This window comes from Garra rufa, chromosome 1 (assembly GCF_049309525.1).
Source record: "Garra rufa chromosome 1, GarRuf1.0, whole genome shotgun sequence".
Classification (NCBI taxonomy): domain Eukaryota; kingdom Metazoa; phylum Chordata; class Actinopteri; order Cypriniformes; family Cyprinidae; genus Garra; species Garra rufa.
In genome coordinates, this window is record NC_133361.1 from 58,560,336 (window position 1) to 58,632,424 (window position 72,089).

The following is a 72,089-nucleotide window of genomic DNA, read 5'->3' on the forward strand; positions in this document are numbered from 1 at the left end:
GCTGGGTTTTTTGGATGCCTTTGATGAGAAGGGAGGTCTGGGAATTAGTTATATGAGGGGAAGGCGAGCCGTGACACAGTTTATGAAAAAACTGAATACCGCTAAGGTATGCTTTGATGGAGCTAGCTTGGAGGTTTTTATGGGAATTGAGGTGGGAGATAAATGAGGTGACAGTGAGCAGGGATAAAACGGGGAAAGGTAAGCTGTAGGCGGCGTGGAAAGTTTTAAAGCATTTCCACGCTGTGAGGTAGGATTGGAGAGTCCTGAGGGAGACTGCTTGGAGAATGGAGTCGATGGATGCTTCGAGAAGAGGCCTTAGGGGGAGGGTTATGGGAATATCAGTTCTGAATAAGGAGGGACTGGGGTTGGGAGCGGGTCCGCTTCTGGAGCCAGCGATCTGAATTTCTGAAAAACAAAACGAGAGAGAGAGTCAGCGATTTGATTCTTTGACCCGGGGATGTGTTTTGCAGTTATGATAAATTGGTCACGAGCTGAAATCCAAATCAAACATCTGAGCAAAGGCATGAGTACGGGGGAGTGGGAACGGCCTTTGTTAATGCAGTGCACGGTAGCTGCGTTGTCGTATTGGACGACGATGCTGGTGGCGGACCATTCTTTGCCCCATAGGGAAGCTGCGGCCACTAATGGGTAAAGCTCAAATAGTGCTGAGGATGATAGCTGGAGGGGTAAATTTGCCAACTCTGGGGGCCAGGTAGAAGAGAATCAGCGGCCCCGGAGGAAACCTCCAAAGCCGACGGAGAGGGCGGCGTCGGTATATAATTCGATATCAATTGGGGAAGAAACCAAATTGCTGTAAAAGAACGATAGCTGTTCCACTGTTTAAGGAAGGAAATCCATAAGCTGAGCTCCTTGCGGCAAGAATCAGTTATGGAAATGCGGTCCTCAAGGGCGTGGGCGGAGGAGGAGAGGGAGAGGGAGAGGAGATGGGAGATAAAGGGGCGGCCTTGTGGGATGATGCGCATCGCGGTATTTAGATGACCCAGAATGGATAGCAGCTCGCGTTTTGTACAACAACAGTTTGTTAACAAAGTGGAAGCTACTAGAATTGTTCTGTCAATCTTTTCTTTGGGCAGGGAAGCCAGGAATTTTTGGGAATCTAAATTGATGCCCAAAAATTCGATGGAAGTGCTAGGACCCTCGGTTTTGTCTTGGGCGAGGGGAATCCCGAGCTCTGAGAAAAGCTTTGGGATGTCAAGAGGTGTGCGGCTGGGACGGAATCTGGGGGTGAGATGATTAAGAAATCGTCTAAAAGATGAATCAGATAGGGTAAACTGTAATTGTTGGAGAGGATCCAGCAAATTGCCTCCGACGGCGTGTCGAAGATTTTTTGGATTGCTTTTGCAACCGAATGTGAGGCGGACGGCGAAATAGAATTCGTTTTTCCAGCAAATGCCAAATAAGTGCCAGAAATCTGGGTGGATGGGCGTAACTTTGAAAGCAGAAGTAATATGACTTTGGCCAACCAAGCGCCGCGACCTGCTTTAATCAAGGTAGTGGCTTGGTCGACGTCGTGATAGTGAAGAGAAAACTCTTCGAGTGGAATGAGGCTGTTAATGCTAAGGAATAGGGAATTATGCGGAGATAAAAGATCAATTATGAGGCGTTTTTGCCTGAGAATTTTCTGGTGGCAACGCCGATGGGGCTGACTCGATAGATGCTAAAGGGAGGAACAGAAAAGGGGCCTATCATGAAATTTGAGTCTATTTCTTTTTAATTAGGCCGTCCACTATTTCGGGTTCGGTGAGAGCGGAGTGGAGATTTGGGCAGATGAGGTTTTGGGAGGGGAGGCTCAGGACGCCGGGGTGGAATCCATGTGTGAGACCTGCTAGTATCTGGGTCCTGATGGAGTTGGAAACTGGGGGAGGTTCCTGCGCTAAAGCGTTTGGTGGGGCTGGAAGGGGTGTGGCTGAGGCCAATGAGAAGGGAGGACGGGCCTGAGGAGGAGGGAAAGTGGCTACCGGGACCGGTAGTGGCGGTAAACCTGAGCTGCGGCCGTCTCCTGGGACGGAAAAGGGGGGAAAGAGAGGGGGAATGGCGTGCGTCAGAGCCTGCGAGGGTAGAGGCATGCTCGCGCTGGGGACGGCTCCTGGGGCGGAGGAAACAGAAGGGAAGAGAGGGGGAATGGGGAGCGCCGGTGCTTTTGGCATGAGTGGGGGAATGCTCGTGCTATGAGCGGAAGGCGGTGCTGCGGGCCATGAGAAGGGGAGAGAAAGGAGGGGCAAGGGTTGCGGACGGGAATCGGCTGCTGGAGTGGGCGAGCTCGTGCTGCTGCGGCGGCTTGTGGAGGCGATGGCCGGCTCTCTGACAGCATGAGCGGCGAGCTCCCGCTTCGAGGATCGAGCGGGAGGGGCGTGGCTGGAGACTGCGGTGTCCGGGGCGTGGCCCAAGCTCGGTGACGGCCTTCTGCTGCGTCCTGACGTGGAGTAGGGGGCTCTGCATAAGCGTAAGCTGGCGTCTCGGAGCAGTGTTGTTTTTTGACAACCATCTTAGATTTAGTCTTATGGACTTAAATGCTTGTTAGTTTTAGTCCAATTTTAGTCGACGAAAGCCAAAAAGGTTTTAGTCTAAAAAGGGGAAAAAGTCTTTTAACAAATTAATGTAGGTCGGTAAGTATTTTGCTGTTGGGTAGTGTCACTTGTAAGTTCTGAAAATAGCAGATCTAGTTCAACACAATGTGAGCTTCCGGATCGACTATTTTCACCAATAATTGCAATAAGGAATGTTTTAAAACATAAGACAAACAAGGATGGAATGCTAAAACGGCTTGCCATGCTAGTATGGCAAAGAGTATTTAATGCTAAAACGGCTTGCCATAGCGGCATCAAAACGTTTAAGGTTTTGATTGGCATGCACGATAAGCAGAAATGTCATGCATTTTAAACGTCTGACGGACCACCCGTCTCATCAACGAAAACTCACGCACGTCTCGTCATGTTTTAGTCATCAACGAGCCATTTTTATCTCGTCATCGGCTCGTTATCCTCATGAAAAGTGGCGTCAACGAAATGATTTCGCCATCGTTGACTAAAACTAAAACAACACTGCTCGGAGTGCGAGCAGCAGCGGTGCGTGAGGGCCTGCGGCCCCGTGATGCAGCGGCGGGCTCGATTAGTGGATCCTGTGGAGCGCTGGTGGCCTGAGCGGCGACCTGGATGAAGGCCGGATGAGCTGTAGGTTTGTCTGTATCAGAGGAATAATCCTCGGAGGACGAGTGAATCTCGGACATGTTGCGGCGATTGGGAGTGCCAATGCTGGAATCAGAGATAGCTGAAGGTAGGACTGCTTGGTTATTTAAAGGGACTGTAGTAATGGGATAGGGAGAGTGATTGGATAGGGAGTGATTGCTGATGATGAATTGGCCGTGTTAATTATCTGCGCGAGCTCCTCCTGAAATTTGTTAATGAAACATCACTTAAACCGATGCACCGAGTGAATCGGGGAATCTTCCCATCCCTAATGGAGATGTTTAGTATCATCTTTAAAAGAAGCAATTAATGTGTTTTATAAGAACAAAAACCTATATAAATGTAGAATACATGTTTAAGATGTACGATGAATGATTTGTTTTGCTGTAGTATCATATTTGTTACTTTGATGTTTTATAACTTAAATAAACTTAATAATATAAATGTTAAACAATGATTAGTATATTTACAATGACATGTTTGTAACTTAACACAAAAATATTTTGTCTTTTAATCGAGTCACTTTTTACCTTGAAATGTTTATAGGACTTAAATGTTTCTTTTTATAAACATGGAAATGTTTAGTTTCATCTTTAAAAAGAAGCGACTGATGTGTTTTATAAGTTCAAAAACCTAAATAAATGTTGAATACATGTTTAAGGTGTACGATGAATCATTTGTTTTGCTGTATTAATATGTTTGTTACTGTGTTTTATATTTATGATCACCTAAAAGTATTGTAAATGTTTATTTCTACATTACATATAATCTCATTTTGTTTAGTATCATCTTTAAAAGAAGCAATTAATGTGTTTTATAAGAACAAAAACCTAAATAAATGTAGAATACATGTTTAAGATGTACGATGAATGATTTGTTTTGCTGTAGTATCATATTTGTTACTTTGAAGTTTTATAACTACAATAAACTTAATAATATAAATGTTAAACAATGATTTGTTTTGCTGTAGTAACATGTTTGTTACTTAACACAAAAATATTTTGTCTTTTAATCGAGTCGCTTTTTAACTTGAATTGTTTATACGACTTATTAGATCACAAATTTGTATAATAATTTGGATATTAGGCTGATATAACAACGTAATGTGATTTATGACGAAATGTCCTACTATATTAATTTAGATTACTTACAATATTTTATTAAACATGGTAGTATGTTGATTTTTTTCGTGATGTATAGGTGCTCAGTTTGTACAGTAAAAATGTTATAAAAATATACTAAATGATGTTTATTAAAAATAGAGAACTAGAGAAAGTAAACTGTGATTGAGCAGGTTTAGGGGCTGATGCTGAATCATAATACAATAATCACAATAATCCTTATGGTTTGGTCTGTTAAAATAAAAAGGTTCCTTTACTTATTTTGACATTAATGTTTATAAACTTACATGACAAACACTTTGAGATTTTATATTTCATCTAAATTTCTCACTTTACATTAATTGTTGAATCAGTATTTTGAACAATGGCCTCTGTGCTAGCTGTCCTCTGTGAGGAAATATCCCAGCATGCACGCCCCAAAGGCATCATGGATGGGGGCTTCTTCTTGAAAGACACAAATGTAAGGCTCCCACACAGAATACCTATTGTGCATTTTAAACAGAGCAAAACATTAGGGGTTGCATCCGGTGCCAAACTATTACCCATATCTGATGCACATAACAGCTTCTTAAATTATACATTAAAGTAATTGTTGTTTATGAAGAATAAAAGCGCTAAAAGTGTCACTGTGATGGGTATGTTTAGAGGGAGATACAGTATAAAATGTATTACAATAATGTAAATTTAATAATTTCTCATTATAATGTAGAAACTTAAATTTTCTGCGAATAGCGTATAACAAATAAAAACGGTAAACTGAATTGAATTATGTCTATGGAAAACCTCCATAAAACATTTGACATGTCCAGACATGTCGGGGGTCAGAATATCCCTTATCATTAGGCTTGTTAAAATATATAAGCTTTTTTATTTTTTATTTTTTACATTTGGTGTTTATAATCTTAATCTCTTTTTCCTGCTCCTGGAAAAATGTACATTTTTTTTTTAACAACCTAAAACTAGTGTAAATGTTTTGTTTTATATTGTGTGTTGTAAGATTGTGATAGGGATTAATTACATAATAATTTATAATTTAGCTCAAAGGGAATCGAATATGATTCAATAGGGAATTTGAACAGAATCGCTGTTTTACGGCTGTTTCAGAGTCGACGCGCGATTCATTCACAAGTCGTCTAACAGAAACTCTGCAATGGATATTACTATCCAGAATATAGTGAAAACACTATATATAAGCACAGTAGCAAAATCAGCAGTTTAAGGCAATAACTTGTAAGCACGAAACACAAGATACTTAATAAAAATATGAATTTATTGGATAAACCTAACACATACAAACTAAACTAACATAAACACACGCATTCACACAGGTTGCAGAAAGAGAAAGTGAGGAAAGAATAAGTTTAAAGGAATGAAAATATGAAGTCCCAAGTTATAGCAATATATGCAATTGCTTAGACCTGAACAACCATCAATCACTTAATTAACCCTCGTATTGAGTCTTTCAAAGAGGTTATTAAACTTTATATTAAAATGCACCAGTTCAGTAAGATTCTGGAGGTTACTTGCGCGTTGCCTTTGGGAATTCCTTTAGTTGCGTCGCTTCAGAAAGGGGGCTTTCCCGAGGTTGCTGATTGGTTGGTTCTGTGGTCCTTTGTGTGCTTGGGCGTTGGCTGGATATGAGAGTTGCGTGCTGTTGAAGTTGAGGTCAGCGCAGACGTTTAGGTCGGTCGCGGCTTGCACAAACTTAACTAGACACGAAACTCTCAACGGAAAGAAATAAAAAAGGGATTAAAGAAAAAAAACAGAAGTGGGATGATCTCCTCATGTTTCCTTGAGGTGAGGAGGCTGGCATGCAGGCCAGTAGGCGTCGAGACGCGGCGGCGCGAAGCACGTGAAGAGCGTTGTAAGGAGTGAGAAAAGTTGCAAGAGATAAGAGAGAGATTTGAGGGTGTCCTTGAGTTTTTAAACTCAGCCTTTGGACACCTCCCAAAATGATGTCTTGACCAATTAGAACATTGGCTGAACTCCGGTGGGCTGCTGGTTTCACCTTCCAAACCACAAATCACAATGTTATCTTATTAGTCCCGTGATCCCAAATTCCCGCTCTTTGCAGAGATAAATTTGGACATGATTTCTATAACAAGACTATAATACATTTCGCAAAGAATTGAATTACAGGAACATTTTGAGAATGCGATTTCCAACTCGGACATATCAAACATCAATATAAACCATTAAACTATTCAAGAGTTATCAAAAGGGACATACACAATGAGTGATTAAAACATAATAGACAAATGTATGGGTTACATATATGAATAGGAAATTATGCAGAGAAATGATGAGTTGCTCATGAGTCCTTTAAGCATAATTTTGGGTGCATATGTACATCAATAGACAGTTTTCTGTGCCCTTCTGTGAGGGTCTGTTCTCTAAGCTGGGAGGTCAAAAGTTTAGGGAAGGAATTTCCGTTGTGTCCTGTGTGTGGGGGAAAACCAACCATATCGCTAATGACTTTAATCATGTGATGTTCAAAATGTGCATCTCTTTGACCATTAATCTTGGTTACTTGCTCCAAATTTGACAATCTCCTTATTCGAAGGATTTGATTATGAAGAAGTGTCTTTGTGTTAATTTTGCAAGTTCTTGGTTAGTTAGGTCTGCTTCAGGCTGGCGTTCTGGCGTCAGGCTATGAAACGTCAGATTTATGACGGAGGCCTCTTGTGGAATTTGAGTGTGTAGATGTAAAAGTGTTTTAACTTCTGATCGAGTCTCCTAAATTGTCTGATTCTCGCTGAAATACTACAGTGTGATCAAATTATGTATTTATATTCATTACATATAACAGAGAATAAGACTTGGATGATTGAATGAGAGAGAAAGAGAGAGAGAGAGAGAGAGAGAGAGAAAGAGAGAGAGAAAGAGAGAGAGAGAGAGAAAGAGATAGAGATTTCAACAGACCTTTATTACAAAAACATAAACACGTTATCCACACAATCTAGTCAGAAAAAAGCATAAAAAATAGGAAAATAAGAACCAAAACTTAAACAAAAATAGGGGCAAAGACCAGGTTGTTTTCGACAACCTTGCACAAAACTCCACCATAGCACCAAACCAAGTCAAAGGTAATAAGATCAACCATAGCTTTATAATAACGAAAATCAATAACTATTCTAGATTTTACTGAGTTAAAAAAAACTGCCAATAAACTATAACTCACATTTCGTTCAATTTTGTGTTTCCTAGTAATATAGACAGCCATTTTAGCTTGACCTAATAAAAAGTTCAAAAGTTGACATTTAAAACGTTTCCTCTGAGCATATTTGACACCACAAATAAAAGTCTTAGTAGAAAAAGTCACACCAAAACACAAAAATACATTTTGTAAGGCAGTAAACAAAGGCTCAAGTCTAGAACATTGCATGAAAGCATGAAATACAGTTTCTCTCTGCAGACAGAAAGGACAATCGTGATCAACATCAGGATTTAAAACTGAAATGAAGGCATTAACTGCAACTGCACCATGCAATATTCTCCACTGCAGGTCCCCAAGTTTTTTAGTTAATGGTGACTTGTACAACGCTCTCCATTGAGGGTACTCACCCCCTTCCAACTGTAAAATGTCACGCCAAGGAGTATCCACTCTATTATTTAAAAACATTTTGTTTAAAGATTTAACACAAATTTTATATAAATCTTTTCCAGGAGCTGGCTCTAAGCCAATTAGTGCCACATCTTTACAGTGCAAAAGAACACCTTGACAACCTTCTAAATTGAGAGATAGTGACAAGGCAGGAAATGGGTCATCACAGTTCGGAACAATTAATCCCTCATTGTAGTCATCCAGCAACTTGATTTCTTCTGTTGTGAGAGAAGCTCTCCATTGCTCAAGAAGCTTAGCAACTGTCCGTTTTGAATGAAAACCTAAACAACCAGCAACTGAGTCAACATTTTTAAAGTCTTTTCCTGCTAACTGTAATAAACATCCAAGAGTTGTTACTTCAGAAGAGAGAATAATTCCATTGAGTGCAGGAAAGTGGCCCACAACAGATATGTCCATACGTGAACCACAAACTAAAGGCTCTTGTAGCAACCAGTGTAAGGAACTTATGCTGCAGGGTCTTTGCACAGTGAACAAAGACAAAACCTTAAAAACATTACGATAAAAAATTGGAAGCTTGGATACATCCATCTTTTTAGGATTCAGCCAAAAAAAAGGTTTGTCCAAACCTAAGCCTCCAAAAGACTGCAGAACCATGAAAGCTGTAGAAGTTGGAGCCCACTTGTCCACTCAGAAGTCTCTGTACAAATTGCAGCCGAAAAGCTGCTGTCCTGCTTTGGAGATGCATAAGTCCATGACCACCCTCTTCCTTGGGCAAATACAAAACAGCCTTTGGAATCCAATGCAGTTTATCCCAAAAAAAAATCAATCAGAATTGACTGAATTTTAAAAAGGAAATTTGATGGAGGATCAACACACATTAACCGATGCCACAGAGAAGATGCTAACAAGTTATTGATAACCAATATACGGCCCCTATATGACATCTTTGGAAGCAAAAAATCCAATTTTTCAAGGCGACCCTTTATTTTTTCAATAACTCCTTCAAAGTTTTTTTGTACAACCACTTCATTTCCTAAAAACACTCCAAGATACTTGAAACCCTCCCTAGTCCAGATTAAACCACCTGGGAGGTTTGGTTCTCCACTTACCCATGTGCCAACCAAAATGGCTTCACTCTTAGACCAATTTACTTTAGTAGATGAGAACACACTGAAGTCTTTTAACAATTTCAACAACAAGTCAACATCATTCTGACAACTAATTAAAATAACGACATCATCAGCATATGCTGATAATTTAAAAACATTTGGACATTTTGGAATATGCAATCCATACAAATCTGTCCTTAATTTATTTAAAAGAGGTTCAATTGCTAATGCATAGAGCATACCTGACAAGGCACATCCTTGCCTTACACCTCTAAAAACTTTAAAAGGAGCGCATAAGTCAACCATTAACTTTCAAAATACTCTCAACGTCACTGTACAAAACCTTAACCATTGAAATAAAATTGGAACTAAAACCAAACGCCTAGAACATCCCATAAATACTTATGCTCAACACGATCAAAAGCTTTTTCTTGATCGAGTGACAGAAGACCAATATTCATATTCAGCCTTTTACCAAGATCCAAAACATCCCTGATAAACGATATATTATCAAAAATTTGTCTACCAGGTACACAGTAGGTCTGGTCAGGATGGATCACCTGCTCCAAAACTTCTGCTAATCTATTTGCCAAAACTTTAGAAAGCAATTTATAGTCATTGCACAACAAACTGACTGGTCTCCAATTTTTAATGTCATTTAGGTCTCCCTTTTTTGGCAACAAAGTGAGGATCGCTCTACGGCAACTTGTGGGTAGCCGCCCATAGGCCAGGCTTTCCTTAAGCACCTCTAATAGATCCGGACCTACGTCCGGCCAAAAAGACTTATAAAAGTCCACTGACAATCCGTCAACTCCAGGTGCTTTCCCACATTCCATGCTCTGAAGAACTCTTTCCAACTCCTCCAGAGTTAGAGATTTGCTGATCTCAGCATTAGCCTCCTCAGATAACTGAGGCAAATTTTCAAGGAAGACATTAGCAGTTTGTTCGTGCACTAGTTCACTTTTATACAATTCTTCATAAAAACTAACTGCTCTTTTTCGAATGTCAGAAGGATCTGACAACAAAGTTCCACCTCAGCTCTTAACGCATGTATAAATCTTCTTTGTCCATTTTTCTTCTCTAAATTGAAAAAAAATTTGGAAGGTGCATCCATCAATTCTATGCTCTGAAAGCGTGATCTGACCAGAGCTCCTTGTGTAACTGTGTCTAAGTATTTACCTAAAATGTTTTTCTTTTTGTTAAGGGAGTCAAAATGAGCCAAATTACCTGTACTATCAACAAGCATCTGAAGCTCTACTAATTCCTTCTCAATTGTTTTCATGGAACGGGTTATGTCTCTTGTGACATTCATTGAGAGTATATTGTTGACACAACTGTTTAACTTGTACCTTTGCTACATCCCACCACTGCTGCAAACATTTAAACGATGATTTTGTGGCTCTAAAATTCTTCCAAAACTCTTTAAAAATATTTTGAAAATGCTTATCACATAGTAAATTGCTATTAAAATGCCAATAAGCGCTTTTTGGCTTAATGGAAGCACGAGAAACAACACACTGTAATAAACTGTGATCAGACAAACCAACTGGACAAATTGAACAGCTTCTAAAGAGATTAAGCTGGTGTTTAAAGCAATAAAATCTATCCAACCTTGCCATTGAAATCATGTTATCATATGCATGAGTCCATGTATATTGCTTCTGAAGACCATGGAAATTTCTCCAAACATCAACAATCTCATGGGTTTTCAGTAATTGAATGAGTCGTTTTTGTGAGGGCATGTGCGGTTCAACATGATTCCTATCAAGACCATTCTCTGTGCAATTAAAATCCCCCCCTAAAAACAAAAAGTTATCAGGGTTATAATTTGATAAAACGTTGCTCAGAGTATCTAGAAAAACCATTCTTTCCAAGGCATTAACTGGGACGTACACACAAATAAAAATAAAAGAACAATTTTCAAACTGGGCAACCACTTTCAAAAGCCTGCCCTTTATAACTTCCTCTACCTGATATGAACAGGGAATAAAATTCTTAGAAAACAGAATAGCAACCCCACCACTGGTTGAAGTCAAATGACTTAAAATCGATAGTCCGTCAAATTCTTTAGCCCAGTCAGAACTATTTAAAACATCACTGTGTGTTTCTTGAATAAGCAAGACATCAATCTTCTTTTGCTTGGCTATCTCATATAAATGAAACCTTTTCCCAACATCTCTAGCCCCATTCACATTTAAGGAGGCCATACAAATTTCCCCCATAAGAAAAAAAAGGAAAAAACAAAATGAACACAGCCAAAGAAAACAAATGAAAAGATATTTATGTGCTTTCATTACTAGCATTGAACCTTGGTTGAGCGTTAAGTTTGGCAAGAATTTTCTTCAACCGATACACTTCCTGGTTAGTGAAACCCCCATCACTCCTAAAAGTCTTTGCCTTCTCAATGAATTGCAGAACATCAGGAAAATATTCTTCAACTCTTACTTTTCTAGCGTTTTTGGTCACCTTAAGAAAGGACTTTATATCTTCTATAGTATAAGTCCGGCTAGAAAAACCACTTTGAGGTAAACTGCATGAAACACTGCATTCAGAGAAATCACTCTCGCTCTCTGTTTCAGATTGACTCAAGTCACAATCATCTGTTTTTTTTAGTCTGTTTACTGATGCTTTAATCGTCTCTTCAGAGGTGTCTTAAAAGCAACATCGTCCAAATCCATAAAAGTTTGATCCTGCTCTATGTTAAGAGACATTTCCCCCGCAGCTGTAACAGGGTTACCGCTATCTAGTGATTCGTTTGCTACAACCCGCACTGGCTGCTCATCTGCTGGGGAAGACCCGTCTTTTTCAGCGTCAACCACGTCATTCTCCCTCTCATTAAGCATGTCAATAGGCAGTATATTTGTACTTATCTCGACTGTCTTTGGCACTAAATCCTGAGGCCGACTTGTGCTAGGTGCATCAACAGCAGTAGGCACAGCAACAACAACATTCTGCATCTCATCATCGTGCACAGCCTTATTTTTTCCACCATCAGCCGGTAAAAGATTTCTATCCGGCTGATTTAATCTACCTGGACAGGCGCGGATCAAGTGACCCGTTTCCCCACAAGCAAAGCATTTCATGCTATTTGTTGTGACAAAGATAACATAGTTAAATTCGTCCTGACGAAAATTTAAAGCCAAATCCAACTCATCCAAATTGCCTTGTAGAACCATATAGACATAACGCCTAAAAGACACGACATGCTTTAAAAGCGGGGACTTGCACCCGATTGGAATCATCTTTATTGGAGAAACAATTTTACCATAGCGAGAAAGCATTCCAGTCAAAACCTCGTTCGAGATAAAGGGTGGCACATTGGACAAAGTTACTCTTTTAGAAGGAGTGGAGAGGGAAAGCAGTGGGGTGAAAATTCCATTTATCACTACACCACTTTCAACTAGCTGGTTCGCTAAATCAACCGTCTTTACAAACACCACGATAGCGTTGTTCATACGGGATGCAGACAGGATGTTTTCAGTACCAATCATTTCACCTATGGCCAGACTGCATTCTTCCACACTCACAGCAGAGTCTACCTTAACACCATGACGCCGTGTTAGGAATTCAAAGTTCCCACTACCTGGGGCAGCCATGCTCCTGGCAGAAAACCGTGAGCAGCTGCTCCGGTGTGTTATAAACTAAACTTTACCCTCCCAAACTACACTGCCAAACAATAAACACAAAGGAGAGAAAAAAGATAGAAAAAAGATTGAAAAAAGTCAAACCACTCGTACCTGCACACGCCAAACGCTCGCACTCAAAACTCCGCCCACTCACTCAGCACATGCGCACAGAGAGAGAGAGAGAGAGAGAGAGAGAGAGAAAGAGAGAGAGAGAAAGAGAGACAGAGAAGCTTTCATAGAAGTCAATTGTGCTTACGGTTCTGCTTTAAAGAAAGCATCTCTGTTCTCGCAACGGATATTTAAGTTAAATAATAACTACCACATCTGAGACACACACACAACCGGCAGAGACTCAGAGTATGTGTGTGAGAGAGAGAGAGAGAGAGAGAGGGAGAGTGTTGGATCTAATTTAACTTAACTCGTGTGCATTTTGAGAGCAGTCCATTTGACACAGGATGCTTGTAACATTAAGATGTGTTTTATTCTCTGGAAAAAATGTAAGAGACTTTAACTTTAACTTTAAAGTTTAATTGATTTAATTTGTTTGTTTTATAATGGCTGTGGTGTTTTATGTATATGCTCATAGATATTGGTTTTCTTTACACACTGTAATGACTTTTATAAGGGTGATCCATAGATGTAATGATTACAGTTCATATTTATATTTTAAATAAAACATTTAAATTGATTGTTAGTGTTTTAATTTAAATGGCTCAAAAGATATCTTCATAAACCACGTAAAACCATATAAGCATACAAAACTGTGTTCTGATAAATCATATAAACAAGTATAACCAGCCAGACCATTGAATATATATAATGACATTTAATCTTGTATAAAAATATAAATCTTACATCTTTCTTTTCTTACATCCTAAAGAAATGTATCCCCTCATGTGGTCACCGTGTGATCGCCGGATGTCTGAAGACTTCAAAAATGGCCCCTCATTGCTACAATTTCACCGGTCAGAGTTCAACCATCATTAATCTTCATAAAAACCCTAATGACATCATTAGCAGGGGTCACGGGGTCATCTCCGGAATTTTTATTATGTCTATTTATACATATCCGGGTCATATGTCATATTTTGACAGGTCAAAGTCATTAATCATTTTTGACATAAAGGACATGCCATTACTACTATCTTTCACAAAGATCCACCTACTTTAGTGAATCCTGGTCTAGCCTAAGGGAAACACACTGTATGAATGGGTCAACACACACACACACACACACACACACACACACACACACACACACACACACACACACACACACACACACACACACACACACACACACACACACACACACACACACACACACACACACAAATGAACACCCATAAACTTGTGGGGGAAACCGGAGACCTGGTGGAAACTTACTATTGGGTTTATTATTTGTAATTAGTGAAACTCTAATTCATCACAAATCTAATGAATATGTCAGGCTGGTATGAAAACAATATACAACCAATATAAAGCTGCCTTGTCCTTTAGTAAAATATAAAGGGAGGTTATCCCTTTGTTAATATGTTGTTGTTTTTCTCTACATCATCAAACATAATTAAAACTCTAGTGGAAGAGTTAATGTGCAGTGATTGTTTTCATGTATACCCCTTTGTGAACCGTAGAATGGCCTCCTGTTTGACTGTCCCAGCAAGTAATTAGTGCTCTGCTGTGTGGTTTAAACGGAATAAACTGAATCTTACAAAATCTCATCATCTGTAGTCCTATTAACAAAGGACAAGCTTAAACAAAATATAGTATCAAATTTAGCAGACATGAGCTAGGTTCAGTTATGAGCTAGGTCTACCTTTGTTTGTCTTGCGTAACATCATTCATGTGGCTTTCAAAGAGCTGCGATCCTTTAAAAGAGCTAAGTGATCCTTGTTTCCCTTAAAACTATAAGCAGTCACAGCTGAAGTTTGACCTGGCAGTTTGCTAGCAAAGGTCAGTTTTAGATTCTTAAAAAATAGATATATGCATGTACATGAATGCTTATTGATTATTTTTCTTGTTGGTAGGAACTGAAATGGTTCTTCAACACAGGATTCCATTGTTGCTCCTCCTCTGTTCATCTCCACTTGGTAATTATTTCTCCAGTTGTAGCAAACTTTCTTGTGTCATTTAAATACTGTGTGGTTATAATTATAATTTGCATTCAGTAATGTATGAAGTAACTTACAACAGTAATGGTCTCATGAGTTCTGTAGTTCAAACAGTATATCATGGTGGTAGCAACAGCAAGGTCACGGGTTTTATTACTAGGGAAACCAAGAACTGGTATAATGTAAATGTATACCTTGAATGCAATGTATGTTGATTTAGATTAAAGCATCTGCCAAATACATAAATATAAACATGTTCATCTGATCCTGTAGTGTTTGCTGGTGGTAATTCCACCAAGCCTCCTTGTGATCGCCGCTGTTTGGCAAATGCTCGGGTTCAGAAAGAACTGTTCAGTGCGCCACAGAATGATAACTGTACCATCGCTGTGAACATCACTTCAATACAGTATGAGACATTGTCTTTCGTAAGTGCTACTTTTGTCTTGTTAATCATATATTATGTTTAAAAAAAGTACAAATGTGACCCTGGACCACAAAACCAGTCTTAAGTCGCTGGGGTATATTTGTAGCAATAGCCAAAAATACATAGTATGGGTCAAAATTATTGATTTTTCTTTTATGACAAAAATCATTAGGAAATTAAGTAAAGATCATGTTCCATGAAGATTTTTGTAAAATTCCTACTACAAATATATCAAAATGTAATTTGATTAGTAATATGCATTGTTAAGAACTTAATTTGGACAACTTTAAAGGGGATTTTCTCAGTATTTGCACCCTCAGATTCCAGATTTTCAAATAGATGTATCTCGGCCAAATATTGTCCTTGTCACGATAGAGTAAGGAGATCTGGGTCCAAATGCAGGTAAGTATTTTTTAATTAAATAAACACAAATAAAAAGAACAGAACAAAACAAAACCAAAAGGCCAACACGGCACAACACGACATAAACTGAATACTAAATAAACCAAAACAGGGAACACGGTCAAGGTCAGGAATCAGGAACGCAGAGACACACACACGAAGACAATGCAGCCAGGATGAGTAGTGGGAAATGAGTGTTCTTATAGACCAGATGTGATTGTGAACAGGTGTGCGTGTAATCAGTGATAACAACTAGACAGGAGTGTACAATTAGGGATGTGTGTGCAGGGAAGGGAAAACAGTGACCTCAGGAGGCTGAGGGGAGCCCCACAGCCCAGATCATGACACTACCCCCTCCCCACGGAACGGCTCCCAGACGTTCCACAAGTCTGGAGGGTGGAGGAACGGGGGAAGGCAAATCAGGGGGAGGGACGGCGGGCCAGGCCCGTGCAGCGCAGTCACCGCCGCGTCCGGAACAGAAAGCACGGTCGGCGCAGTGTCAGAAACAGAGATTGCGGTCTCCGGCGCGTCAGACACGGAGATAGCGGTCACCGCCGCGTCCGGAACAGAGAGAGCGGTCACCGCCGCGTCCGGAGCAGATAGAGCGGTCACCGCCGCGTCCGGAGCAGATAGAGCAGTCACCGCCGCGTCCAGAACAGAGAGACCGGTCAACGCCGCGTCCGGAGCAGAGAGAGCGGTCACCGCCGCATCCGGAGCAGAGAGAGCGGTCACCGCCGCGTCCGGAGCAGAGAGAGCGGTCAACGCCGCGTCCAGAACAGAGAGAGCGGTCACCGCCGCGTCCAGAACAGAGAGAGCGGTCAACGCCGCGTCCGGAGCAGAGAGAGCGGTCAACGCCACGTCCGGAGCAGAGAGAGCGGTCACCGCCGCGTCCGGAGCAGAGAGAGCGGTCACCGCCGCGTCCGGAACAGAGAGAGCGGTCACCGCCGCGTCAGGAGCAGAGAGAGCGGTCACCGCCGCGTCAGGAGCAGAGAGAGCGGTCACCGCCGCGTCAGGAGCAGAGAGAGCGGTCACCGCCGCGTCAGGAGCAGAGAGAGCGGTCACCGCCGCGTCCGGAACAGAAAGAGCGGTCACCGCCGCGTCAGGAGCAGAGAGAGCGGTCACCGCCACGTCAGGAGCAGAGAGAGCGTTCACCGCCGCGTCCGGAACAGAGAGAGCGGTCACCGCCGCATCAGGAACAGATTGAGCGGACGCCCTCTCCCGAAAAAACGCCTCCGCCCTGGCCCTATAGTAGGGGCGCTTCCAGTCCGCCTCAGCGTTAATGGCCTCCATCGCCGCCAAACAGGCGTAGATGGTCTCAAAGCGGGTGGCCGACGCCGCCTCCGCCTCCTCAGAAAAAAATTACTCCCTGCTGGACCCATCTGTGCTGGCTGCATTCTGTCACGTTCGAGAAAGGAGGAAGTCTGGGTCCAGGTGCAGGGAAGAGATAGTTTAATAAAATAATAACAAATTAAACAAAACAAAACCAAAAGGCCAACACGACATAAACTGAATACTAAATAAACCAAAACAGGGAACACGGTCAAGGTCAGGAATCAGGAACGCAGAGACACACACACGAAGACAATGCAGCCAGGATGAGTAGTGGGAAATGAGTGTTCTTATAGACCAGATGTGATTGAGAACAGGTGTGCGTGTAATCAGTGATAACAACTAGACAGGAGTGTACAATTAGGGATGTGTGTGCAGGGAAGGGAAAACAGTGACCTCAGGAGGCTGAGGGGAGCCCCACAGCCCAGATCATGACAGTCCTATCATAACAAACCATATATCAATAGAAAGCTTATTTATTGAGCTTGCATATGATGTGTACATCTCAGTTTTGTAAATTTTAACCTTATGACTGGTTTTGTGGTCCAGGGTCACAAATATAGCATCTTATAATTTTGTCACCATGTTTTAGGATACAAAGGGCATGTAAATGACCAGCCGTATAAAGATAAACATGGTGAGTAAAGTTCTTGAATGAAATAGAATTATCAAGTGTCCATCTCCTGCAAAAACCTTTTAGCTTGGTACAGTATGTACTGTAACAGTGATGTACTGTACACAACCAATCAAAAGTTTTTGTAAGATTTTTAATGTTTTTTTAAAGAAGTCTCTTCTGCTCACCAAGCCTGTTTTTTTTTTTTGATCCAAAGTACAGCAAAAATAGTCCAATTTTGAAATATATGTATTATTTAAAACAACTGTTTGGTATTTGAATATATTTAAAAAATGTAATATATTCCTGTGATAAATCTGAATCTGATAAATCTGAAAGCTGAATTTTTAGCATCAATACTCCTATTACAGAGAGACGAGAATGTGAGGCGAGCAGATCCATACGCAAGCTTTTATTTAAAGACATGATCATAACATGCAAGGTCAAAACCTCGGCAAACACGTACGGTACGGGCAAGACATGAGAGTAATCCAGGGACAGGCAAGGGTCGATCGGCAGCAAACGTAATCCAAATGGGCAAGGCAAATGGGTAATCCAAATAAACAGTCCAAAGATCAATCGATGGACAAACAGAGTCCAAAACGGCAAGGCGAAGAGTAATCCAAAAAGGTGTAAATTCCAGGGCAGGCTGCAGACTAGACTAGATGAGATAACCAGATGGGACAGGAGCCCACCAGGGTGGAGCAGAAGACCACCAGGCCAGAGCAGATGGACCTGAAACACAAAACACAAACACAGACACTATGGCACAGTCAGAAATTTTCCAAGCTGCCTCTATAGCCATGACAGGGCAGGCAAGGAGATGACTGACGGCCTCTATACCCATGACAGGACAGACAGGAATTTTAGGGACGGTCTCCATGGCCATGACAGGACAGGCAGAGAGTTCACTGACGGCCTTCATAGCCGTGACAGGATGGGCAGAAAGTTCACTGACGACCTCCATAGCCATGACTGGATAAGAACAGAGTTAATAGATGGCCTCCTTGGCTGGGACAGGATGGGCAGAGAGTTCATCGGCTGGGAATGTATCGCAGGGCGCTACCCCCGTGCAAGGAGCAGATGCAGCCACCCCCATTTCACAAGGTTCCACAGCCTCAGCCGCCACCTCTGGGGAAACTGCGGCGACCCTCCTAGCCATGGAGGAAACCGCAGTAGACGATGCTGCCTCCAAAGGTTCCGCAGGGTGAGCCGCCACCTCTGGATACTCTGTGGTGTTGTACGCGGCCCAGATACACAAGACAGCGACAGCCATAACGGGAAGTGCTGCAGGTGTGACATGATGAGACTCTGGACAATTAGCTGTGATATGACTCTGGACGATCAGTGAAAATATGACTTGACTCTGGACGACCAGCTGAAATGAGACTTGACTGTGGGAGATCAGCTGAGATGTGACTTGACTCTGGATGACCAGTTGAAATGAGACTTAACTGTGGGAGATCAGCTGAGGTGTGACGAGAATCTGGGAGATCAGCTGAGATGAGACTTGACTGTGGGAGATCAGCTGAGACTAGACTTGATTCTGAACGACCAGTTGAAACGAGACTTGACTGTGGGAGATCAGCTGAGATGTGACGAGACTCTGGGAGATCAGCTGAGACAAGACTTGACTCGGGGAGATCAGCTGAGGTGAGACGAGATTCTGGGAGATCAGCTGAGACAAGACTGGACCTGGACAGATGAGGCTTGACTTGGTTTCAGAAGATCTGATGCAACGTGACGTGCCTCTGGAAGAGCAGGCGTGATGTGACGTGCCTCTGGGAGATCAGCAGTGATTTAAAGGTCCCATATTGTCAAAATCGAAATTTCCTGGCTTTTTTCATGATAACTGAGGTCTAGGGGTTATGTAACTACCATATAAGTCTCAAAAATGTCAGTCCACAGCAAACTGCACACAGCCTGAATAAAGTAGCCGTTCCTTTTCACGAGCCCCTGTAACTTCCGTAAAAATATGAAGTCCGATCTACTCAGTCACCGCCTTCAGTCACCACCCAGAGCAGCAACCACCGTCCCACCCTCCTTTTGTGAAACCTCGACAACTTCGCGTCCATGCCATTGCTAAGAAGCAACAACACGAAAACAAGTGGAGAAAACCCTGTTCAGTCAATAGATGTCAAGCTACATCATTACACAGGATTACGAACAACGTAAGAGACCAGTGGCACGTCAACTTCAGCCTCTTTCACACAGCCATTCCAGAAAAGAAACGGATAATGTGTCCCACGATTTGTTCCTGAATTGCTTAATTAGGTTCATTCACAGTTGTTTTCCGGAATCTGTGCGTGCTTTACACACAACCCGTAAAGACTTGACATTTGGATGTGAGATGTAATGCGACACGTACATTTCACTAAACTGAAACTAACCTTATTTTCAGTGATGATAGTGAGGGGCTGCCTGATCGCTGCTTTATTCCACTTGCACGTATTTTTTCCATCGTGAAGAGTCGCAGGGTAAAGTGCATCATCACTACAACACTGCCTTAATGGCATTTGGTTCTGGCTTTTGTTCACACAGCGCTCGTTTCTGTAATTTTCCGGAATCAGCGCGCATTGTGAAAGAGCCTTTGCTAAAGCAACAGTTACGAAGCTTACTGCATTCAGTGTTTGAAAAAGAAAAAACATTAATGATCATTCTGAAATATCCTGTTGAGTATCACCAAGCCACAGCAGGCTAGGCTCTGGGCTAGGCTACAGCATACATGACCATAGTTCCCTATCAGTCGGTTCCTTCGACGTCTTGTCGAGACTGACGAATTGGGATATCGCCTGGATAGACCAATCTACTTCGTGTGTATACAAACGAGCCAATGAATATTGGCATGCATGATTGCAGCCAGCTGCGGCTGATCACAGCGTGAGCATATAATGCGCAGCAGGTGCATGCATCATCAAGCTTTCGCTTCGGAGCTGGACCATTATTGTGGAACAAGTCAAGAAGCAACACTTACCTCCATTTTTCTCTTTTGTTCTCAAGGCGCTTCAGCGGCGTGGTCTTCCGTGTCGAGTGGAAGCACACAGCTGGTCTTCACCATCCACCTTCTGTGTTGCTGCGGCCATCTCCCCTGTGCGCCTCAGCACTAAAAGAGCAAATTCCGTTAAGAGCAATTTCCGAAAAGAGTGAATTTCTAAAGGAGCTCCACGGGTTGATCGTCTATTTAAAGACGAGGCAACATGCCTTTCTCCCTGTGCGTTTCTGGGTGCGGCCGTTTCCTGGCGCCGGGTGATGGCCACGCACACTGCCTCACGTGTCTGGGCTTTCAACACGCTGAGGCAGCGTTCGTGGATGAGTCATGTCCCCATTGTGGGAAAATGACTATCGCGGAGTTGCGGACCAGACTCCGTTTCCTGCAAAGGGGCGGGGTTCCAGTCCCTCTGCCCAGAACGAACGTTCCTCCAGGCAAACGCCGGGGGGGCCTTGTCGCTGGAAGCAGGGGGCTGCCCGGTCTGACGGTGGCGGTGAGGAACTCCCCGCCCACTCCATCGGCGGGGGCTCCTCCTTCCACCGACGCTCCGTCGCCACCGGGGCTCTCAGGGAAGCGGGTTGGACCTCCCTTAGGGGTACCGCCCGTTACCTTTGGGCCCCCCCCCAACGAACAGATGTCAGTCGCAGCATCGGGGGGGGAAAGCCAGACCTCTCTGAGGAGGAGGACGGCACACTGTCGTCCACTGGGCGGTCAGCGGTGCCCGATACTGACCCGGAGATGATGGCTATGCTTGCTCGGGCCGCCGAGAGGGTAGGGCTTGAATGGAATCCTCCATCACGTCCCGACCCCTCCCGGCTGGATGACTGGTATCTCGGGGTGGCCCGCGCTGGTTCTCAGCGCCCCACCCCGGTGCCATTCTTCCCGGAGGTGCATGAAGAACTCACCCGAACGTGGACGGCACCTTTTACTGCCCAAAAGCGCTCGAGTGGGACTTCCTCCCTAACCACCCTCGATGGCGGACCAGCGCGGGGATACACGGCAGTCCCGCCGGTGGAGCGTGCGGTTGCGATGCAACTGTGTCCGGGCGCCGCTTCCTCTTGGCGGGGCAACAATCCGTCGCTCCCGTCCCGGGCCTGTAGGCACTCGTCGGCTCTGTTCGGCAGTGCCTATGTGGCCTGCGGCTCCGCTAGTTCCGCCCTTCACGCTATGGCGTTGCTACAGGTGCATCAGGCCCAGGCACTGAAAGACCTGTACGAGGGTGGTCACGACCCAGAAGTTCTTCGTGAACTTCGTATCGCCACGGACCTCGCGCTACGTGCGACGAAGGTGACCGCGCGGTCTCTGGGTCGTGCCATGTCCACCATGGTGGTCCAGGAACGCCATCTCTGGCTGTGTCTGGCTGATATGAGGGACTGTGATAAGACCAGGTTCCTCGACGCTCCGGTGTCCCAGACCGGCCTCTTCGGCGACGCTGTGGAGAGCTTTGCCCAGCAGTTTTCTGCAGCCAAGAAGCAGACTGAGGCCATCAGTCACATCCTGCCCGGGTGTACAGCTGCTGCCTCCACCCGTCAGCTCCACCCAGCTGATTTGGAGGCGCTTCGGCGAGGCTCAAGTAGATCTGTTCGCCTCCCCGGAGACAGCCCACTGCCAGCTCTTTTTCTCCCTGACCGAGGGCACTCTCGGCACGGACGCACTGGCATGCAGCTGGCCGCGGGGCCTCCGCAAATATGCGTTTCCCCCAGTGAGCCTTCTCGCACAGACATTGTGCAGTATCAGGGAGGACGAGGAGCAGGTCCTTCTGGTAGCCCCTTACTGGCCCACTCGGACCTGGTTACCCGAACTCATGCTCCTCGCGACAGCCCCTCCCTGGGAAATCCCTCTGAGGAAGGATCTTCTGACTCAGAGACGGGGCACCTTATGGCACCCGCGTCCAGACCTCTGGAAATTACATGTCTGGTCCCTGGACGGGACGCGGAGGTTCTAAGTGACCTACCCCAAGGGGTAGTTGACACTATTACTTTGGCGAGAGCGCAGTCTACTAGACATGCCTACGCCCTTAAATGGAACCTGTTTGTTGATTGGTGTTCCTTCCGGGGAGAGGACCCCCGAAGATGCCCGATCAGAGCCGTGCTCTCCTTTTTGCAGCAAGGGTTGGAGCGTAGGCTGTCCCCCTCAACCCTTAAAGTCTATGTGGCTGCTATGTCCGCTCACCATGACCTCATAGAGGGAAGGTCGGTAGGGAAGCACGACCTGATCACCAGGTTTCTTAGGGGAGCCAGGAGGTTGAATCCCACTAGGACCCCTTCCGTGCCCTCTTGGGACCTGTCGCTAGTGCTCACAGCACTGCAGCAGGCTCCCTTTGAGCCCTTGCAGTCAGTAGAGCTGAAGTTTCTCTCGATGAAAACTCTGCTCCTGCTTGCATTGGCTTCCATCAAGAGGGTAGGAGACCTGCACGCATTTTCGGTCGACGATTCGTGCCTAGAGTTTGGCCCGGCGGATTCCCAGGTAACACTGAGGCCCCGGCCTGGTTATGTGCCCAAGGTTCCCACGACACCCTTCATGGACCAAGTGGTGAGCCTGCAAGCGCTGCCCTCGGAGGAGGCAGACCCAGCCCTGGCTTTGCTTTGCCCCGTCCGAGCACTAAGATGCTACGTTGACCGGACACAAAGCTTCAGGACCTCAGACCAGCTCTTTGTGTGTCATGGAGGCAGGCAGAGGGGGAATGCCATCTCCAAGCAGAGGATGGCCCACTGGATAGTGGATGCCATTACCCTGGCCTATCAGGTTCAGGGTGTGCCCTTCCCCCTCAGGCTGAGAGCACACTTGCCTAGGAGTGTTGCATCCTCCTGGGCATTGGCTCGTGGCGCCTCGCTAAATGACATTTGTAGAGCGGCGGGCTGGGCGACCCCTAACACGTTCACAAGGTTCTATAGCCTTCGTGTAGACACAGTTTCCTCCTGTGTTCTCACCTCAAACTGGTAGGCACAGAGAGGCCTCGGTTTGGCTTGCTAAATTGCTCCAGAGTAACCTAAGAGTAGCTCTGTCGAGCTCCTCCGCCGAGCTTGACAGCCGACGTTGCGGAACGTCAGGCGTCAGGCCCTCACTCGATGAATCCTTCAGAACCGGTAGAGGGCTAGGCTCTACGTAGAGACTTAATTGCATCTCTTACAATTCCACATTGCGCCCTAGAGGCTGTGTGTTTCCCCGGTAGTACTTCTACCAGTGTATGAGGGTTCAATCACCTCCAATCTTCCATATAAACCTGAATTGAGTGATATGTGTATTGCTCCGAACCTCCTATCGGAAGGACGTGAGCCCCGCTTATTCCCAGTGCTCCAGTTTCACTGAAATGGATGGTGCTGAGTAATACAGTGACTGGCTCTCCTTGATGCGAGCCCCTGGCCAAAGCCAGTAAAGGGACCCAGGGGGGCCCGCTCAGGACACTGGAAGGGACAGCAGCAATGGCGTTTTGTTAGGGATCCCAATTCGTCGGTCTCGAAGGAGGGAACGGAGACGTCTCTTCCCGTCGCCGAGGCTCCTGTACCACCGCTGTATGGCCGGGCCTGTCCCAGCTCCTCAGCGAAACCTTGATGATGCATGCACCTGCTGCGCATTATATGCTCACGCTGTGATCAGCCGCAGCTGGCTGCAATCATGCATGCCAATATTCATTGGCTCGTTTGTACACACACGAAGTAGATTGGTCTATCCAGGCGATATCCCAATTCGTCGGTCTCGACGAGACGTCTCCGTTCCCTCCTTCAGGGAACGAGGGTTACAATATGTAACCGAGACGTTACTTGTGGTTGGCTTGGATGTGCGTCACTCAGAAAACAACAGGCCAATCAGAAGAGAGGCTCATGAATATTAATTAGATGGGCCAAAATCGACCTGTTCTTGACAGAGCTCCTAAAAAAGGAGCTGTAAAAATATATTGAGATGGATTTTGGCACTTATACCGCAAATATATATTTTTAAGGACAACAACTAAAATAAACCTCCAGAAATGTGTGGGACCTTTAACTTGACTCAGGAAGTTTAGCTGTAACTCGACTTGACTTTGTAGGAACAAGCATGACCTGACTTGGCAAAGGAAGAGCTGCGGTGAACTGACTTGACGTGAAAAGAGCAGCTCAAGCTTGACTGTACACATGAAGAGTGACTCAGACTTGACTTGTTACAGGAATGACAGCAGTGATGTGACGAGACTCCGGACAGTCAACCGTGACGAGATGAGACTCTGGACGGTCAGCCATGATGAGACTTGACATGACACAGGATTGGAAGCAGTGACATGACCGCCATTTTGTGAACGCGTTCCAATGCGTCCGCCATTACACGAGTGGCTTTACACACCGGAGTAGTGATCAATTCATTAGAATGTCCTGAGACCGTCATTGCCACGATGTTGCGTTCCTCCTCCGCGACACCCACAGTAAATGGCGAGCTCACACAGAGGCAGAGCAAAGTCCAAAAAATAAATGAATAATGAATGAGACGAGAACATGAGGTGAGCGGATCCATACGCAAGCTTTTATTTAAAGGCTTGATCATAACAGGCAAGGACAAACCTTACAGGCAAGACATGAGAGTAATCCAGGGACAGGCGAGGGTCGATCGGCGGCAAACGTAATCCAATTGGGCAAAGCGAATGGGTAAACCAAATAAACTGTCCAAAGATCAATCCAGGGGCGAACAGAGTCCAAAATGGCAAGACGAAGAGTAATCCAAACGCGTAAATTTCAGGGCAGGCTGCAGACTTGACTAGACGAGATAACCAGGCAGGGAATCAAAACACGAATAATATATATATATATATATTAACAGCAAATCAGCATTAGAATGATTTCTGAAGGATCATGTGACACTGAAGAGTAGAATAATGATGCTGAAAATTTTGCTTTGGTCACAGGAATAAATTACATTTTAAAATATATTAAAATAAAAAGTTAGTTATTTTAAATAGTAAAAATATTTCACAATATAACTTTTTTTGCTGTATTTTGGATCAAAGAAATGAAGCCTTGGTGTTTTTTGTCTTACTGTTTAACTTTTCACTGGTAATGTACAATGTGATATTTCTTATTTGCAGTAGCTCTATAAATGAGAATAATATTGAGTAATTGACATTTCAGACATAAGCAGCCATAATGGTTGGCTGACTGTACATTTATTCAGCTATTTAACAATGTAAATAAATAATATGAAACTGAAATGTTTTCTTTTTAAATTATTTTGTGTTAAGAAACAGTAGAGATATTACACAACTGTGATGTAGCACAAAACAAAATCAGAAGCTGTTTCTTCTACTAAACCAGTCACAAAATTAGACATTTATTCTAATAATCACCAAAAATAGAAAGTAAATCATGCATTTCTTAGTCTGATTTTATTTTCCGTCCCACAGGAATGGAAGGATCCTGATCTTGGATGGATGCAAGAGAGATCTAGATATCCAACAATTGTTCTGCCTGTTGATAAAATCTGGAATCCTAGGATAGTTTTGGACAATGCGTGAGTCTTAAGACTGATGCTGATTTATGGCATATATTTATCACTATGGTGTCTGCAGAGGACCTAAACCCATCACAAGACCGAGAACAACGATGTAAAGATGTCATAATCTGTCTCTATTTGCACTCAGAATAGAAACGACCACGAAGTCGTACACTAATGATGTACAGGTGAGGCGGGATGGAACTGTGTACCATGCGGTTGTTTTGTTCACCACCGTGAGCTGTGAAATCAACCTCTTCAACTACCCCTTTGTGATGGGGTCATGCCCTGTGGCCATCAACGGATGGAGTCAGAAAAGTAAGACAGAAATCATAAGGATATTTGTTAAGCAGATTATTACCATTTGCAAACATAATAAATAAATTGTGCCTGATGATAGTGCCTGTTTTCCATGGTTTGCACCAAGCAAACAGAGCTTTGTAAATGTGCTCTATGATGGCCGAGTTTACATGCAAATGAGACATGTTTGCACTCAACAGTTTGACTTAATTTAAATATCTCATGGTCTGATTAAGGTGGAATTGCAGCAACTATTTAGTGAATGCCTACTAGTGATCGACCGATATTGATTTTTTATTACCGATACCGATACCAATTATTTGCATGTTTCTGTGCCCGATAACCGATATTCATAACCGATATTTATTTACTATTATACTTCTGTTTTTGACACAATGATTACAACTCCACTGAACTGAACAACAATCTCTTTATAACAATCACTTTATAAACAATCCCTCCTTGCATAGTTGAGTGATGTATCTTTAGGTGAGTCCACAGGTTGGAGGTATTTTTTTGTTGTTTTAGATTTTGACCCCATGCTCACATTCATTTGGCATTCTTTGTCCATACTTCACTTTGCTGTCTATTTTTTATTTTGGTCATCTTAAAAATAATGTTGAATGTTAGCAGTCTTTCATGTTAAATTTAATATTCATATTACAACAATAAAAAATATTGTATGAAAAGCATGAGCAGCAACACTAACATTACCAATAAGCAAAAAAATATATAGAATGTCAATCTTCAAGCACAGGAGTCATATCAACTTTGCAGAAATGTAACTTCATTTTATACTACAATTTTATTAGGTTTATAAAGCTGTTTATAGGCTAAAGAGTGAAGAATAATGTTAATTTACAGATTAATATTCTGAAATATTGAAATATAACAAACAAAAATTGTTTTTTATGTTATATGTTATATCACAATTACGTTTTTGAAAGAAAAAAAAAACGTTTTTGTCGTTCTAGATTATGAAACGCGTGCAGACAAAGCGCATTAAATTTTTTTGTTATATTTATTTAGAAGATGTTTATTTAGAATGATGGTTATATAGTAAATGTTAATATAATTCGGAGTGTTTTAGTGAATCTTGTTAAAAGTTATATGCGGTGGCTGTGCTGGAGCATTTCATGAGCATCAACCCGGTGAGTGAACAGCAAAATGGAAGCGACTTCAGGAGACAAATGATAAGCATATAGACGCTCATTAGTGGCTGTATTTAATTCAGGCAAGTTACGTCTTTATTGGAACAGGACATGACGGTTTATTTTAGCATTCGTGACTCCGACTTCACAAGACTAATAATGAGCATGTAGACAGCAGAGAGAGAATTAAATTCAGTGCTTTTATTTACAACATGTGCTTATTCATGGCTGTATATTATTTAATTCAGGTTACGATTGTGGCAGGATTTGACAGATTATCTTGCGTAACTCTGTGAGTTCGTCTTTATTTCTTAGAGCCAAGCTGCATAAACTACATATCAGTTATTTATGTAACACATCTAATTTGTGCATTAATAGCTGTTATGTTAAATAAAGTTTACTAAATATAGCAAAGTTATGTCTTTATACGCCTTATTCAGCCCGCCGCCATTTTGAATCGAAAACGAGGCTGTGAGGGATAGCAGTCCAGCAGCGCCCACTGTGGCATATTGTTGCGTACCGGGATGTAGATTGTTTAGTCATAAAAATAAAGAGAAAATATAATTTCACTAATTTCCACAGGAGAAAGAACTTCAGAAAATGTGTATTAAAGTTCGACAGGACATAGGACCTAACTTTCAGGTAACAATATTGCATTTATTTAAGAAAATGACTGTGGAAACTAGCCGGTTGGCTAATTGCTAATTTATAATGTGAGCATGTTTATCTTCCTTTAAAAGTTTACGCAGAGCTAAAATGTTATGTTTTACTACAACAACTAAACTAAATATCTACATTTTGTATAGATTACAAAGAACACAACAGTGTGGCTCAACGTTTTACTCAGGATTGTTTTTCAAAAACACTGACTGGAATTAGGAAGCTTAAGGAGGGTTCAGCTCCGTCTGTGTTTACCTGAACTCAAAGACCTCACGAAAAGAAAACCTTGCGATCGTAAATGAAAAAGATATTATTTTTAAATGACGTTTTAAAAATTAACATGCTTAATAGTTTGTGTTAAGAGCCTGCAGTTAGATCGTAAGCCTCTTTCAGACAACATGTTAAGTCATACAAAAAACAGTGGGTAGAAAGTTTATTTTTATGCAAAGCGATCAAAAGATAACATTTATTAATTAGTTTGCCGTGTAGAGTTTGGGGTCAACCCCTTTTAAAATCGCAAAATGATATTCAGAACATTATTTTTTGTTTCTGTTTTGCTTTAGACAAGGAAAACATCATGTGTATCGTAATTTCATAATAAAGGTCGGTAAGATGCTTATGACCTAGCTGCAGACTCTTAACACAAACCATAAAGCATTTTAATCTATATAACATCATTTGAAAAACTCTGTATAGGCGTTTAAAGGAAGATAAACATGCTCACATTAGAAATTAGCAGTCTTTCCACAGTCATTTTCTTAAATAAATGCAATATTGTTACCTGAAAGTTAGGTTATATGTCCTGTCGAACAATCCACGTTTTCTGGAGTTCTTTGTCCTGTGGAAAAATGTGAAATGACGTATTATTTTACGGTTATACAATCTACATCCCGGTACGCAACAATACGCCACAGTGGGCGCTGCTGGACTGCTATCCCTCACAGCCTCGTTTTCGATTCAAAATGGCGGCTGGCTGAATAAGGCGTATTGTGACAGGATTTGACGGATTATTTTGCGTGACTCTGTGAGTTCGTCTTTATTTCTTAGAGACAATCTGCATAAACTACATGTCAGTCATTTATGTAACACATCTAATTTGTGCATTAATAGCTGCTATGTTAAATAAAGTTATTAAATATAGCAAAGCAAGTAAGTATGCTTTACCTGTGTACGTAGTTGTTGTTTCCCCTCAGACGCGGTGCTGCAATGGCGATCATGCATGTAAGTCTCAAAACACCAACAAGATGGCAGCGTTTATCGGTGAACCCGATATTACAAAACCGATAACCGATTATGGTAAAATGCTTAAATATCGGGAAAAATATCGGTAAATTGATATATCGGTCGATCTCTAATGCCTACTGTGAAAGTTATATATTTGAATAACTTAATAACTTAATATGTTTTCTTGTTTGTTTGTTTGATCCAGCTTGCGCACTCACACTCCAGATCGCTGACAATGTGTCTTTGGTTGGCGGCAGTCGAGGAGAGTGGCAGACTACCAGCGTGAATAAAATAGTGGATTCATCAAATCGTGCTTATCTCATGGTAAGCAAATTATTGACTCCTCAACCTCGGATCTGAGTTTAGAGAGCTTGTTACCTGTAACCCTCAAAGGCTAAATGGCCCATTATACAACCATAAACAAAACTTGATGACTTTAATGTAATGGTTCTCTTTAATGTAATGTTAAACCATTCCTTTTAACCATTTTCCTTCAACACATTTTTTTTGAACATAAACATCATGAAACATTCAGCATTCACAAAATGAATTGTGGTTAATTTAATGTACCAACTCTCCCAGTTTCAATTATTAAACAACGTTAAAATTTTGTCTTTTGGCTTTGAATATTGTGTTGGACGAGGAGGCTATTTTCAGTCAAAGAAGTTGAAAATACTTTGCTTTAAAAAATCACTTAACTGTAAGCATAAATAATTAGTTTAAAAATTATCTCAGAAGTTACTTTTATTTTGCACTACTTGACTCACTTTTTCCAATAGTTGACACAAAACAACTCGTAGGTGGTCAGAGGTGTCACATCTGCCGACATTTTTTGCCTTTACCCTAGTTTATCAGAAATCTTATAGTTTGCTGCAATAATACACCATATAAACAAACAATTACAAAATAAAATAAAAAATTGCATTTCCAAATTTGAATTTGGTAACACTCTTTCCTTGTCCAACTGTGCAAATGAAGTTTGTCTGAAACTAGACTGAAACATCACTAAACTGATTCCAGTTTAAGAAGGCCAGCCTTGTCATGTGATTTAACTTGTGAATTGAGGACATAGACCTATAATTGTTTGTTAATGAATCGCTTTTGGTCTTTGAACAGGTCGCTCTGTCGATTAGCCCCTTTAGTGCTTTTGTGACACTGATCCTGCCCAGTGCACTGGTACTACTGGCTGACCTGGTGAGCATTGCTCTGCCATTCGAAGGAGGAGAACGCAACTCTTGTAAAGTCACCTTGGTCCTGAGTTTCACCATGTTCCTCATCATCCTCAACGACCACCTGCCTAACGGTGGCAACTGCAGCCCCCTCCTCCGTAAGTGCAAGAAGAGAGAGATTTGAAACAAAACACTACAGATTTCAATTCTAAAGGTCAGATCCTACCTTTTCCCCATATATTTGCACCCTGCATGTATAAAGAAAAATTTTCCAAAATACATTTTCTAACAGCATACTTTAAAAAAAGTCAAAATCACTAGCATCTCATCATCATGTGCAATAATAATTGGATTTTCTCTGTTTTCTCCTCTAAAGATTACCACTTCAGCTTCCGTCTGGTGTGTTTGGTCATGAGTATGCTGGTTTCCATAGTGTTAACATGTCTGTCTGTAGAAGACAGCTTCTTGGTGTGCAGACGCTCCGCCAAGGTTCATCCATCAAAAAGCACCAAATCACAACATGACAACCTGGATCAGGAAAAAGGTGAGAGATGTCAGGAAACCATAGATAAATTTGCATATTTGTGACCCTGGACCACAAAACATAAGGGTCATAAGGGTCATTTTTTTAAAATAACAAACTGAATAAACAAGCTTTCCATTGATGTATTGTTTGTTCGGATAGGACAATATTTGGCAACTATTTGAAAATCTAGAATCTGAGGGTGCAAAAAAAATCTAAATGTTGAGAAAATTGCTCTTAAAGTTTTCTAATTGAAGTTCTTAGCAATGCATATTACTAATCAAAAATTAAGTTTTGATATTTTTACAGTAGGAAATTTACTAAATATCTTCATGGGACATGGTCTTTACTTAATATCCTAACGATTTTTTTTTTGATATTGCTACAAATATAGCCATGCTACTTAAGGCTGGTTTTGTGGTCCAGGGTCACACGTCTTTTAACTTTTAACTTTAAGTTATGAGACAAACCAAAAAAGTTCAAGTGTGTAAGATATGTTTTTTTAACATTATTATACTCATATCGTGACCTAATGTTAAACTGCCAGAATAGAAACCTCTAAAGATTATTTACTCACCGCCATGTCATACAATATGTCTTTATTTTTTCAGTCAAAAAGAACTGTTTTTGAGAAAAACATTCCAGGATTTTTCTCCATATAGTGGACTTCAATGGTGGTCAACGGGTTGAAGGTCTAAACTGCAGTTTCAATGCAGCTTTAAAGGCCCAGCTGAGGGAAAGGTGTCTTTTCTAGTGAAACAATTGTAATTTTCTTAAAAGAAATAATAATTTATGTACTTTATAACCCCAAATGCTCATCTTGCACTAGCTCTGCGATGCACATCTTCACACATCACGTAAACACATTGGAGTCACTTGCGGTTAGTTCTTCGTCTGTGTACTTTGGTTAAAAAAGGTAAGGTAGGAGTTCTCCTCCAACTTCAAAATTGTCCAACATAATTGTTTTACCATTTATTGTGAAGGGTGTTTGACTTTCTTTGCACGTAAACACTTTGTAAACACTGGGTCGGCACTTCCGCCTACACCACGTGTACCTGATTAAAATATTGGGTGAGACTGAACTTGTGCAAGATGTGTGGTTAAAAATTTGTAATTTTCTTAGAAAATGCTAGATAAGACCTTTATTCATCAGCTTGAATTGTGTAGAGCCCTTTGAAGCTGCATTGAAACTGCAATTTGCAAACTGCCACCATTGAAGTCCACTATATGGAAAAAAATCCTAGAATGTTTTCCTCAGGAACCTTAATCTCTTCTCAAATGTAGGCCAGGACTTAATTGTATCCATCCGACATCGATATACATTTACTTAAATAAGGAAACTGACACAAATGTACTTGATTGACTAAGTAAAATACTTAAAATAAAGATTAAAACCCACAGTAATGGCATCTTTTGCAAAAAGTGCTTCTTCAGCTCAAATGACATTTTTTAAGCTGGCAACTGTTCAGTGATTTTCAAACTTCATTTTTTTTCAATGGTGCATAAATGACACACTTCACCTTTAATTAGATCAACAATGCAATAACATAAATTATTTGGTTTGCGTCAACAGAGACAGGTGGGATTACAACAAAGTCTGGTGATCTGGCTTCAGAGACGGCTTCGCTCCACAAAATAGTGAACTTTTTGGAGGACATGGATAGAGGAGAAAAGGAGGCGGGGCGTAAAGTGGCATTTGCTTATTTCCTAGACAAATTCTGCTTTGGCTTTTTTATAATGATCTACATAATTTATGGCATAATTCTTATTATTATCACCCGCACAGACATTTGTAAGGTTGATAATCTAGACTTCTGGGATGAATCTCACCATGAAGATAACTACTATGACTACTCATACGAATACCCATAGACACTTTCACTGTACTGTAGTTTCAATAGGACCTCTCAGATCTTAAGTGTCAAGTATCAACCATTAGCAGCTATTACAGCTCTGCATAATCTGGGCAGCTGAATATAAACAAAATCTTGGAAATCAATACAAGACAAAATACCAAAATAGCTTAAATTGTAATTCTGTAAAATAAAATAAAAAATAAAAAAAATAAAAAATAAAAAAATAATTTAATTGTACAACTGAATATGCAAACTTTCTGCATGCTATTGAGATTGAAATATGAGTTTAATTCTATTAAACCACTATATTCTAGTTATTCGTGTAGCATTAATTAAAGAAACAAATACAAATGTTTCTTGTATTAAAACTTTTTTTGTCATTCTTAATATATGTTGGGGATGATTTTTCAGTACACATTATTGTAAAAAAAAAAATACAGAAGGTAAAAGCTGACTGGGTAACTAACTAGGTGATTGTTTAATTGTATCAGTTATGTGTCTGAAAAATTACATATTAAACTAAATTGAATTTGTGAGTATTTTGTGTTGTGTTGCTCACATTTTAGCCAACTTTTTGACCCTGGCCTATCTACAGTGGCAGCTATACTTTAGGGGGAAAACTCTTCCAAATTTAATTGAATTCATTTGAATAAACTATGCAAATATTATCCATTTCCAGATTTATATAGTGCAAAATAAAGTTTTTTTCTTTTATGACACCATTAAAAAATCTAACTCACAACTAATTTACACAACTCTCCAATAAGGATGATTTACATTTCGGTCTAACCCTTAAAAAGACTAACTACTATACTTCGAGCAGCTTTTATAACCTTTATTAACATTACACAACACATCAGTGACACAAAGAGTTTGCAAATAATAATCCCCTGTTCTGGCCTTTACTTTCCAATGAACTTGCTCTGTTTGGTGGAAGGCCTGGAGGTAACTTGCCACTGTGCTGGATTTACATATGATTAAAAAAGGCATTATTGACATTTGCTGGAATTTACTTACCGATTGTATTTTATTTTGTTCTCCAGGGAGACATTTTTAAAGACTGCGCTGGTGTTGTTGCCATGCAGTCATATAGGTTCGGTACAAGGGATAACAGATTTTTTTCTTTTTAGGTGAACTATTCCTTTAACAGACCTGAAACCCAAACACATCAATTGATTATTTTAACTGCTCAAGACAACCTAGGGTTTTGTAGTTTAAACCGAAACAATATTGTCTGGTTTAGTAGTTTTACTTTATTACTTAGTCTATAAAATATAATCTTTTGATTGTACTTTATGTACAGGTGCTGGTCATGTAATTAGAATATCTTCAAAAAGTTGATTTATTTCACTAATTCCATTCAAGAAGTGAAACTTGTATAATCTGTATATTCATTCCACACAGACTGATATATTTCAAGTGTTTATTTCTTTTAATTTTGATGATTATAACTGACAACTAATGAAAACCCCAATTTAGTATCTCAGAAAATTTGAATATTGTGAAAAGCGGTAACACTTTAGAATAATGGGCCGTTGTTAACAAGTAACTATGCAGGAAGTAATAGGTAGTTCTACATTAACACTTAATTTAATACTATTAACTAATATAGAAGCAAGATTAACTAAGCAGTAGGTCAGTGATAATTTTGGACAAAGGTAGTCCCTTATTAGGTATTTGATAATTACTAAAGAAAAAATTGTCATTGAGAACTACTTGTGAACTGTGACCAATTACTAAAGAATAACTAATTAACTATCACAACAGTAAGATTTATAAAATCAACAAGGTTATTTGTGCAAACTAATTTATGAACACCACCACCATCACCGGTTGAAATTGTGACTTACCAAAATATGACTGGATGTGTTCTCTGTTCATTTCAAACAAACATATAATATATGATTAATGATAATGATTAGTATGATAATAAAGCTGCATTTAGTTCAATGTTCAATGTTTTTTTTTAGTATTATTATTAATAGTATTCTGGGGCAGGCTTCTCTTTAGTGTGATAGTAAATAATTATGTTCTTTTACTTCCGTAATGAAGACATTAACTGCATTTATTTAGTAAAGTACAAAAAAAATTTCACAGTACAATGTCTGAATATCACTAGTGCTTCAGTGCAAGTTTACTGTAAATTACTTGTAAAATCCATCTTAACCCCTCAATAATAACTCAAGTGTTACCTTGTCAGTCTGTATGAACTACTAGTGTGTTCTGGCCCATTATTTTAAAGTGAAAAACATGTTAACCCCTCAATAATAACTCAAGTGTTACCTTGTCAGTCTGCATGAACTACTAGTGTGATCTGGCCCATTATTTTAAAGTGAAAAACATGTTAACCCCTCAATAATAACTCAAGTGTTACCTTGTCAGTCCGTATGAACTACTAGTGTGATCTGGCCCATTATTTTAAAGTGAAAAACATGTTAACCCCTCAATAATAACTCAAGTGTTACCTTGTCAGTCTGTATGAACTACTAGTGTGATCTGGCCCATTATTTTAAAGTGAAAAACATCTTAACCCTTCACTAATAACTCAAGTGTTACCTTGTCAGTCTGCATGAACTACTAGTGTGATCTGGCCCATTATTTTAAAGTGAAAAACATCTTAACCCCTCAATAATAACTCAAGTGTTACCTTGTCAGTCTGTATGAACTACTAGTGTGATCTGGCCCATTATTTTAAAGTGAAAAACATGTTAACCCCTCAATAATAACTCAAGTGTTACCTTGTCAGTCTGTATGAACTACTAGTGTGATCTGGCCCATTATTTTAAAGTGAAAAACATCTTAACCCTTCACTAATAACTCAAGTGTTACCTTGCTTGTGGCTAGTTATATTTACTGTGCCAAATTTATTTTAAGAGTTTAATTTTACTTTAATTTTAAAATGTCCCCCAAACATAAACCTACCAATTTTATAGCAAATATGCAAATTTATCATTTCATTATAAGCGATTTAGATAGCCCCCTTGACCTGCCCCCAAACCTAAACCATTTTACAGCAAATATGCATTTTTTCATTATATTAATAAGTGATTTAAAATGTAATATATAAAACGTAACTTTAACTGACCAAAATATGCAGGAAAATTCTCATTTTGATAACAATATAGCATTAAAAAAAAATTATCGTCACTAATCACACTCCTACCTCTAAACCTAACGTTAACCATAACTCTCTCTGTACAGTAATAAAGAAAAACATGAAAGATGGAAACGTGCATTCGCAATCATTTATTCATTGCAAAAATGTCAACAGCCGTACCAAAAAGTAATCCAAATGACTATGCGTTTGCAGCCGCAGTCGTCTCTGGCGGAATACAGACAGTAGGTTTCTTTGAGGTACAGAGCAGGATTTAGGTTGCTGATGGCTGAAAATATTATCCCGATCCTCTCCGTGATGGCGCCTGCGCATCGTTCAAACAAATCTCACCAGAAACACGGCATGTCGTAATCTGTAGCGAATGCTGGCAAGAGCCAATGAACGTTCGATTTTCCTGCCGTAAAGCCTGTAGTTTCCTGGTGCGTTTGTATTTGAATTGTTAAATGCACTGCAGCGCGGGGGTTTATTGCTGTTGCTGCTGGAGTCGCTGCTCGGGATGGAGATGTCACGATCGTCATATAAAGGCTTGAATTTGGGTCTGTTCCTCCCAATCGTATGAATTCTGAAGATCTGGATTACAGCGTACAAATAAAATTGTTTGATTTTATGATTATGATGCGTGTTCGGTGCATTTTATGGTTGTATTGTTAGTCACAGCATGTCAGAGAAAACGCCTTTTGTGTCCCACCACGGCAAACGAAGCTAATATTACATGAATGGTTAAACGATTGCAGAAATGTCATTTATTTTAATGGTTTAAAGTGTAGTCTTGTTTAACATTTTGTAGACCTTAAAATGCTAAAAAATACTAAGTATTTGTACGTTTAGATGCTGTAAATACGTCAGTATTGTATGTTTTAGTGTCTGGAAAAACGTAAGTGAATGTACGTTTTGGAGAACCACATTTTATGTAAATACATACGAATTATCATGAGATCAAGTTGCATATAGACATGTTGGTGAGGGGTTAAGATGTTTTTCACTTTAAAATAATGGGCCAGATCACACTAGTAGTTCATACAGACTGACAAGGTAACACTTGAGTTATTATTGAGGGGTTAACATGTTTTTCACTTTAAAATAATGGGCCAGATCACACTAGTAGTTCATGCGGACTTACAAGGTAACACTTGAGTTATTATTGAGGGGTTAACATGTTTTTCACTTTAAAATAATGGGCCAGATCACACTAGTAGTTCATGCGGACTTACAAGGTAACACTTGAGTTATTATTGAGGGGTTAACATGTTTTTAACATCTACACTCCTTCCAGAAGACTGAGATCCTCTAGTGAAAGACGCCTCATTGTACCACCACAGAGAGGTATTAAATCACTGTCCAGAACATTCTCGTTCAACGTTCCTGCCTGGTGGAATGATCTTCCCACCCCTATCCGGAATGCAGACTCCTTAACAGCTTTCAAACGACTGCTGAAAACCCATCTTTTTCGACACTATCTGACTCAATAAAAAAAAAAAAAAAAAAAAAAAAAAAAATCCTCCCTTCTAGCCTGTTTTTCCTCTCTTTCTTGATCTTCTCCTTCTAGCCTGCACTCTTCTAACAACGCCTGATATATGGTATTTTTGAACACTTCCTATGTTGATCTGCCTCCTTAGGATGAATCACTTGTTGTATTCCCAATTGTAAGTCGCTTTGGATAAAAGCGTCGGCTAAATGAATAAATGTAAATGTAAATGTAAATGTTTTTCACTTTAAAATAATGGGCCAGATCACACTAGTAGTTCATGCGGACTTACAAGGTAACACTTGAGTTATTATTGAGGGGTTAACATGTTTTTCACTTTAAAATAATGGGCCAGATCACACTAGTAGTTCATACAGACTGACAAGGTAACACTTGAGTTATTATTGAGGGGTTAAGATGTTTTTCACTTTAAAATAATGGGCCAGATCACACTAGTAGTTCATGCAGACTGACAAGGTAACACTTGAGTTATTATTGAGGGGTTAAGATGGATTTTGCAAGTAATTTACAATAAACAGTTTTTATCATATTTTATATGACATACTGTACAGCCATGCATTTCTTTGAAGCACTATACTGATATTCTAACAGACATTGTAATGTGGAAAATGTTGTGTTTGTGCTTAACAAAATAAATGCAGTTAATGTCTTCATTACGGAAGCAAAATAACATATTTACTATCACACTAAAGAGAAGCCTGCCCCAGAATACTTAAAAAAAAAAAAAAAAAAAAAAAAAAACAACAACATTGAACTAAATGCAGCTCACAATAGTGAAATAATCCAATCATGAGAATCCAATCATTGCTGGCATTACATCCTAATTAAATAAATTATATGTTTGTTTGAAATGAACAGAGAACTCATCCATTCATATTTTGGTCAGAGTCACAATTTCAACCGGTGATGGTGGTGGTGTTCATAAATTAGTTTGCACAAAGAACCTAATTGTTGATTTTATAAATGTTACTGTTGTGTTAATTAATTAGTTATTCTTTAGGAATTGGTCACAGTTCACAAGTAGTTCTGAATGACAATTTTTTCTTTAGTAATTATCAAATACCTAATAAGGGACTACCTTTGTCCAAAATTATCACTTACCTACTGCTTAGTTAATCTTGCCTCTGTATTAGTTAATAGTATTAAGTTAAGTGTTAATGTAGAACTACCTATTACTTCCTGCATAGTTACTTGTTAACAACGGCCCATTATTCTAAAGTGTTACCTGAAAAGCTTCAGTATTGAAGACACCTGGTGCCACACTCTAATCAGCTAATTAACTCAAAACACCTGCAAAGGCCTTTAAATGATCTCTCAGTCTGCATCCGAAATCGCATACTTCCATACTATTTAGTAGGCAAAAAGCAGTCCGCGAAGAAAAAGTATGCATGAAATCTCAAACACCACAAAAGAGTAGGCGAGATTTACCAGGATGAAGCACTTTTTCTCGCGAGATTCAGGTGTACGTATACCTAAGTATCGTTCGAATATGCCTACTTACCTACTATATAGTAGGCGAAATGGGTACGTGAGAAGAGTAACCACAAAAGAGTAAGCGAGAGATCCCCGGATGCCTACCGAGTCCCGCCCAGATTTTGAAGTGTCGATCGAGGGATACTTTTCTACTTTTCTATCCCAGAAGCCCACGGGAGATCAATACATCATCATCGAACGTGATGGAGAACAGCAACGAGGGTGTTTCCAAAAGTGAGTAACCTTACGCTGTTCCTTGTGTCACAATCGCGTAGAACAAACTTTTAAATCGCTTAAGGTGTAACTGTATAGTATATTTGTGATTGTCCTGTAAAAACATGTTGTATATGTATAGCAAACAGGGGAGATCCAGGAAACACACGTATATCTCCAAAGTGAATGAACATAAACCACATACATCTTAAAGATGGTTGTAAAATGTCTATTTAATATGTGATAGGAAAAAGTTTGAAAAGAATTGCAGATGAGGACGTAATAGACATCTGAGTGTTGTGTGCTGTTACAGTAGAATTCACTGTTGTCAAGACCGTTTACTTTATATGAATTGAATGTAAATAAATGCATGTACATATAGTAACTAAACATAACTGATCTTTTTTATTAGTATAAATAGAGGAGCATTTGTGTTGGATAAAATGCGAGTGTAAATGCAGTGTTGAGCACATGAATCACAGAGGTGACTTGAAACTTTTCTGGATGTTACAGGGACAGGACGTGATGGACGGCAGAGACCAGTAAAGGTGGACACGGTGGTCAGCTGCTTCATCAGAATAAAGCTGCAGAATTGGCACAGCTGTTGATGGCAGTTGTTATTTACAGGCTGTGAACACATGATTGTCAGAACAATTACTTTGAATAAAGCTTTGTTTTATGTGTCTTTGACTTGTATTTATTTAACAACAAGGTTACTTTTATATATTCTTTTACAAAATTATTCATGTTTCTTGTTGTCAGTTAATAAAATATAGCATTCATTACTTGACTGAGAATTGAGATGTATTCAGATTGACTGCATAGTCATGAATATGTCATGCATATGGCGTATTTAAAAAAAATGCATGTAGTTCATTTTACTAAAAATATTAATTAGTGGTTAGCATTTATCAGTATTATTGTTCATAAGAGTTGGTGTTGTCTAGCAATGCATTCCGAAGTAATACTTAATTCTTTCGAGTGTAAAATCAAAAGTCTTCTCCAAAGACGTGATCTTCCAGCAGCTGACTGACGTCTCCTTTGTGCAGATATTACAAGCATTGCAAACAAGGAGGGCAACGTACTAGGTACGGTTGTCGTGATGCCATTGGGTGTTCTGTGCACCTGTCGCCTTAATTTTATTTTATTAGCACTGCAGAACTTCTGGCGCAGCGTCGATCGGAAGCGACGAAGGGCCAGGAGCACGGTCAACAACTCGAGGCAATTGATATGCCACTGCAGCTGAGGTCCTGTCCAGGAGCCCGAGGCTGCTTGCCCGTTGCATATAGCACCCCAACCCGTGGTGGAGGCATCGGTGTGGACCACGACGTGCCTGGAAACCTGCCCCAAGGGAACTCCGGCCCGAAGGAAGGCAGGGTCTGACCACGGACTGAAAAGGCGACGACACTGGCGGGGAAACGCCAATCCGAAGTGTGCCACGGTGCCATGCCCGTCTTGGAACTCGATTGTGTAACCAGTGCTGAAGCGGTCTCATATGAAGCAAGCCCAGCGGCGTAAACCGCGGCCGCAGCTGCCATATGCCCCAGGAGCCTCTGAAAAGTTTTGAGAGGAACCGCTGTCTTGTGCCTGAATAAGTCCAGACATCTCAGCACCGACTGCGCGCACTCGTTTGTGAGGCGGGCAGTCATATTGATCGAGTCCAGCTCCACACCGAGAAAAGAGATCCTCTGCACTGGGGAGAGTTTGCTCTTCTCTCGGTTGACCTGAAGGCCCAGATGGCTGAGGTGCCGAAGCACCAGGTCCCTCTGCTCGCACAATAGATCTCGCGAGTGAGCTACCAGGAGCCAGTCGTCCAGATAGTTGAGAATGCGAAGCCCCGACTGCCAAAGAGTGGCCAGGGCCGCTTCCGCGACCTTGGTGAAGACGCGGGGAGAGAGGGACAGGCCAAATGGGAGAACCTTGTACTGATATGCTCGACCTTCGAAGGCAAACCGAAGAAAGGGTCTGTGACGAGGAAGGATCGAGACTGTACCTGTACCGCCTCTGTACCTGGGCGGACGCCTGGCGAATTGAATCGCGTAGCCGAGACGTACCGTCCGTATCAACCACCGTGAGGGGTTGGGGAGCTGAAGCCACGCCTTCAACCGGCTCGCTAGCGGTATCAAGGGAACGTTGACCGACGTGAGCCTAAGGGGGCGGGGGGAAGGGGACTGACCCCAGAGAACGCTGAGTTCTGGGGGAGAGTATGGCTGAGAGAAACAGCGCTTACCTTCTTCCCTGGATCCCGCGCTGGCGATGCCAGGCTCCGAGTTCGATGCCGAGGAGTGTAAGTTCTGCTCGAGAAGGGAACTCGGGGCCGAGGCCCCAGAGGTGGGAGAATTTGCTCTTTCTGTGAAAATGTGGGTACCGCCGAACCGTGGGCCGGCGGCGATGTTAGTATGCACAGGAGTTCCCGGCCCTCCACCGGGAGAGGGGGAGACGATGTCGTTGTCCCCCGAAGAGCAATCTCGACCACCTCTGGGTTGCCCGCATCAGGGACGCTTTGGCATTGGTGGCTTAACGACGGGCCGCGGGGCGCAGAGGGGAGCCGTCTCGCGAAAGAGCGGCGGTTCCTCAGCGTGACCATGGTCATGCACTCACAATGTTCGCACGAACCATCCGTGAACGCTGCCTCAGCATGCTCTAAGCCCAGGCATGTGAGGCAGCGTTCATGTCTGTCCTCGGAGATGAGGAAACTGCCACATCCAGTAGCGCACGGCCGGAAAACCATCCTGAAAAGGACGCTTCACGGCCCGTGAGAAATTGCTCTTCTTCGATCCCGGTCTGCCCAGGGAGGAACCGCGGCACTCTGTGCACTGCTGGGGCTGCAGCGCAGTAGGCTTTTAATGGCCGTGAAAACGGCTGCCCACAGGATACCGCTGACGGCTGCCAAAACACTCTTTTAGATGACTCTTTTAGGTGGCAGCACGTCAGCGGAGAAGAGCTTCAGGAACGTTGCTTCTTGTCTTTCTTAGTTGTAAGGCTCGAGCAGGAAAGGCTCTGAAAGCAAAAGTCTAACTGAGTGATTTGCAATTGGCCTTTTTATATATGGCTCAGAGATGATCGGTCTCTCAAGCGAGATCCCATGTAACGTCGAAGTGATTCGACTGTAGGGGAACAAAGGAGATTTTTGCGTGTGGATAAACAATTTTGCACATAAATAAATTAAAAACATGTTCAAGTGGTTATGATTTTTAGGTTTTCGTAATAAAAAATAACATCTTTAAGGATTAAACTGGGATATAGCCTAAAAACGTACTAAAATCATAAAGGTATCTGTTTCTTCTGGAAAACCACAAAATGAGAAATTTGATCAACATCATAATATATACAAATAGATAATATATACAAATAGATGAATTAAACCTGTCGCTCATATCTTTTAAATTGTTGCTCTTGTTTTAACCCTTGTGCATTGTTTCAATTTACAACCTTTCGTTATGTTTCGTGGCTGAAAAAAGCCACTACTTTAAACTGCTGTAAAAATGTATCAGATAAATATTTTTTTTTTTCAATTTTTTTTGCATAAATCTATTAATTAACCTCAGTCCTGCTCAAAAATACTAAATGTTTAAAAAAAAATTCAGGATTTTAACTCTTTAATTGCCAAATTCCTAAATGATGTCACTGATTTGGGAAAAAAAAAAACCCATAAAATTATTCATTTTAAATATAAAAGGTAATTGTGGCCTGGATTTTTTTTTTACCTTTTTAACAGTCTTGGACATGTGAAAGATTAGTAAGAACATTGGCTTTCATGCATTGTTAGTTTTGGTGCAGCATCAGATTTTCTTTTTTTCTCCCTCATTTATTGTTTGTGGCTGTTTTTGCCCCATTGACTTCTATTATAACCACCTTTTTTGATTGCAAAGCCATGACACCATATAATGCTGAATTCTTGATTGTTTGTGGTTTTCCCTTTTGGGAAGGGGTCAAATTTGTAAATTGTACTGTTGATTATCAGTTGGCCCCATTAACCCTTTAGATAGGCCTTTGCGAAAAAAAGCTTAGTTTTACATAGAGTTCTATGGAGTATAACGGCATATTATAGTGTGCGTGTGTGTATGTGTGTGTGAGCGTGTGTGAGTGTGTGAAAGTGTGTGCGAGTCTATGAGAGTGTGTGTGAGTGTCTGTAAGTGTGGGAGAGACCTCTGTGCACCTTGATACATCTCAGAAAATCAAAAAAAACACCTCAGCTCTCAGAACTATATGGAAAACAAATACATAATTAAAGCTGCAAGCAGCGTTGACCGGGCCCTCGCCGTCTGGCAGTCGCCATCCCGATAACATCAGGAAAACGGTGCCCAGTTGGCACATGCATTCACAGTAACCCTTTGGACTAACCCTAACTGTCTCTCCTCCTGTCTGACTCTTTCTCTTGCCACCCATCCCCCCTCCTTACACTCAGCCACTTACCACACAAACACACACATAGAGTGCAGAACAGAGTGAGATCAGATATGTTTTTTAATTTTCTTTCATTCGTGGAGTTTTGTATAATTATGAAATGAACTGTGCTTAATCAGAATGAATAGTTATTTGTATGAAAATTTTTTCAAAGCGTTAGGATGCTGCACTTTAAATATATAATAAATCATTGAAAATTGAAAATGGAAAATGAAATTCTAGGCACGCTATCTGCCTCAAAAACACAGGAAACAAATATTTGAATGTATTTTGTATTTTTATTTATTTGCCATGGCAACAGCATTTGATGCATCAGGGACGCCTTTACAGACTCTCATCGGCCGTGTTTTTACATCATTCTGATGAAGTTTGAAGAAAATCGAGTACAAATATATTGTTCGTTGTTCGTTCGTGTGTTAGTTCATTAACCATTGTTAACAAAAGAGACCCTATTTTAAATAGTTACCATGTTTTATGATCTACAACCATTTTTAAATATTATTTTAATGATCTATAAGCATCTGTGAAATAATTATAAACAAATATATTAAAAATAAATACATATTAACTTAGTTGATGTATTTGTTTCTCATTCTAATTAGGTGAACTGAGCAGTATAGTGTCATACTTATAAGATTTTTTATTCTATCAGTGAGATTGTATATGTATATAAATCATATAATTTTTCCTTAAAAGATTAAAAAAAGATTTTAATGCTCTTTAAGCACCTATACAAAATAATTATGTAAAAGTACACTGACAGTACAGTATATATCAACTGATTCTATGGATTATTTTCATTCTTATACACTGAGAATGAGCTAAATAGCATTAGAGGTCAAACGATTCCTTATCTTATGAGGACCTCTAGTGTTCATCCCTGGTATTAGAGCTTTAATCTGACAAATTTAAATGACACTTTTAATGTTTTTGGGGCCTCTGAGCATGATAACATTTTGAAACTACACGTATTTCCTAAGAATTTTTTGTTCTTTATATGTAAAAAGTTTTGATGAGTTAGAATAATGCAATTTAAAGATATATGAAAATAACTCTTCATCTTTTTTAATGTTACTTTCATAAATCACCACATCAACACCGTTCAAGATATCCCAAAGCCGTTCACATTTTAACATCTTCAGTATCCTGGCACCATGTTGACAAAGTTTGGTGTGCACTGTCTGATTCTGCTATGAGTGATATGAATTTATTCAGCTATATTTTTCCAAAAATCCACATTCAAATCAAAATAGCTGACTTCCTGTTGGTCGTAGCTAATGGGTGTAAATTTTTTCCAAAAAAAATCTGGTGATCAAAAATGATTAGGCTGTAGTTAAGAACTGTTAGTTTTATGGACAGTTAGAATGTTTTGTATATGCAGACAAGGGCTTTATGATGGGCCTGAGTTGAATTTAGAAAAAAAAAAAAAATTCTTAAACATGTTTGAAGTTCTTAATAGATTTCACTGTTGCACATTTAGTCTTTTTTTTTTTTTTTTTACAGTAATGTGCATTTTGCAGTTTGTTTACATGGTGTACATTGGATGCACATATTTATGACTTCTTGTTACAGTATTCATTTAAAATAAAAGTTGTTTAAAATAAACAACTGTGTGCACCCTATTATTAATGTAGATGTGTATTTCAGTAATAAACTTAAGTAGGGGAGTTTTAAGTTACCAGCATTTATATCAAAATAGTGATCCCATGTCTGCAAAACTAACATTTTAAATGAAATATTGATAGCTAATCGATATCGAATCGAATTGAATCGAATCGAAACCATAAAAATAACAATCGAATCGAATTGCCAAACTGGTCACAATACCCAGCCCTAATTCACATCCTAATGAATAAACAACCAAGAGTTTAAATATTCCCTTCTATCTCCTCCTCTCTGACTCTCTCTTTCCACCCATCCCCCCTCCCCACTCTCACCCTAACACTCAAAGAACACACATCCACTTACCACGCACACACATAAGTGCAGAGCAGAGAGGGATCAGAATTGTTTTTTAATTTTCATTAATTCATAGATCTTTGTATAATTATGAAATGAACGGTGTCTGATCAGAATGACTAGTAGTCTGTATGAAAAAAGTTTCAAAGACTTTGGATGCTGCACTTTAAAGATATAATAAAATTACGGCTATCTTTTTTTACTCCGATTTCAATCAATCACCACATCAACACCGTTCAAGATATCCTAAATCTGCTCGCAATTTATAATCTTCAGAATGTTGGCATCATGTCAAAAAAGTTTGGTGTGAATTGGTTGGTTTTCCAGAGAGAAGTATATAAAATTCCACAGCCTGATTTTTCCAAATATCCACATTCAAATCAAAATAGCAGACTTCCTGTCGATCGTAGCTAATGGGTGTAAATTAGAAATGTTTCTGGCTTGATGAGATCAATATATGTACCGAGTTTGGTGACTGTAGGACAAATTAAACCCCCAACTTTTGTCAAAAGGTGGCGCTATGGAGCGCCTGCTCCACGCCCATTTATAAGCTTTTATCAGTGTCTAAATATCATTAATACAGATGTGTGTGTGAAGTTTCATGAAATTCTGAGTATTTTAAGCGGCTCCAAAACACAAAAATCTAAAGTTAAAGTTTGACACGTTGCCATGGCAACATGATAAAAGTTATCGATAATGCAATTCACAGATTCTCATCGGCCGTGTTTCAACATTATTGAGATGAAGTTTGAAGCAAATTGAGTAAAATTAAGAGGTTGATTTAAAAGCATTTAGAAAACGTTGCGCTTTGTGCTGCCAGTTGGTGGCGCTATAACTCTGACTCCTAATAGTCACATCTCTGTGATCGGCATCATAAGATGAACAAACTGCTGAAGTTTGGTCAAAATCAGACAAAGTGTGTTAAAGTTATTAGACACTTCCTGTTTCTCATTTCTCGCCATAACTTTGTCGCCCCGCCACGGCCAAACCGTTCGAGATATCAAAAATCCCCTGGCAATTTTGCGTCCCCAATGTCTTGAGATCATGCTGACCGAGTTTGGTGGCCATCGGTGGAAAGGTCTAGGAGGAGTATTTCAAATTCCATTGCATGCGCTTTTTAGACATCCCTGAATAGCTGACTTCCTGTTTGGTGAAGCATGGACTGTGAGCACGGAAGTTGTTCGGCCCGATGAGGTCTATATGTGTATGAATTTTGGTGACCATAGATCAATTGGTGTGCGCTCAAGAGTCCCTCAAAAGTCGCAATTTTTAACGCTGTGCCACGCCCCCCCCCAGGTGACCCCCCCATGTCAAAGTCTGTCCGGCCCTGATGGCCGCAGGTTCCAATGTGTGTGCAAATTTTCAAGAGTTTTCGTGTATGTTAAGGGCCCCAAAATCCCCCAAAACATTGAAAAAAAAATAATAATAATAATAATTAAAGCTGCAAGCAGCGATGAACGGGCCCTCGCTCCCGGGCTCACCGCCGACCGGTGGCTTTAGGAAAACAGCAAACGGTGGGCAGTATGTTTTTAACACAGTAAATATACAAGAAATATGTCATAAGTCATTTAAATGTGCCAAACTTCCCGCTGGCAGCTGGTGGCGCTATGCATATAACTGATTATTGGCATGTAGATGTGTTCAGGCCAGCACTATTATCAAACATATGAAGTTTGGTGCAGATTGATTTTGGTATGTTTGAGTTAGTGAAAGATTTGATATATCCTACTGCCAACAGGTGGCGCTATGATAATATCTGAATATTGGCATTTAGGTGTCTTCAGGCCAGGACTCTTACCAAACCTGTGAATTTTGAGGCAGATCGGACATTTTATGGCTGAGTTATAACTTTTATGTCCATGGCGAAACAACAAACTTTGTCAGGCCGCCACTTACGCCCTTTAACTGAAGATCTTAACAATTTAACATCTCTAAGGCTTCTAGATCAGACTGACCAAATATAATGTTGATATCATTAAATCTCTAGGAGGAGTTTGCTATAGACCCAAACCCTTGCAAGGACTTCAGATAATGCCAACTGTGAACCAATATGCTACATTTTCCCTATATTCTGATGATGAAGATAAGAACATGATTCATGATGATAACAAAATGTTATTATTGCTTGCTTTACGCCCACCATTTCTGCTTAAATGTCATCGTTACCTATCTGTACAATTTGTATGTGGATATTGCTTTGCTGGTGACTCCTGTTATAATACATCACTCTTAAACGCTACATAACTAAGAATCAATTAGGAAAACGGTGCCCAGTTGGCACATGCATTCACAGTAACCCTCAGCCAGTTTGGATTTAAAGTTTACAGAATTGAAAGGGTTAAACTTTAAAATCAACACACAGACACATACACACTAAATATACAATTTTACCATCCAGTTTCATTTGTTAACATTGTTAACATGAACAATAATTAAATAGCATTTATTAATGTTAATTAATATTAACCTAAAAAAGTACTCATATATTGTTTAAAGGTAAATTAGTATCTTTTAACATTAGTTTATGTACTGTGAATTAACATGAACATGAACACAGTTCATGTGGGTGTACAGCAATACACAATAAAGTGCTCTATAAACGCTTCATTCTTTCAAAATATCTTTAAAAATCAAGTTGGGTATTGTAATGGGGCGATATATAAATATAACTCATCTTAAAATGGTACAATTTTCAGATGTTTTGAACAGATAACAGCAAAGTTTGTTTTGTTGTCAAAGTTTGTCTTGAAATTGTTAGTGTTTTTTTATTGAATCTAAAATTTAAATTATGAAAATAAATGTCTATCAATGAAGATAAATCGCTCATGCTAAAAAATTGTATTTTTCTTAATCTAATGTGACTGAATAGGACAAGTTCATGGTACAGTTCAGTAAAAAATAAATAAAAAAACAACAAATGCAATATACAAAGAATGAAATAGTTCGTGACACTTTATATTTTCTCAAAGATCAGACTCTCAAAGTTCAGACATATTTATGTAGAATACACTACAGCAATGTGCAATGTGCAATGTGCATCTTCCTCAAAGATGGTCTTAAGCAAAACAGCATGTTCCACTGGTCTCTCTCCCTTTCACCCCTCCCCCCTTCAGTCACTCTTAGTGTCAACACAGACAGTCAGCCCAGTGACAGCAGTTTACTGATTTCTTTTTTTAATTTTCTTTAATTCATAGAAGCTTGAATAATTATGATATTACCAGCAGTTGCTCATAATGATTAGATCTCTGTGTGAAAAATGTTTTAAAGAGTTTGGATGCTGCACTTTAAAGATATAAAAAAATTAGGGTTATGTTTTTTAAAAAATCACCACGTCAACACCGTTCAAGATATCCCAAATCCGCTCGCAATTTAACATCTTCAGAATCTTCTCTTCATGTTAAAAAAGTTTGGTGTGAATACCTTGTTGTTCTTAGGAGGAGTGTGAATTTGTTTACAGCCTGATTTTTCCAAAAATCCACATTCAAATCAAAATAGCCGGCTTCCTGTTGGTCTTAGCTAATGAGTTTGATTTAGAAAGTTGTCCAGATTGATGAGAACAATACATGTACAGAGTTTGGTGACTGTAGGAAAAACTAACCCCCCAACTTTTGTCAAAAGATGGCGCTATAGAGTGCCTGCTCCACGCCCATTTATGACCTTTTGCCAGTGTCTAACTATCATTAATATTGATGTGTGTGTTGAGTTTCATGAAATTCTAAGCATGTTATCTGCCTCGAAAAGACAGGAATCTAATTATAAAGTTTGATACGTTGCCATGGCAACAGCATTTGATTTATCATCGACCCCTTTACATATTCTCATCGGCCGTGTTTTGACATTATTTTGATGAAGTTTGAAGATAATCAAGTAAAATTAAGAGGCTGATTTCAAAGCATTTTGAAAATGACACGCTTCCTGCTGCCAGTTGGTGGCGCTATAACTTTGACTCATAATAGTCACATTTATGGAATCGGCATCATACAACGAACAAACTGGTGAAGTTTCATCAGAATCAACCAATGTGTGCAACAGTAATTAGACACTTCCTGTTTCTCATTTCTCGCCATAATTTTGTCGCCTTGCCACGGCCAAACCGTTCGAGATATCAAAAATCCCCTCGCAATTTAGCGTCCTCAATGTCTTGAGATCATGCTGACCAAGTTTGGTGACAATCCTATAGAAATCCTGGGAGGAGTACGTTAAATTCCAGAGCATGCGCTTTTTAAACAGCCCTAAATATCTCACTTCCTGTTGCGTGGAGCCTATGACATAGAGTACAAAAGTTGTTCAGCTCGATGAGTTCTATATGTGTACCGAGTTTCATATCAATACGTGCAAGTATGTGTGCGCAGTACATCAAGTTTTCAAACTGTGTTCCAGGGGGCGCTGTAGAGGCCCTGAACCACGCCCGGGTCCCAGCCTCTGTGGCGTCCGGACGACGGCAGATTCCAACGTGTGTGCAAATTTTCAAGAGTTTTTGAGTATGTTAAGGCCCCCAAAAGTGCCCCAACGGTTGAAAAAAAAAAAAAAAAAAAAAAAAAAAAAACAAATAAGAATCCTTAGAAGAACAATAGGGCCTTCGCCCTTTTGGGCTCGGGCCCTAATAATTAAAGCTGCGAGCAGCGATGAACGGGCCCTCGCACCTGGGCTCACCGCCGACCGGTGGCTTCAGGAAATCAGCAAACGGTGGGCAGTATGCTTTTAAAACAGTAAATATAGAAAAAATATGTCATAAGTCATTTAAATGTGCCAAACTTGCCGCTGCCAGCTGGTGGCGCTATGCCTATAACTGATTATTGGCATGTAGATGTGTTCAGGCCAGCACTATTATCAAACATATGAAGTTTGGTGCAGATTGACCTTGGTATGTTTGAGTTAGTGAAAGATATGATATATCCTGCTGCCAACAGGTGGGGCTATGATAATATCTGAATATTGGCCTTTAGATGTCTTCAGGCCAGGACTCTTACCAAACCTGTGAATTTTGTGGCAGATCAGACATTTTATGGCTAAGTTATAACAACTCAATGAAAACTCAAAATCCTCACAATTTAACATCTCTAAGGCCTCTAGATCAGACTGACCAAATATAATTTAATTAAATGCAATCAATGCAAGGACTTCAGATAATGCCAACTGTGAACCAATATGCAACATTTTCCCTATACTCTGATGATGATGATAAGAACATGATTCATGATGATAACAAAATGTTATTATTGCTTGCTTTACGTCCACCACTTCTGCTTAAATGTCATTGTTACCTATCTGTACAATTTTTGTGTGGATATTGCTTTGCTGGTGACTCCTCCTGTTACAAGGCATCACTCTTAAGTGCTACATAACTAAGAATCAATAAGGAAAACGGTGCCCAGTTGGCACATGCATTCACAGTAACTCTGCTAGTTTGGATTTTAAGTTTACAGAATTGAAAGGGTTAGACTTTAAAATCAACACACAGACACATACACACAAAATATAAAATGTTGCCATCCAGTTTCATTTGTTAAAATTAACTATATTAGTTAACATGACCAATAAATAAATAGCATTTATTAATGTTAATTAATATTAAGCTAAAAGAAGTATTCATATAAAGTTTATGTACTGTGTATTAACATGAACATGAACACAGTTCATGTGGGTGAACAGCAATACACAATAAAGTGCTCTATAAACGCTTCATTCTTTCAAAATATCTTTAAAAATCAAGTTGAGTATTTTAACGGGGTGATATATATATATATATATATATATATATATATATATATATATATATATATATATATATATATATATATAACTGATCTTAAAATGATGGTTTTCAGATGTTTTGAAGAGATAACAGTAACGTTTGTTTTGTTGTCAAAGTTTGTCTTAATGTTTAATTATTATTATTTTATATTCAATAAATAACACTATTTAAATATTGTCTATCAATGAAGATAAATTGATCATGCTAAAAAGTTGTATTTTTTTAAATCTTATAAATGAATAGGACAAGTTCATGGTACAGTTAAGTAAAAAATAAATAAAAACAACAACTGCAAAATACGAACAATGAAAGACTTAGTGACCCTTTATATTTTCTCAAAATATCAGACTCTCAAAGATCAGACATATTTATGTAATTACACTACATACAGTATGTGCATTTTGTTCAAAGATGGTCTGTAGGATGGCTCTCTACTCTGTCACCCTCTCTGCCTCTCCCCCCTCCCCCCTGCAATAATGAGCTTCTCTGTGCCTGACTGAACGCACACACATACTGTAGAGACATTCACCAGAGTGACAGCAGGTTTCTGAGTTATCTTTTTAATTTTCTTTAATTCATTGAAGCTTGTATAAAATTTATATTTCCAGCACTTGCTCAGAATGATTAGATCTCTGTGTGAAAAAAGTTTTAAAGAGTTTGGATGCTGCACTTTAAAGATATAAAAATATTTTTTACTATATCTTTAAAAAATCACCATGTCCACACCGTTCAAGATATCCAAAATCCGCTCGCAATTTAACATCTTCAGAATCTTCTCTTCATGTTAAAAAAGTTTGGTGTGAACAGCTGGTTGTTCTTAGAAGTAGTGTGAATTTGTTTACAGCCTGATTTTTCAAAAAATCCACCTTCAAATCAAAATAGCCGGCTTCCTGTTGGTCTTAGCTAATGAGTTTGATTTAGAAAGTTGTCCAGATTGATGAGATTAATATATGTACAGAGTTTGGTGACTGTAGGAAAAACTAACCCCCCAACTTTTGTCAAAAGATGGCGCTATAGAGTGCCTGCTCCACGCCCATTTATGACCTTTTGCCAGTGTCTAACTATCATTAATATTGATGTGTGTGTTGAGTTTCATGAAATTCTAAGCATGTTATCTGCCTCGAAAAGACAGGAATCTAATTTTAAAGTTTGACATGTTGCCATGGCAACAGAATTCGATTTATCATCGACCCCTTTACATATTCTTATCGGCCGTGTTTTGACATGATTTTGATGAAGTTTAAAGAAAATCGAGTAAAATTAAGAGGCTGATTTCAAAGCATTTTGAAAATGACACACTTCCTGCTCCCAGTTGGTGGCGCTATAACTTTGACTCATAATAGTCACATTTATGGAATCGGCATCATACAACGAACAAACTGGTGAAGTTTCATCAGAATCAGGCAATGTGTGCAACAGTTATTAGACACTTCCTGTTTCTCATTTCTCGCCATAACTTTGTCGCCTTGCCACGGCCAAACCGTTCGAGATATCAAAAATCTCCTCGCAATTTAGCGTCCCCAATGTCTTGAGATCATGCTGACCGAGTTTGGTGACAATCCCATGGAATTCCTGGGAGGAGTACGTTAAATTCCAGAGCATGTGCTTTTTAAACAGCCCTAAATATCTCACTTCCTGTCAGGTGGAGCCTATGACATAGAGTACAAAAGTTGTTTGGCTCAGTGAGATCTATATGTGTACCGAGTTTCATATCAATACATGCAAGTATGTGTGCGCAGTACATCAAGTTTTCAAACTGTGTTCCAGGGGGCGCTGTAGAGGCCCTGAACCACGCCCGGGTCCCAGCCTCTTTGGCGTCCTGATGGCCGCAGATTCCGACGTGTGTGCAAATTTTCAAGAGTTTTTGAGTATGTTAAGACCCCCAAAAGTGCCCGGAAGGTTGAAAAAAAGAAAAAAAAAAAAAATTAAAGCTGCAAGCAGCGTTGACCGGGCCCTCGCCGTCTGGCAGTCGCCATCCCGATAGCATCAGGAAAACGGTGCCCAGTTGGCACATGCATTCACAATAACCCTTTGGACTAACCCTAACTGTCTCTCCTCCTGTCTGACTCTTTCTCTTACCACCCATCCCACCTCCTTACACTCAGCCACTTACCACACAAACACACACATAGAGTGCAGAGCAGAGTGAGATCAGATTTGTTTTTTAATTTTCTTTCATTCGTGGAGTTTTGTATAATTATGAAATGAACTGTGTTTAATCATAATGAATAGTTATTTGTATGAAAAAAGTTTCAAAGAGTTAGGATGCTGCACTTTAAATATATAATAAATCATTGAAAATTGAAAATGGAAAATAAAATTCTAGGCACGCTATCTGCCTCAAAAACACAGGAAACAAATATTTGAATGTATTTTGTATTTTTATTTATTTGCCATGGCAACAGCATTTGATGCATCAGGGATGCCTTTACAGACTCTCATCGGCCGTGTTTTTACATCATTCTGATGAAGTTTGAAGAAAATCGAGTACAAATATATTGTTCGTTGTTCGTTCGTGTGTTAGTTCATTAACCAATGTTAACAAAAGAGACCCTATTTTAAATAGTTACCATGTTTTATGATCTACATCCATTTTTAAATATTATTTTAATGATCTATAAGCATCTGTGAAATAATTATAAACAAATATATTAAAAATAAATACATATTAACTTAGTTGATGTATTTGTTTCTCATTCTAATTAAGTGAACTGAGCAGTATAGTGTCATGCTTATAAGATTTTTTATTCTATCAGTGAGATTGTATATATGTATATAAATCATATAATTTTTCCTTAAAAGATTAAAAAAAGATTTTAATGCTCTTTAAGCACCTATACAAAATAATTATGTAAAAGTACACTGACAGTACAGTCTATATCAACTGATTCTATGGATTATTTTCACTCTTATACACTGAGAATGAGCTAAATAGCATTAGAGGTCAAACGATTCCTTATCTTATGAGGACCTCTAGTGTTCATCCCTGGTATTAGAGCTTTAATCTGACAAATTTATGTGACACTTTTAATGTTTTTGGGGCCTCTGAGCATGATAACATTTTGAAACTACACGTATTTCCTAAGAATTTCTTGTTCTTTATATGTAAAAAGTTTTGATGAGTTAGAATAATGCAATTTAAAGATATATGAAAATAACTCTTCATCTTTTTTATTGTTACTTTCATAAATCACCACATCAACACCGTTCAAGATGTCCCAAAGCCGTTCACAATTTAACATCTTCAGTATCTTGGCATCATGTTGACAAAGTTTGGTGTGAACTGTCTGATTCTGCTATGAGTGATATGAATTTATTCACAGCTATATTTAAAAACACAGGAAACAAATGTTAAAGTTTGACATGTTGCCATGGCAACAGCATTTGATGTATCAAGGACCCCTTCACAGATTCTCATCGGCCGTGTTTTGATATTATTCTGATGAAGTTTGAAGCAAATTGAGTAAAATTAAGAGGTTGATTTAAAAGCGTTTTGCAAGCAACACACTTCCTGCTGCCAGTTGGTGGCGCTATAACTTTGACTCATAATAGTCACATCTCTGTGATCGGTATCATACGACGAACAAACTGCTTAAGTTTGGTCAAAATCAGATAAAGTGTGTCAAAATTATTAGACATTTCCTGTTTCTCATTTCTCGCCATAATTTGTCGCCCTGCCAAGGCCAAACCGTTCGAGATACCAAAAATCCCCTGGCAATTTTGCTTTCCCAATATCTTGAGATCATGCTGACCGAGTTTGGTGGCCATCGGTGGAAAGGTCTAGGAGGAGTATTTCAAATTCCACAGCTTGATTTTTCCAAAAATCCATATTTAAATAAAAATAGCTGACTTCCTGTTGGTCGTAGCTAATGGGTGTAAATTAGAAAGTTGTCCGGCTTGATGAGTTCAATATATATACCGAGTTTGGTGACTGTAGGACAAAGTAACCCCCCAACTTTTGTCAAAAGGTGGCGCTATGAAGCGCCTGCTCCACGCCCATTTATGGGCTTTTATCAGTGTTTAACTGTCATTAATACAGATGTGTGTGTTGAGTTTCATGAAATTCTAAGCATTTTAAGTGGCTCAAAAACACAAAAAACTAAAGTTAAAGTTTGACACGTTGCCATGGCAACATGATAAAAGTTATGGATAACGCCCTTCACAGATTCTTATCGGTCGTGTTTTGACATTATTGGGATGAAGTTTGAAGCAAATTGAGTAAAATTAAGAGGCTGAGTTTAAAGCGTTTCAAAAACGTCACGCTTTCTGCTGCCAGTTGGTGGCGCTATAACTTTGACTCATAATAGTCCCATCTCTGTGATCGGCATCAGACGATGAACAAACTGCTGAAGTTTGGTCAAAATCAGACAAAGTATGTCAAAGTTATTAGGCACTTCCTGTTTCTCATTTCTCGCCATAAATTTGTCGCCCCGTCACGGTCAAACCGTTCGAGATATCAAAAATCCCCTGGCAATTTTGCGTCCCCAATGTCTTGAGATCATGCTGACCGAGTTTGGTGGCCATCGGTGGAAAGGCCTAGTAGGAGTATTTCAAATTCCATTGCATGCACTTTTTAGACATCCCTGAATAGCCGACTTCCTGTTTGGCGAAGCACGGACTATGAGTGTGAAATTTGTTCGGCCCGATGAGGTCTATATGTGTATGAATTTTGGTGACTGTAGGTCAACCGTTGTGCGCTCCAGAGCCCTTCAAAAGTCGCAATTTTTAACGCTGTGCCATGCCCCCCCCAGGTGACCCCCCCATGTCAAAGTCTGTCCGGCCCTGATGGCCGCAGGTTCCAATGTGTGTGCAAAGTTTCAAGAGTTTTCGTGTATGTTAAGGCCCCCGAAATCCCCCAAAACATTGAAAAAAAAATAATAATAATAATAATTAAAGCTGCAAGCAGCGTTGACCGGGCCCTCGCCGTCTGGCAGTCGCCATCCCAATAGCATCAGGAAAACGGTGCCCAGTTGGCACATGCATTCACAATAACCCTTTGGACTAACCCTAACTGTCTCTCCTCCTGTCTGACTCTTTCTCTTACCACCCATCCCACCTCCTTACACTCAGCCACTTACCACACAAACACACACATAGAGTGCAGAGCAGAGTGAGATCAGATTTGTTTTTTAATTTTCTTTCATTCGTGGAGTTTTATATAATTATTAAATGAACTGTGTTTAATCAGAATGAATAGTTATTTGTATGAAAAAAGTTTCAAAGAGTTAGGATGCTGCACTTTAAATATATAATAAATCATTGAAAATTGAAAATGGGAAATGAAATTCTAGGCACGCTATCTGCCTCAAAAACACAGGAAACAAATATTTGAATGTATTTTTTATTTTTATTTATTTGCCATGGCAACAGCATTTGATGCATCAGGGGCGCCTTTACAGACTCGGCCGTGTTTTTACATTATTCTGATGAAGTTTGAATAAAATCGAGTACAAATATATTGTCCGTTGTTCGTTCGTGTTTGTTAGGTCATTAAACAATGTTAACAAAAGAGACCCTATTTTAAATAGTTACCATGTTTTATGATCTACACCCATTTTTCATATTATTTTAATGATCTATAAGCATCTGTGAAATAATTATAAACAAATATATTAAAAATAAATACATATTTACTTAGTTGATGTATTTGTTTCTCATTCTAATTAAGTGAACTGAGCAGTATAGTGTCATACTTATAATATTTTTTATTCTATCAGTGAGATTGTATATATGTATATAAATCATATAATTTTTCCTTAAAAGATTAAAAAAAGATTTTAATGCTCTTTAAGCACCTATACAAAATAATTATGTAAAAGTACACTGACAGTACAGTCTATATCAACTGATTCTATGGATTATTTTCATTCTTATACACTGAGAATGAGCTAAATAGCATTAGAGGTCAAACGATTCCTTATCTTATGAGGACCTCTAGTGTTCATCCCTGGTATTAGAGCTTTAATCTGACAAATTTATGTGACACTTTTAATGTTTTTGGGGCCTCTGAGCATGATAACATTTTGAAACTACACGTATTTCCTAAGAATTTCTTGTTCTTTATATGTAAAAAGTTTTGATGAGTTAGAATAATGCAATTTAAAGATATATGAAAATAACTCTTCATCTTTTTTATTGTTACTTTCATAAATCACCACATCAACACCGTTCAAGATGTCCCAAAGCCGTTCACAATTTAACATCTTCAGTATCTTGGCATCATGTTGACAAAGTTTGGTGTGAACTGTCTGATTCTGCTATGAGTGATATGAATTTATTCACAGCTATATTTAAAAACACAGGAAACAAATGTTAAAGTTTGACATGTTGCCATGGCAACAGCATTTGATGTATCAAGGACCCCTTCACAGATTCTCATCGGCCGTGTTTTGATATTATTCTGATGAAGTTTGAAGCAAATTGAGTAAAATTAAGAGGTTGATTTAAAAGCGTTTTGCAAGCAACACACTTCCTGCTGCCAGTTGGTGGCGCTATAACTTTGACTCATAATAGTCACATCTCTGTGATCGGTATCATACGACGAACAAACTGCTTAAGTTTGGTCAAAATCAGATAAAGTGTGTCAAAATTATTAGACATTTCCTGTTTCTCATTTCTCGCCATAATTTGTCGCCCTGCCACGGCCAAACCGTTCGAGATAGCAAAAATCCCCTGGCAATTTTGCATTCCCAATATCTTGAGATCATGTTGACCGAGTTTGGTGGCCATCGGTGGAAAGGTCTAGGAGGAGTATTTCAAATTCCACAGCTTGATTTTTCCAAAAATCCATATTTAAATAAAAATAGCTGACTTCCTGTTGGTCGTAGCTAATGGGTGTAAATTAGAAAGTTGTCCGGCTTGATGAGTCCAATATATGTACCGAGTTTGGTGACTGTAGGACAAAGTAACCCCCCAACTTTTGTCAAAAGGTGGCGCTATGGAGCGCCTGCTCCACGCCCATTTATGGGCTTTTATCAGTGTTTAACTGTCATTAATACAGATGTGTGTGTTGAGTTTCATGAAATTCTAAGCATTTTAAGTGGCTCAAAAACACAAAAAACTAAAGTTAAAGTTTGACACGTTGCCATGGCAACATGATAAAAGTTATGGATAACGCCCTTCACAGATTCTTATCGGTCGTGTTTTGACATTATTGTGATGAAGTTTGAAGCAAATTGAGTAAAATTAAGAGGCTGAGTTTAAAGCGTTTCAAAAACGTCACGCTTTCTGCTGCCAGTTGGTGGCGCTATAACTTTGACTCATAATAGTCACATCTCTGTGATCGGCATCAGACGGTGAACAAACTGCTGAAGTTTGGTCAAAATCAGACAAAGTATGTCAAAGTTATTAGGCACTTCCTGTTTCTCATTTCTCGCCATAAATTTGTCGCCCCGTCACGGTCAAACCGTTCGAGATATCAAAAATTCCCTGGCAATTTTGCGTCCCCAATGTCTTGAGATCATGCTGACTGAGTTTGGTGGCCATCGGTGGAAAGGCCTAGTAGGAGTATTTCAAATTCCATTGCATGCACTTTTTAGACATCCCTGAATAGCCGACTTCCTGTTTGGCGAAGCATGGACTATGAGTGTGAAATTTGTTCGGCCCGATGAGGTCTATATGTGTATGAATTTTGATGACTGTAGGTCAAACGTTGTGCGCTCCAGAGCCCTTCAAAAGTCGCAATTTTTAACGCTGTGCCATGCCCCCCCCAGGTGACCCCCCCATGTCAAAGTCTGTCCGGCCCTGATGGCCGCAGGTTCCAATGTGTGTGCAAAGTTTCAAGAGTTTTCGTGTATGTTAAGGCCCCCGAAATCCCCCAAAACATTGAAAAAAAAAAAATAATAATAATAATAATAATAATAATTAAAGCTGCGAGCAGCGATGAACGGGCCCTCGCACCTGGGCTCACCGCCGACCGGTGGCTTCAGGAAATCAGCAAACGGTGGGCAGTATGCTTTTAAAACAGTAAATATAGAAAAAATATGTCATAAGTCATTTAAATGTGCCAAACTTGCCGCTGCCAGATGGTGGCGCTATGCCTATAACTGATTATTGGCATGTAGATGTGTTCAGGCCAGCACTATTATCAAACATATGAAGTTTGGTGCAGATTGACCTTGGTATGTTTGAGTTAGTGAAAGATATGAGATATCCTGCTGCCAACAGGTGGTGCTATGATAATATCTGAATATTGGTCTTTAGGTGTCTTCAGGCCAGGACTCTTACCAAACCTGTGAATTTTGTGGCAGATCAGACATTTTATGGCTAAGTTATAACAACTCAATGAAAACTCAAGATCTTCACAATTTAACATCTCTAAGGCCTCAAGTTCAGACTGACCAAATATAATGTTGATTTAATTAAATGCAATCAATGCAAGGACTTCAGATAATGCCAACTGTGAACCAGTATGCTACAAATTCCCCATTTTCTGATGATGATGATAAGAACATGATTCATGATGATAGAAAAATGTTATTATTGCTTGCTTTACGTCCACCACTTCTGCTTAAATGTCATTGTTGCCTATCTGTACAATTTTTGTGTGAATATTGCTTTGCTGGTGACTCCTGTTATAAGACATCACTCTTAAGTGCTACATAACTAAGAATCAATAAGGAAGACGGTGCCCAGTTGGCACATGCATTCACAGTAACCATCTGCTAGTTTGGATTTTAAGTTTACAGAATTGAAAGGGTTACACTTTAAAATCAACACACAGACACATACACACAAAATATAAAATGTTGCCATCCAGATTTATTTGTTAAAATTAACTATATTAGTTAACATGACCAATAAATAAATAGCATTTATTAATGTTAATTAATATTAAGCTAAAAAAAATATTCATATAAAGTTTATGTACCGTGAATTAACATGAACATGAACACAGTTCATGTGGGTGTACAGCAATACACAATAAAGTGCTCTATAAACGCTTCATTCTTTCAAAATATCTTTCAAAATCAAGTTGAGTATTTTAACGGGGTGATATATATATTTATAACTGATCTTAAAATTATGGTTTTCAGATGTTTTGAAGAGATAACAGTAACGTTTGTTTTGTTGTCAAAGTCTGTCTTAATTTTTTATTATTATTATTTTATATTCAATAAATAACACTATGTAAATATTGTCTATCAATGAAGATAAATTGATCATGCTAAAAAGTTGTATTTTTAAACTCTTTTGCTATGTGACTGAATAGGACAAGTTCATGGTACAGTTAAATAAAAATAAATAAAAAACAACAACTGCAAAATACGAACAATGAAAGACTTAGTGACCCTTTATATTTTCTCAAAATATCAGACTCTCAAAGATCAGACATATTTATGTAATTACAATACATACGTGCATTTTTTTTTTGTTCAAAGATGGTCTGTAGGATGACTCTCTACTCTGTCACCCTCTCTGCCTCTCACCCCTCCCCCCTGCAATAATGAGCTTCTCTGTGCCTGACTGAACGCACACACATACTGTAGAGACATTCACCAGAGTGACAGCAGGTTTCTGAGTTATTTTTTTAATTTTCTTTAATTCATTGAAGCTTGTATAAAATTTATATTTTTAGCACTTGCTCAGAATGATTAGATCTCTGTGTGAAAAAAGTTTTAAAGAGTTTGGATGCTGCACTTTAAAGATATAAAAAATTAGGGTTATGTTTTTTACTACATCTTTAAAAAATCACCACGTCAACACCGTTCGAGATATCCAAAATCCGCTCGCAATTTAACATCTTCAGAATCTTCTCTTCATGTTAAAAAAGTTTGGTGTGAACAGCTGGTTGTTCTTAGGAGTAGTGTGAATTTGTTTACTACCTGATTTTTCAAAAAATCCACCTTCAAATCAAAATAGCCGGCTTTCTGTTGGTGTTAGCTAATGAGTTTGATTTAGAAAGTTGTCCAGATTGATGAGAGCAATATAAGTTCAGAGTTTGGTGACTGTAGGAAAAACTAACCCCCCAACTTTTGTCAAAAGATGGCGCTATAGAGTGCCTGCTCCACGCCCATTTATGATCTTTTGCCAGTGTCTAACTATAATTAATATTGATGTGTGTGTTGAGTTTCATGAAATTCTAAGCATGTTATCTGCCTCGAAAAGACAGGAATGTAATTTTAAAGTTTGACACGTTGCCATGGCAACAGCATTTGATTTATCATCGACCCCTTTACATATTCTTATCGGCCGTGTTTTGACATGATTTTGATTAAGTTTAAAGAAAATCGAGTAAAATTAAGAGGCTGATTTCAAAGCATTTTGAAAATGACACGTTTCCTGCTGCCAGTTGGTGGCGCTATAACTTTGACTCATCATAGTCACATTTATGGAATCGGCATCATACAAGGAACAAACTGGTGAAGTTTGATCAGAATCAGGCAATGTGTGCAACAGTTATTAGACACTTCCTGTTTCTCATTTCTCGCCATAACTTTGTCGCCTTGCCACGGCCAAACCGTTCGAGATATCAAAAATCTCCTCGCAATTTAGCGTCCCCAATGTCTTGAGATCATGCTGACCGAGTTTGGTGACAATCCCATGGAATTCCTGGGAGGAGTACGTTAAATTCCAGAGCATGCGCTTTTTAAACAGCCCTAAATATCTCATTTCCTGTTGCGTGGAGCCCATGACATAGAGTACAAAAGTTGTTCAGCTCGTTGAGTTCTATATGTGTACCGAGTTTCATATCAATACGTGCAAGTATGTGTGCGCAGTACATCAAGTTTTCAAACTGTGTTCCAGGGGGCGCTGTAGAGGCCCTGAACCACGCCCGGGTCCCAGCCTCTGTGGCGTCCGGACGACGGCAGATTCCGACGTGTGTGCAAATTTTCAAGAGTTTTTGAGTATGTTAAGGCCCCCAAAAGTGCCCCAACGGTTGAAAAAAAATAAAAATAAAAAAAAAAAAAAAACAAATAAGAATCCTTAGAAGAACAATAGGGCCTTCGCCCTTTTGGGCTCGGGCCCTAATAATAATAATAATAATCCTTAGAAAAACAATAGGGCCTTCGCCCTTTTGGGCTCGGGCCCTAATAATAATAATAATCCTTAGAAAAACAATAGGGCCTTCGCCCTTTTGGGCTCGGGCCCTAATAATAATCCTTAGAAAAACAATAGGGCCTTCGCCCTTTTGGGCTCGGGCCCTAAATATACTTTCTTTATTTTTGTTTACTCCATGTCGTTCTGAGAGCTGAGGTGCTTATTTAGATTTTCTCAGGGGTATCAAGGTGCACAAAGGTCTCTCTCACACTTTCACACACTTTCACTCACTTTCACACACTCAAACACACTTAGACACACATACACACACTATAATATGCCGTTATACTCCATAGAACTCTATGTAAAACTAAGCTTTTTTTTTCTAAAGGGTTAATGGGGCCAACTGATAATCAACAGTACAATTTACAAATTTGACCCCTTCCCAAAAGGGAAAACTACAAACAATCAAGAATTCAACATTACATGATGTCATGGCTTTGCAATCAAAAAATGTGGTTATAATGGAAGTCAATGGGGCAAAAACAGCCACAAACAATAAATGAGGGAGAAAAAAAGAAAATCTGATGCTGCGCCAAAACTAACAATGCATGAAAGCCAATGTTCTTACTAATCATTCACATGTCCAAGACTGTTAAAAAGGTAAAAAAAAAATCCAGGCCACAATTACCTTTTATATTTAAAATTAGTAATTTTATGGGGTTTTTTTCCCAAATCATTGACATCATTTAGGAATTTGGCAATTAAAGAGTTAAAATCCTGAATTTTTTTTAAACATTTAGTATTTTTGAGCAGGACTGAGGTTGATTAATAGATTTATGCAAAATAAATTGAAAAAAAAAAATTTATCTGATACATTTTTACAGCAGTTTAAAGTAGTGGCTGTTTTCAGCCACGAAACATAACGAAAGTTTGTAAATTTGCCCACAGTGTACTGTTGAGTTTTTGAAAAATTTCAATTTTCCCAAAATATGTATCAAAAAAAAAGATTAGTCACCAAAAATCATTCCATTTGCTTTAACAGAGAAAAAGTTGTGGCCAAATTAAGACTCAACAGCACCCCTCAGTGGACGAAAACGTCCCTAACAACACATAAGGGTTAACGTCGTAGATCACATGATAATGTCATCATGGCGGATCACATTCATACTCAACGAGATTTGGCTGTAGAGTAGGTACTCTTTTAGCGCTTGTTAAGTACCTACTTATTGTAATTAAGTACCTACTCATTAAAGGAACACTCCACTTTTTTTGGAAATAGGCTCATTCTCCAACTCCCCCCGAGTTAATAAGTTGATTTTTACCTTTTTGAAATTCATTCAGCCGTTCTCTTGTTCTGGCGATATCACTTTTAGCATAGCTTAGCATAAATCATTGAATCCTATTAGACCAGTAGCATCGCGTTCAAAAATGACCAACGAGTTTCGATATTTGTCCTATTTAAAACTTGACTCTTCTGTAGTTATATCGTGTACTAAGACCAGCGGAAATGTAAAGCAGCGGTTCCCTTCCGGGAACTCTACACTGCGTCCTGAGACACTTTGGGGAACGCCATTGGCGGGCCGCACTCTGAGTCATGTCCAACGTCCAATGAGAAACGGGAGTGACGTCACAGGCGCGGTGACGTCATCGACCAGGAAGTATATAAGCACGTGCGTTTGAAGCTGGCGTCAGCTTTTGTCATTCAGCGAGAGCGCTCTGTGTTATTGTCTGTCTGTTCTGCATTTTGCTGTTTTTTAGTGCCAGTTTGCACTACTTTTATTTGAGCAAAATGCCAGGGGGAAAACGTTCTTTTAAGAACGAACGTTCTAAGGCGGTTCAGCAGCCACATAGAAAGTGTGTCCCTCCCTGCCAACGTTTCTTTGTTGGTGGGGATACACACGATCTATGTGTGGTCTGCTTGGGAGCGGAGCATGCTAGGTCAGCCCTTGAGGGGGTTGGCTGCCCGCAGTGCGAGCGAATGCCGCTGCGGTTGCTCCGTTCCCGGAAAGCCCTCTTTGAGGAGGGGGCTTTCACTAGCGTTCCCCGTGGGTCTGGCCCCGCTTCCGCTGAGGCGGAGCGGCAGCTGCACTCATGGGGTTCGCAGGTAGATCTGCTGGAGGGAGTTGAGACGGGTGATCCCCTATCTCTCTCCTCACCCAGCGGATTGTATGACCCCCTCTTGGATGAGGAAGCCCGCACTGCGGTTCCTTCCCTCCAAGAGGAGGAGTCAGCGCTCCTTCTGTCTTCCTCCGAGGAGGTTGATGTTGAGAGCGTTGACACCCCACAACCGCCCCCCCATTCACCCCAGTACGAAGAGCAGCCCCAGCCGCAAGCTAGCTCCTCGCACCGGGGTGCACAGAAAAGGAGTGTTGCTACCCGCACCCCTCCGGCTAAGCCTAGAGGGCGGGTTCAGCAACACTCCAAGCCGGGGTCCTCTAAGACTAGGCCGGACCTGAGGGTCGTCCTTCAGTCAAAGAGGACCTCAGCTAAACGGCCCTGATGGTTGTGGCTCAGGGCCGATGAGGGCAGCCCCTCTCGAAGACTTAGGTGCTTCACCGCCTCTGAGGAGTACGGTGACCACCTCTCTTCGGGGCCCTCAGGAGATTCGTCAGCTAACCCTGCCGGTGTTACAGGGCGCGGCAGTCTCCCGCGAACATCTTTCTCCGGTCTTTCCGCCCGGAAACGTAGCGGAACCAGAGAGTTCGCCACCCCCACGGGGGTTTCCAGAGCGCTTACTTCAGGTGCATCCTGCCAGTTCGCTGTTACAGGCCACCGAGGTAGCTCTCCTAATAAATCCAGAAACCAGCCTCGAGAGGTTGGTTCCCTTAGTAGAATTTCTGGCAGCGTGGAAACTACTGCCAAATATTTCTATGTGGGTCCTGCGTACTGTAGAGAAAGGCTATCGCATTCAATTCGGCGCCTAGCCGCCACCTTTCAGCGGGGTATTTCCTACTCTGGTAGGCCCCGAGCAGGCTCTGGTATTGGAACAGGAAGTGAATACTCTCCTGAGGAAGGAGGCCATCGAGGTGGTCCCTCCTCAACACAGAGAATCCGGGTTCTACAGCCGGTACTTCATTGTTCCCAAGAAGGATGGGGGCCTGCGGCCCATTTTAGATCTCAGACAGCTAAACCTCTCAGTAAGAAAACTGAAGTTCAAAATGTTGACTGTCAGACAGGTCGTGTCTCAAATCAGGTCCGAGGACTGGTTTGTCACGATAGATCTGAAAGACGCATACTTTCACGTCTCCATCCTTCCTCAACACCGGAAGTTTCTCAGGTTCGCTTTCAGGGGCAAAGCTTACCAATACAGAGTTCTTCCGTTCGGCCTAGCGCTCTCTCCCCGAACTTTCACGAAGTGTGTGGATGCTGCTCTGGCTCCACTGCGACTCCAGGGCATCCGCATACTCAACTACATAGACGACTGGCTCATCCTAGCCAGTTCAGAACAGTTAGCGGCTCAACATCGAGATGTTGTTCTTGCTCACATGAAAAAGCTGGGGTTGAGACTCAACGCCAAGAAAAGTGTGCTGTCTCCATTACAGAGAACCACTTATCTAGGTGTAATCTGGGATTCGACCACGATGCAGGCACGATTGTCACCTGCTCGGATCGAGTCGATCCTCACTGCAGCAAATGCGGTCAAGCTAGGCCTGCTACTCACTGTCAAACAGTTCCAAGTACTGTTAGGTCTTATGGCAGCTGCATCCAACGTGATACCTCTTGGACTGCTGCACATGAGACCACTGCAGTGGTGGCTCAAAACCAAAGGGTTTTCCCCGAGGGGGAACCCATTCCGCAAGATCAAGGTCACGCGGCGCTGCCTACGTGCCTTAGTCATGTGGAAAAAGCCCTGGTTCCTATTACAAGGTCCAGCGCTGGGAGCTCCTTGCCGCCGCGTCACGCTAGCGACAGATGCATCCCTCACCGGGTGGGGAGCGGTCATGAGTGGCCGCTCCGCCCAAGGCCTATGGAACGACCGGCATCACTCTTGGCACATAAATTGCCTAGAAATGTTGGCAGTGTTCCTGGCTCTGAAGCATTTCCTTCCAGACCTGAGAAACCGTCACGTGCTGGTCCGCACAGACAACACGGCGGTGGTCTACTATATAAACCACCAGGGAGGTCTGCGTTCACGCCCCTTATACAAGCTGGCGTGCCAGATCATCCTGTGGTCACAAGGGAAGCTTCTCTCATTGAGAGCAGTTCACATTCCTGGACGTCTCAATGTGGGAGCAGACGTCCTGTCGAGGCAGGGGCTGAGGCCCGGGGAATGGATGCTTCACCCTCAGGTGGTGAAGCAGATATGGAGAGTCTTTGGTCAAGCCCAGGTGGACCTCTTTGCGACTCAGGAGACATCGCAATGTCCCCTTTGGTACTCTCTAGTTCCTCCAGCTCCTCTCGGACTGGATGCCATGGTACAGACGTGGCCGAGGCTTCGTCTGTACGCTTTTCCCCCGATCGCTCTGCTCCCGGGAGTTCTGGAAAGAGTGCGCCGGTACGGAGTACGGCTGCTGCTAGTAGCCCCGTACTGGCCGGCCCGAGTATGGTTCTCGGATATAATCGCCCTCCTCGACGGCTCTCCATGGGAGATTCCTGTCAGGAGCGACCTTCTTTCTCAGGCTGGGGGCGCAATATGCCACCCCCACCCAGAGAAGTGGAAGTTATGGGTGTGGCCCCTGAGGGGGCACAACTCATAGAAGCTGGTCTCTCAACCGAGGTTGTTGAGACCATCCTTCAATCCAGAGCTCCCTCTACGAGGAAACTTTATGGCCTAAAGTGGAACCTGTTTGCGTCATGGTGTCATGAACGCCGCTTAGACCCAGTCCACTGCCCGGTTGGTACAGTGCTGGAGTTCCTGCAAACTCGTTTGTCCGCTGGGTTAGCTCACTCCACCTTGAAGGTGTACGTGGCGGCTATATCGGCTTACCACGCCCTTCATGGCGGCCTTTCAGTGGGCAAGAACCCCCTGGTCTCACGTTTCCTCCGCGGTGCACTCAGGCTGAGGCCTCGTGCAAGACCGAAAGTCCCTACATGGGACTTAGCTGTGGTGTTGGAGGCGCTGTGTAAGCCTCCCTTCGAGCCTCTGGAGGAGGCCCCCGATCGGATGCTTACCCTAAAGACAGCACTGCTGCTGGCGCTAACGTCTCTCAAGAGAGTCGGGGACCTGCAGGCCCTTTCAGTGGCCCCTTCTTACATTGACTTTGCCCCAGGGTTGGCCAAAGCATTCCTTTACCCACGAGCTGGGTACGTACCCAAGGTCCCATCAGCGACACCACAGCCAATAACGCTCCAAGCGTTTTACCCTCCTCCATTCGTGGAGCACGACCAGAGGAAGTATAACTTAATGTGTCCAGTAAGAGCACTGGACACTTATGTCCACAGAGCTGCCCTGTGGCGTAAATCAGAGCAACTTTTGGTCTGTTACGGCCCCCCTAAGAGGGGGTGCCCGGCTTCCAAGCCTACTATCAGTAAGTGGATCATTGATGCCATCTCTACTGCCTACGAGTCCTCTGGTCTCCCATCCCCGATGGGAGTCAAGGCTCACTCAACTAGAGGCATTGCAGCCTCTAAAGCTCTGATGGCAGGTGTCCCGATCCAGGACATCTGCAGTGCGGCGGGTTGGTCCTCACCTCTAACGTTCGTCAGATTCTACGAACTAGACCTCAGAGTCACTCCTGGCTCAGTCGTCCTTCAGCCCTAGCATTGCTAGGCCTAGAGGTGCTTAGGCGCTTTCCTCTATGGAGGAAAAGGATTTCTACCCTCTCGACCTGGCAGTCCTCCAGGCGAGAGGTGTGATATCCTGCCTCGCGTGCCCGAGGGCCGAGGCCTGTGTTCCTCTTGTCTGGTGGTTGATCACAGACAGAGATGTTTTCTAGTGTCCTGGCGGGTCCACCAGGCACTTCTTGTGTCCCTCTTGTTCTGGCCGTAGCGCAGACAAAGGACTACCACTTCTCCTCGTGTGCCCAAGGGCCGAGGAGCCTTTCTCCCCCTGCACTGGTCTTGTGACAGGCAGCGGTTGAGAACCCTAGCCTCATGTGCCTGAGGGCCGAGGCTCATTTATCCCTCTTGTCTGGTGGTTGATCACAGACAGAGATGTATTCCAGTGTCCTGGCACGTTCACCAGGCACTTCTTGCGTCCCTCTTGTTCTGGCCGTAGCGCAGACAAAGGACTACCACTTCTCCTCGTGTGCCTAAGGGCCGAGGAGCATTTCTCCCCCTGCGCTGGTCTTATGACAGGCAGCGGTTGAGAACCCTAGCCTCGTGTGCCCGAGGGCCGAGGTTTATTTATCCCTCTTGTCTGGTGGTTGATCACAGACAGAGATGAATTCCAGTGCCCTGGCAAGATCACCAGGCACTTCTTGTGTCCCTCTTGGTCTGGCCGTAGCGCAGACAAAGGACTACCACTTCTCCTCGTGTGCCCAAGGGCCGAGGAGCCTTTCTCCCCCTGCACTGGTCTTGTGACAGGCAGCGGTTGAGAACCCTAGCCTCGTGTGCCTGAGGGCCGAGGCTCATTTATCCCTCTTGTCTGGTGGTTGATCACAGACAGAGATGTATTCCAGTGTCCTGGCACGTTCACCAGGCACTTCTTGCGTCCCTCTTGTTCTGGCCGTAGCGCAGACAAAGGACTACCACTTCTCCTCGTGTGCCTGAGGGCCGAGGAGCATTTCTCCCCCTGCGCTGGTCTTATGACAGGCAGCGGTTGAGAACCCTAGCCTCGTGTGCCTGAGGGCCGAGGTTTATTTATCCCTCTTGTCTGGTGGTTGATCACAGACAGAGATGAATTCCAGTGCCCTGGCAAGATCACCAGGCACTTCTTGTGTCCCTCTTGGTCTGGCCGTAGCGCAGACAAAGGACTACCACTTCTCCTCGTGTGCCCAAGGGCCGAGGAGCCTTTCTCCCCCTGCACTGGTCTTATGACAGGCAGCGGTTGAGAACCCTAGCCTTGTGTGCCCGAGGGCCGAGGTTTATTTATCCCTCTTGTCTGGTGGTTGATCACAGACAGAGATGAATTCCAGTGCCCTGGCAAGATCACCAGGCACTTCTTGTGTCCCTCTTGGTCTGGCCGTAGCGCAGACAAAGGACTACCACTTCTCCTCGTGTGCCCAAGGGCCGAGGAGCCTTTCTCCCCCTGCACTGGTCTTGTGACAGGCAGCGGTTGAGAACCCTAGCCTCGTGTGCCTGAGGGCCGAGGCTCATTTATCCCTCTTGTCTGGTGGTTGATCACAGACAGAGATGCATTATCACTCGCGTCCTGGCAAGATCACCAGGCGGAGTTTCCATAGTGTCTCATCAGGTAAGTATTCCAGACACTGGATTATGCTAACCTCGTGTGCCCGAGGGCCGAGGTACATTCTCTCCCTCTTGTCTGGTGGGCTCCACAGACAGAGATGTATTATCACTCATGTCCTGGCAAGTTTCCCAGGCTGAAGTGTACCAAGACACAACTTTTCCACCCTTGGCCTAGCAGACAAAAACTGGGCAGGGCCTTGGAAATTATGGGGGCGTTGATACCTCGTTCCCCAAAGTGTCTCAGGACGCAGTGTAGAGTTCCCGGAAGGGAACGTCTCAGGTTACGTATGTAACCCTGGTTCCCTGAGGGAACGAGACACTGCGTCTCGGACCATAATTCCCGCATCCCTGCTGCGCTCGCTTCATTCCTATAAGCCGACGCCAGCTTCAAACGCACGTGCTTATATACTTCCTGGTCGATGACGTCACCGCGCCTGTGACGTCACTCCCGTTTCTCATTGGACGTTGGACATGACTCAGAGTGCGGCCCGCCAATGGCGTTCCCCAAAGTGTCTCAGGACGCAGTGTCTCGTTCCCTCAGGGAACCAGGGTTACATACGTAACCTGAGACGTTTTCTAGGCTGATAATATTAGGAACTACACTCCCATTCCGGCGTAATAGTCAAGGAAGTTTGCTGCCGTAACATGGCCGAAGCAGGCGCATTAATATCACACAGCGCCTGAAATTAGATCCCAGCTAGGTAACTTCCAATGTGACCGGTGCTAAGTTTGTGTAATTCCGGTTGTTGCAGCTGTCAGAGTTGCAGCTGGTAAATTGTTAGTGGCTGGATTTACCTGTGTGTGATTAGCTATGGTTATGTGCATTGTAAGGGGCTGTGATAGTAAGTCGAAGACGTACTCTACTACCATCTTTCATAGAATTCCCACGAAAAAAAAAGCAATTCCGACTAATGAATCAATGGCTGGCTGCTCTGAACATGGATCTCAAAACACCGTTAGAAACAATCAAGAAATGGCGTGTTTGCTCCGAGGATTTTGAACCAGATGACTATTTGGATAGTTTTACCGGTACTACAGCACGGCGTCTAAAGGACACTGCGATCCCAACAATCTTCAAACTAACGTTACAGACAGGACAACAAGGAGCATCACCCATGGCTGTAAGTGAAACATGATTAATTGCTAACGTTACCTGTGAAAAGTAATCCCTGACGACTAGGTTTGGGCAAACAGTTGGCTTAGTATTTGCTATGACCAAATTCCATGTGTGAATGCAAAAGAAAGTTATTGCGAACAGTCGGTGGTGTTTTAAAGTCAGTTTTGAATAAAAGTGTACATCATGAATGTAAGCCTGAAAATGCAAACTGACAGTATGCATTCAAAATCTTTATATTATATAATGTAGTGGTTGCAGGAATAACTTACTCTTGCGACAGCTGGCCATTAGGTCCACTCGGCGTGTGACGTTTTTTCTAGTTTATTTTGTCAAACCGAAAAAAAATATACTACTGCAGGATGCAGCATTGCATCCAAGTCCTCGGATTTTGCGACATGCCACTTCCTCATCAGGTAGATCCACCCTTGCCTTCGATGGCAATACCTGGTCCCACTCGCGACAACACAGGCACTCACTTTTAGTTGGCATGGGTTGGCAAGCCCCACCAGCGCGAATCTGCTCTCCTCATCCCTTCTGTCCAAGGCAGTTCAGACACACTTTCTTGTCTTTCGCGTACCAAAACCTCAGCTTCAGTGAATTCTGGTTCAAATTGATACGGTTCAGGATCTGCACCAAAGTAAATATCTTCTAATCGTCTCTCACAAATGTCTCCATGGCGAGGAACGCTGCCTGTGCTTTGCATGCACGTTGGATATGTTGACGGAAGTAAACATTTGCACATGTGTTGTGTGGTATTACTGCGCCTGCTTCGGCCATGTTACGGCAGCAAACTTCCTTGACTATTACGCCGGAATGGGAGTGTAGTTCCTAATCTTATCGGCCTAGAAAACAGCATCTTTATATTTCCGCTGGTCTTAGTACGCGATATAACTACAGAAGAGTCAAGTTTTAAATAGGACAAATATCGAAACTCGTTGGTCATTTTTGAACGCGATGCTACTGGTCTAATAGGATTCAATGATTTATGCTAAGCTATGCTAAAAGTGATATCGCCAGAACAGGAGAACGGCTGAATGAATTTCAAAACAGTAAAAATCAACTTATTAACTCGGGGGGAGTTGGAGAAGGAGCCTATTTCCAAAAAAAGTGGAGTGTTCCTTTAAGTATGCGATTTCGGATGCAGCCTCAGTCTAGTTCTGTAGGCTACACAATCATAGGGAAGGCTGATTTGACAGTTGTCTAAAAGACGACCATTGACACCTTGCACAAGAATGGACAGACACAAAAGGTCATTGCAAAAGAGGCTGGCTGTTCACAGAGCTCTGTGTCCATGCACATTAATAGAGAGGCGAAGGGAAGGAAAAGATGTGGTAATAAAAAAGTGTACAAGCAATAGGGATAACTGCACCCTGGAGAGAATGCAAGACATGGGTTTCAGCTGTCGCATTCCTTGTGTCAAGCCACTCTTGAACAACAGACAGTGTCAGAAGCGTCT

The 72,089-nt window shown here is 41.2% G+C and overlaps 1 protein-coding gene across 1 annotated transcript; it reads left to right on the forward strand.

The window, feature by feature from the left end:
* Positions 1-24,607: 24,607 nt before the first annotated feature.
* On the forward strand, positions 24,608-32,851 carry LOC141317944 (5-hydroxytryptamine receptor 3A-like). Its single transcript, XM_073833169.1, has 7 exons — positions 24,608-24,703; positions 25,864-25,970; positions 26,101-26,270; positions 29,493-29,611; positions 30,404-30,614; positions 30,833-31,000; positions 32,553-32,851. Exons 1-7 carry the CDS (start codon positions 24,608-24,610, stop codon positions 32,849-32,851), a joined length of 1,170 nt encoding a protein of 389 aa, XP_073689270.1.
* Positions 32,852-72,089: the final 39,238 nt, after the last annotated feature.

Bases quoted from the DNA above. Each gene is read 5' to 3' on its own strand.
- LOC141317944 (XM_073833169.1), top strand. From the start codon at position 24,608: ATGAAGAGTGACTCAGACTTGACTTGTTACAGGAATGACAGCAGTGAT. The intron at 29,612-30,403 runs GTAAGCAAATTA...GTCTTTGAACAG, and splicing joins CAAATCGTGCTTATCTCATG to GTCGCTCTGTCGATTAGCCC. The intron at 30,615-30,832 runs GTAAGTGCAAGA...TCTCCTCTAAAG, and splicing joins CAACTGCAGCCCCCTCCTCC to ATTACCACTTCAGCTTCCGT.